This window comes from Heterodontus francisci, chromosome 48 (assembly GCF_036365525.1).
Source record: "Heterodontus francisci isolate sHetFra1 chromosome 48, sHetFra1.hap1, whole genome shotgun sequence".
Lineage (NCBI taxonomy): Eukaryota > Metazoa > Chordata > Chondrichthyes > Heterodontiformes > Heterodontidae > Heterodontus > Heterodontus francisci.
The window spans coordinates 5,349,834-5,420,544 of record NC_090418.1 but is presented as its reverse complement, the minus strand read 5'-3'; the positions used below and the strand labels follow the sequence as shown (position 1 = coordinate 5,420,544).

General features: G+C 49.8%; 2 protein-coding genes and 1 pseudogene across 2 annotated transcripts in view; 2 read left to right on the top strand and 1 right to left on the bottom strand.

Annotated features, from left to right (window-relative positions):
- The first annotated feature begins 18,654 nt into the window (after positions 1 to 18,654).
- tnfsf12 (TNF superfamily member 12) lies at positions 18,655 to 54,199 on the top strand. The gene is made up of 6 exons (XM_068024009.1): positions 18,655 to 18,951; positions 42,938 to 43,076; positions 45,658 to 45,702; positions 49,192 to 49,233; positions 52,272 to 52,390; positions 53,572 to 54,199. The coding sequence occupies exons 1-6, from the start codon at positions 18,760 to 18,762 to the stop codon at positions 53,815 to 53,817; spliced, it is 783 nt and encodes a 260-aa protein (XP_067880110.1). The 5' UTR covers positions 18,655 to 18,759; the 3' UTR covers positions 53,818 to 54,199.
- Positions 36,976 to 38,746, bottom strand: LOC137357319 (large ribosomal subunit protein eL30 pseudogene; annotated as a pseudogene).
- Positions 54,200 to 64,296: 10,097 nt separating the features above from the next.
- Positions 64,297 to 70,711, top strand: part of tnfsf13 (TNF superfamily member 13) — a 16,106-nt gene continuing 9,691 nt past the window's right edge. The window contains exons 1-2 of the mRNA XM_068023942.1: positions 64,297 to 64,523; positions 69,746 to 69,908. Coding sequence (XP_067880043.1) covers positions 64,329 to 64,523; positions 69,746 to 69,908 — 358 coding nt within the window. The 5' untranslated portion in view covers positions 64,297 to 64,328. The remainder of the gene's footprint in view (positions 64,524 to 69,745; positions 69,909 to 70,711) is intronic.

The window sequence follows — 70,711 nt, the reverse complement described above, 5'->3', positions numbered from 1 at the left end:
ACAGGGTGTTCCCCGGGGAGTGTGTTAGTATTTACAGGGTGTTCCCCGGGAGTGTGTCAGTATTTACAGGGTGTTCCCCGGGAGTGTGTCAGTATTTACAGGGTGTTCCCCGGGAGTGTGTCAGTATTTACAGGGGGTTCCCCGGGAGTGTGTCAGTATTTACAGGGTGTTCCCCGGGAGTGTGTCAGTATTTACAGGGAGTTCCCCGGGAGTGTGTCAGTATTTACAGGGTGTTCTCCGGGAGTGTGTCAGTATTTACAGGGTGTTCCTCGGGAGTGTGTTAGTATTTACAGGGTGTTCCCCGGGGACTGTGTCAGTATTTACAGGGTGTTCCCTGGGGAGTGTGTTAGTATTTACAGGGTGTTCCCCGGGGAGTGTGTTAGTATTTACAGGGTGTTCCCCGGGAGTGTGTCAGTACTTACAGGGGGTTCCCCGGGAGTGTGTCAGTATTTACAGGGGGTTCCCCGGGGAGTGTGTCAGTATTTACAGGGAGTTCCCCGGGAGTGTGTTCGTATTTACAGGGTGTTCCCCGGGAGTATGTCAGTATTTACAGGGTGTTCCCCGGGAGTGTGTCAGTATTTACAGGGTGTTCCCCGGGACTGTATCAGTATTTTCAGGGGGTCCCTATGAGTGTGTCAGTATTTACAGGGAGTTCCCCGGGAGTGTGTCAGTATTTACAGGGGGGTCCCCGGGACTGTATCAGTATTTTCAGGGGGTCCCTATGAGTGTGTCAGTATTTACAGGGAGTTCCCCGGGAGTGTGTCAGTATTTACAGGGTGTTCCCCGGGAGTGTGTCAGTATTTACAGGGTGTTCCCCGGGGAGTGTGTCAGTATTTACAGGGGGTTCCCCGGGAGTGTGTCAGTATTTACAGGGGGGTCCCCGGGACTGTATCAGTATTTTCAGGGGGTCCCTATGAGTGTGTCAGTATTTACAGGGAGTTCCCCGGGAGTGTGTCAGTATTTACAGGGTGTTCCCCGGGAGTGTGTCAGTATTTACAGGGAGTCCTCGGGAGTGTGTCAGTATTTACAGGGGGTTCCCCGGGGAGTATGTCAGTATTTACAGGGGGGTCCCCGGGGAGTGTGTCAGTATTTACAGGGGGGTCCCCGGGAGTGTGTCAGTATTGGCAGAGTGGTCCCTAGTTGTGTGTCAGTATTTACAGGGTGGTCCCGGGGTGTGTGTCAGTATTTACAGGGGGTTCCCGGGGAGTGTGTCAGTATTTACAGGAGGTCCCCGGGGAGTGTGTCAGTATTTACAGGGTGGTCCCTGGGAGTGTGTCAGTATTTACAGCAGTTCCCGGGGAATGTGTCAGTATTTACAGGGTTCCACGGGGATTGTCTCAGTATTTACAGGAGGTCCCCGGGAGTGTGTCAGTATTTACAGGGTTCCACGGGGATTGTCTCAGTATTTACAGGTGGTCCCCGGGAGTGTATCAGTATTTACAGGGGGTCCACGGGTGTATGTCAGTATTTACAGGGTTCCACGGGGATTGTCTCTGTATTTACAGGAGGTCCCCGGGAGTGTGTCAGTATCTACAGGGTGGTCCCCAGGAGTGATTCAGTATTTACAGGGGGTCCACGGGTGTGTGTCAGTATTTACAGGGGGCTCCCTGGGAGTGTGTTAGTATTTACAGGGGGTCCCCGGGAGTGTGTCAGTATTTACAGGGGAGGTCCCCGGTTGTGTATCAGTATTTACAGGGGGTTCCCTGGGAGTGTGTCAGTATTTACAGGGTGTTCCCCGGGGAGTGTGTCAGTATTTACAGGGTGTTCCCCGGGGAGTGTGTTAGTATTTACAGGGTGTTCCCCGGGAGTGTGTCAGTATTTACAGGGTGTTCCCCGGGAGTGTGTCAGTATTTACAGGGTGTTCCCCGGGAGTGTGTCAGTATTTACAGGGGGTTCCCCGGGAGTGTGTCAGTATTTACAGGGTGTTCCCCGGGAGTGTGTCAGTATTTACAGGGAGTTCCCCGGGAGTGTGTCAGTATTTACAGGGTGTTCTCCGGGAGTGTGTCAGTATTTACAGGGTGTTCCTCGGGAGTGTGTTAGTATTTACAGGGTGTTCCCCGGGGACTGTGTCAGTATTTACAGGGTGTTCCCTGGGGAGTGTGTTAGTATTTACAGGGTGTTCCCCGGGGAGTGTGTTAGTATTTACAGGGTGTTCCCCGGGAGTGTGTCAGTACTTACAGGGGGTTCCCCGGGAGTGTGTCAGTATTTACAGGGGGTTCCCCGGGGAGTGTGTCAGTATTTACAGGGAGTTCCCCGGGAGTGTGTTCGTATTTACAGGGTGTTCCCCGGGAGTGTGTCAGTATTTACAGGGTGTTCCCCGGGAGTGTGTCAGTATTTACAGGGTGTTCCCCGGGACTGTATCAGTATTTTCAGGGGGTCCCTATGAGTGTGTCAGTATTTACAGGGAGTTCCCCGGGAGTGTGTCAGTATTTACAGGGGGGTCCCCGGGACTGTATCAGTATTTTCAGGGGGTCCCTATGAGTGTGTCAGTATTTACAGGGAGTTCCCCGGGAGTGTGTCAGTATTTACAGGGTGTTCCCCGGGAGTGTGTCAGTATTTACAGGGTGTTCCCCGGGGAGTGTGTCAGTATTTACAGGGGGTTCCCCGGGAGTGTGTCAGTATTTACAGGGGGGTCCCCGGGACTGTATCAGTATTTTCAGGGGGTCCCTATGAGTGTGTCAGTATTTACAGGGAGTTCCCCGGGAGTGTGTCAGTATTTACAGGGTGTTCCCCGGGAGTGTGTCAGTATTTACAGGGAGTCCTCGGGAGTGTGTCAGTATTTACAGGGGGTTCCCCGGGGAGTATGTCAGTATTTACAGGGGGGTCCCCGGGGAGTGTGTCAGTATTTACAGGGGGGTCCCCGGGAGTGTGTCAGTATTGGCAGAGTGGTCCCTAGTTGTGTGTCAGTATTTACAGGGTGGTCCCGGGGTGTGTGTCAGTATTTACAGGGGGTTCCCGGGGAGTGTGTCAGTATTTACAGGAGGTCCCCGGGGAGTGTGTCAGTATTTACAGGGTGGTCCCTGGGAGTGTGTCAGTATTTACAGCAGTTCCCGGGGAATGTGTCAGTATTTACAGGGTTCCACGGGGATTGTCTCAGTATTTACAGGAGGTCCCCGGGAGTGTGTCAGTATTTACAGGGTTCCACGGGGATTGTCTCAGTATTTACAGGTGGTCCCCGGGAGTGTATCAGTATTTACAGGGGGTCCACGGGTGTATGTCAGTATTTACAGGGTTCCACGGGGATTGTCTCTGTATTTACAGGAGGTCCCCGGGAGTGTGTCAGCATCTACAGGGTGGTCCCCAGGAGTGATTCAGTATTTACAGGGGGTCCACGGGTGTGTGTCAGTATTTACAGGGATTCCCGGGGAGTGTGTCAGTATTTACAGGAGGTCCCCGGGGAGTGTGTCAGTATTTACAGGGTGGTCCCTGGGAGTGTGTCAGTATTTACAGGGTGGTTCCTGGGAGTGTGTCAGTATTTACAGGGTGTTCCCCGGGGAGTGTGTCAGTATTTACAGGAGGTCCTCGGGAGTGTGTTAGTACTTCCAGGGAGTTCCCCGGGAGTGTGTCAGTATTTACAGGGTGTTCCCCGGGGAGTGTGTCAGTATTTACAGGGTGTTCCCCGGGGAGTGTGTCAGTATTTACAGGGTGTTCCCCGGGGAGTGTGTCAATATTTACAGGGTGTTCCCCGGGAGTGTGACAGTATTTACAGGGTGTTCCCCGGGGAGTGTGTCAGTATTTACAGGGAGTTCCCCGGGAGTGTGTTAGTATTTACAGGGTGTTCCCCGGGCGTGTGTCAGTATTTAGGGGGGGGTCCCCGGGAGTGTGTCAGTATTTTCGGGGGTCCCTATGAGTGTGTCAGTATTTACAGGGTGGTCCCTGGGAGTGTGTCAGTAATTACAGGATGTCCCCAGGAATGTATCAGTATTTACAGGAGGTCACCGGGCGTGTGTCAGAATTTACAGGGGAGGTCCCCAGTTGTGTATCAGTATTTACAGGGGGCTCCCTGGGAGTGTGTTAGTATTTACAGGGGGTCCCCGGGAGTGTGTCAGTATTTACAGGGGAGGTCCCCGGTTGTGTATCAGTATTTACAGGGGGGTCCCTGGGAGTGTGTCAGTATTTACAGGGTGTTCCCCGGGGAGTGTGTCAGTATTTACAGGGTGTTCCCCGGGGAGTGTGTTAGTATTTACAGGGTGTTCCCCGGGAGTGTGTCAGTATTTACAGGGTGTTCCCCGGGAGTGTGTCAGTATTTACAGGGGGTTCCCCGGGAGTGTGTCAGTATTTACAGGGTGTTCCCCGGGAGTGTGTCAGTATTTACAGGGAGTTCCCCGGGAGTGTGTCAGTATTTACAGGGTGTTCCCCGGGAGTGTGTCAGTATTTACAGGGTGTTCCTCGGGAGTGTGTTAGTATTTACAGGGTGTTCCCCGGGGACTGTGTCAGTATTTACAGGGTGTTCCCTGGGGAGTGTGTTAGTATTTACAGGGTGTTCCCCGGGGAGTGTGTTAGTATTTACAGGGTGTTCCCCGGGAGTGTGTCAGTACTTACAGGGGGTTCCCCGGGAGTGTGTCAGTATTTACAGGGGGTTCCCCGGGGAGTGTGTCAGTATTTACAGGGAGTTCCCCGGGAGTGTGTTCGTATTTACAGGGTGTTCCCCGGGAGTGTGTCAGTATTTACAGGGTGTTCCCCGGGAGTGTGTCAGTATTTACAGGGTGTTCCCCGGGACTGTATCAGTATTTTCAGGGGGTCCCTATGAGTGTGTCAGTATTTACAGGGAGTTCCCCGGGAGTGTGTCAGTATTTACAGGGGGTTCCCCGGGGAGTATGTCAGTATTTACAGGGGGGTCCCCGGGGAGTGTGTCAGTATTTACAGGGGGGTCCCCGGGAGTGTGTCAGTATTGGCAGAGTGGTCCCTAGTTGTGTGTCAGTATTTACAGGGTGGTCCCGGGGTGTGTGTCTGTATTTACAGGGGGTTCCCGGGGAGTGTGTCAGTATTTACAGGAGGTCCCCGGGGAGTGTGTCAGTATTTACAGGGTGGTCCCTGGGAGTGTGTCAGTATTTACAGCAGTTCCCGGGGAATGTGTCAGTATTTACAGGGTTCCACGGGGATTGTCTCAGTATTTACAGGAGGTCCCCGGGAGTGTGTCAGTATTTACAGGTTTCTACGGGGATTGTCTCAGTATTTACAGGTGGTCCCCGGGAGTGTATCAGTATTTACAGGGGGTCCACGGGTGTATGTCAGTATTTACAGGGTTCCACGGGGATTGTCTCTGTATTTAAAGGAGGTCCCCGGGAGTGTGTCAGCATCTACAGGGTGGTCCCCAGGAGTGATTCAGTATTTACAGGGGGTCCACGGGTGTGTGTCAGTATTTACAGGGATTCCCGGGGAGTGTGTCAGTATTTACAGGAGGTCCCCGGGGAGTGTGTCAGTATTTACAGGGTGGTCCCTGGGAGTGTGTCAGTATTTACAGGGTGGTTCCTGGGAGTGTATCAGTATTTACAGGGTGTTCCCCGGGGAGTGTGTCAGTATTTACAGGAGGTCCTCGGGAGTGTGTTAGTACTTCCAGGGAGTTCCCCGGGAGTGTGTCAGTATTTACAGGGTGTTCCCCGGGGAGTGTGTCAGTATTTACAGGGTGTTCCCCGGGGAGTGTGTCAGTATTTACAGGGTGTTCCCCGGGGAGTGTGTCAATATTTACAGGGTGTTCCCCGGGAGTGTGTCAGTATTTACAGGGTGTTCCCCGGGGAGTGTGTCAGTATTTACAGGGAGTTCCCCGGGAGTGTGTTAGTATTTACAGGGTGTTCCCCGGGCGTGTGTCAGTATTTAGGGGGGGGTCCCCGGGAGTGTGTCAGTATTTTCGGGGGTCCCTATGAGTGTGTCAGTATTTACAGGGTGGTCCCTGGGAGTGTGTCAGTAATTACAGGATGTCCCCAGGAATGTATCAGTATTTACAGGAGGTCACCGGGCGTGTGTCAGAATTTACAGGGGAGGTCCCCAGTTGTGTATCAGTATTTACAGGGGGCTCCCTGGGAGTGTGTTAGTATTTACAGGGGGTCCCCGGGAGTGTGTCAGTATTTACAGGGTGTTCCCCGGGGAGTGTGTCAGTATTTACAGGGTGTTCCCCGGGGAGTGTGTCAGTATTTACAGGGGGTCCCCGGGAGTGTGTCAGTATTTACAGGGTGTTCCCCGGGGAGTGTGTCAGTATTTACAGGGGAGGTCCCCGGTTGTGTATCAGTATTTACATGGGGGTCCCTGGGAGTGTGTCAGTATTTACAGGGTGTTCCCCGGGGAGTGTGTCAGTATTTACAGGGTGTTCCCCGGGGAGTGTGTTAGTATTTACAGGGTGTTCCCCGGGAGTGTGTCAGTATTTACAGGGTGTTCCCCGGGAGTGTGTCAGTATTTACAGGGGGTTCCCCGGGAGTGTGTCAGTATTTACAGGGTGTTCCCCGGGAGTGTGTCAGTATTTACAGGGAGTTCCCCGGGAGTGTGTCAGTATTTACAGGGTGTTCCCCGGGAGTGTGTCAGTATTTACAGGGTGTTCCTCGGGAGTGTGTTAGTATTTACAGGGTGTTCCCCGGGGACTGTGTCAGTATTTACAGGGTGTTCCCTGGGGAGTGTGTTAGTATTTACAGGGTGTTCCCCGGGGAGTGTGTTAGTATTTACAGGGTGTTCCCCGGGAGTGTGTCAGTACTTACAGGGGGTTCCCCGGGAGTGTGTCAGTATTTACAGGGGGTTCCCCGGGGAGTGTGTCAGTATTTACAGGGAGTTCCCCGGGAGTGTGTTCGTATTTACAGGGTGTTCCCCGGGAGTGTGTCAGTATTTACAGGGTGTTCCCCGGGAGTGTGTCAGTATTTACAGGGTGTTCCCCGGGACTGTATCAGTATTTTCAGGGGGTCCCTATGAGTGTGTCAGTATTTACAGGGAGTTCCCCGGGAGTGTGTCAGTATTTACAGGGGGGTCCCCGGGACTGTATCAGTATTTTCAGGGAGTTCCCCGGGAGTGTGTCAGTATTTACAGGGTGTTCCCCGGGAGTGTGTCAGTATTTACAGGGTGTTCCCCGGGGAGTGTGTCAGTATTTACAGGGGGTTCCCCGGGAGTGTGTCAGTATTTACAGGTGGGTCCCCGGGACTGTATCAGTATTTTCAGGGGGTCCCTATGAGTGTGTCAGTATTTACAGGGAGTTCCCCGGGAGTGTGTCAGTATTTACAGGGTGTTCCCCGGGAGTGTGTCAGTATTTACAGGGAGTCCTCGGGAGTGTGTCAGTATTTACAGGGGGTTCCCCGGGGAGTGTGTCAGTATTTACAGGGGGGTCCCCGGGGAGTGTGTCAGTATTTACAGGGGGGTCCCCGGGAGTGTGTCAGTATTGGCAGAGTGGTCCCTGGTTGTGTGTCAGTATTTACAGGGTGGTCCCGGGGTGTGTGTCAGTATTTACAGGGGGGTCCCCGGGAGTGTGTCAGAATTGGCAGAGTGGTCCCTGGTTGTGTGTCAGTATTTGCAGGGGGTTCCCCGGGGAGTGTGTCAGTATTTACAGGGGGTTCCCCGGGAGTGAGTGAGTATTTGTGGGGAGCCACACAACTTTGATCACTTCTCTGCGCTCACCGCGATGTCCCAGCAACATTTCACAACAATTGACTGCAGAGTAATTACAGTCCTGATGATGGCGATGTTGAGCTGGGAGATGTCACTGTGCTGCACATCACTAACAGGAGATTATATCGGGCCAGATGTAGCTGGAATTTATTTGTAATTAGGGCTATGGGATTATAATGGCTAGCTGGTCAAACTCTACTTTTATTACATAGGAGTCTAGCATTTGCACTGATGGTTTGGGTATTGCGCTGCACAATTCTGTCTGTTTTTCCGGGACCTGCCATGAGTCAACACCCCAAAACTGCTCCAAAAATCGCAAAGCGCTATGGAATAAAAATGGCATTTGATTTATTACCTGCAGCCATGTCTCAGCAAGTAACCTTCTTGCCTCTGAGTCAGAAAGTTGCGGGTTCAAGTCCTACTCCAGGGACTTGAATGCAAAATCCAGGTTGACACTCCCAGAGGGCATGCTGCACTGTTGGAGGTGCCATCTTTTGGACGAGATGTCAAACTGTCTGCTCTCTTGGTCACTCTTTCGAAGAAGTGGGGGGTGGGGAAAGAGGAGTTCTCCCCAGTGTTCTGGGCTAACGTTTATCCCTCAGCCAATGTCACTTAAGAAAAACAGATCATCTGGTCATTGTGGGAGCTTGCTGTGCGCAAATTGGCTGCCGTGTTTCCTGCCTAACAACAGTGAGTGTGCATCAAAGTGAGAGCATTAAAGTGTTTCCAATCAATGCAACAAGGTGTGACATAAATGTCAGTCTCTTTATGATCCGCCTCGTCCCCTTTCAGCTTGCACCAGTTTCCTGATCTTTCCCAGAAGGATATAACTTCCTCCACAGGGATCAGTAGCCCTCCATTGCCACACCCAGGTGGCCATTCTGCACAGGCAAGGCTTGACAGTGAGTGTTGGCTATCCGGCTGTGGGGGGCATCCCACCTGAGTCCGATACCCTCCCTCGTCCAATACGCGCAGCTTCCAACGGGCTTGCTCTTTCCACACCCCTTTCCCAGCTCCCTACTCCACCTCTACCCCTGCCCCACCCTCCCCACCACTCCAGGAGCCACGGCAGCCCCGAGGGAGATCAGCCCACTCGGCACAGGACGGGCAGACAGGGCATGGGATCTTTCTGTTCATTTGGGGCTCAGCAGCTCTCGTCGCACTGCTAACATTCTCCACCAGTGACAGGCCTGACCTCTGAAATGAATGAAATCTTGTGTGCGCCGGCATTAAGTACACAAACACACCACAAACAGTGAAACACAGCCAAGGCCGCAACTGTGGCACAAACTGACATGCTTTGCCATCTCACAAGCACAGACCTTGGACCAGTACATGACTTCTAATTTGGCTGCAGTTGGAAGATCATGCAGAGTTTTGGGAGCTCCCATTGTAGGAAGTTTAGCATATTAATAAAGATGGAGTGGCCTAGATCCACATGGGATGTTACCAGCGATGAGATGTTACAATCATCATAGAATTATACAGCACAGAAGAAGGCCACTTGGCCCATCATATCTGTGCTAGCTGTTTGAAAGAGCTATCCAATTTGTCCCACTCTGCCACTCTTTCCCCATTGCCCTACATATTGCATTCCCTTCCATTATTTATCCAATTCCGTCTTGAATGTTCCTATTGAAACTGCTTCCACCGCCCTTTCAGGCAGCAGATCATGGCATAAAAACAATTCTCCTCATCTCCCTTCAGCCAATTATCTTAAATCTGTTTCCTCTGGTTACCAACCCTCCTGCCAGTGGAAATAATTTCTTCTTATTTACCCTCTCAAAATCCTTCATAATTTTAAACATCTCCATTAATCTCCTTCACTGCTGTAAGGAGAACAATCGCAGCTTTATTTTATTCGTTTCTGGGATGTGGGCATCGCTGGCTAGGCCAGCATTTATTGCCCATCCCTAATTGCCCTTGAGAAGGTGGTGGTGAGCTGCCTTCTTGAACCGCTGCAGTCCATTTGGGGCAGGTACACCCACAGTGCTGTTAGGAAGGGAATTCCAGGATTTTGACCCAGCGACAGTGAAGGAACAGCGATATAGTTCCAAGTCAGGATGGTGTGTGACTTGGAGGGGCACCTCCAGGTGGTGGTGTTCCCATGCATCTGCTGCCCTTGTCCTTCTAGGTGGTAGAGGTCGCAGGTTTGGAAGGTGCTGTCTAAGGACCCTTGGTGAGTTGCTGCAGTGCATCTTGTAGATGGTACAAACTGCTGCCACTGTGCGTCGGTGGTGGAGGGAGTGAATGTTTGTAGATGGGGTGCCAGTCAAGCGGGCTGCTTTGTCCTGGATGGTGTCGAGCTTCTTGAGTGTTGTTGGAGCTGCACCCATCCAGGCAAGTGGAGAGTATTCCATCACACTCCTGACTTGTGCCTTGTAGATGCTTTGGGGAGTCAGGAGGTGAGTTACTTGCCATGGATTCCTAGCCTCTGACCTGCTCTTGTAGCATGGTATTTATATGGCTACTCCAGTTCAGTTTCTGGTCAATGGTAACCCCAGGATGTTGATAGTGGGGAATTCAGCGATGGTAATGCCATTGAATGTCAAAGGGAGATGGTTAGATTCTCTTTTGTTGGAGATGGTCATTGCCTGGCACTTGTGTGGCACGAATGTTACTTGACACTCATCAGCCCAAGCCTGAATATTGTCCCGGTCTTGCTGCATTTCTACATGGACTGCTTCAGGTATCTGAGGAGTTGCGAATGGTGCTGAATATTGTGCAATCATCAGCGAACATCCCCACTTCTGACCTTATGATTGAAGGGAGGTCATTGATGAAGCAGCTGAAGATGGTTGGGCCTGAGACACTAACCTGAGGAACTCCTGGAGCTCAGATGATTGACCTCCAACAACCACAACCATCTTTCTTTGCGTTAGGTATGATTCCAACCAGTGGAGAGTTTTCGCCCGATTCCCATTGACCTTAGTTTTGCTCGGTCAAATGCTGCTTTGATGTCAAGGGCAGTCACTCTCATCTCACCAGTTCAGCTCTTTTGTCCATCTTTGAGCCAAGGCTATAACGAGGTCTGGAGTTGAGTGGCCCTGGCAGAACCCAAACTGAGTGTCACTGAGGAAGTGCCGCTTGATGGCACTGTTGATGACACCTTCCATCACTTTACTGATGATTGAGAGTAGACTAATGGGGCGGTAATTGTCTGGGTTGGACTTTATTATTATTAGAGATACAGCACTGAAACAGGCCCTTCGGCCCACCGAGTCTGTGCCAACCAACAACCACCCATTTATACTAATCCTACATTAACCCCATATTCCCTACCACATCCCCACCATTCCCCTACCACCTACCTACACTAGGGGCAATTTACAATAGCCAATTTACCTATCAACCTGCAAGTCTTTGGCTGTGGGAGGAAACCGGAGCACCCAGCAGGAACCCTCGCAGTCACAGGGAGAACTTGCAAACTCCACACAGGCAGTACCCAGAACTGAACCCGGGTCGCTGGAGCTGCGAGGCTGCGGTGCTAACCACTGCACCACCCTTGTCCTGCTTTTTGTGTACAGGGCATACCTGGGCAATTTTCCACATTGCCAAGTAGATGCCAGTGTTATAGTTGTACTGGAACAGCTTGGCTAGGGGCGCGGCAAGTTCTGGAGTACAAGTCTTCAGTACTATTGCTGGAACGTTGTCAGGGCCCATAGCCTTCGCAGTATCCAGTGCCTTCAGCCGTTTCTTGATATCACGCGAAGTGAATTGAATTGGCTGAAAACTGGCATCTGTGATGCTGGGGACTTCAGGAGGAGGCCGAGATGGATCATCATTCACCAGTCTCTCCCCATAACTGAAATCCCTCATCCCTGGTACCATCCGAGTAAATCTCTACACCCTTGCCAAGGTCTAAAGTGCCTAAAGTGTGGTCCAGAATTAGACACAATACTCCAGCTGGGGCCTAACCAGTGATTTATAAAGGTTTGGGTTGGGTAACAGTTATGAAGAGAGACTTGCGAATTTGGGGTCTTTTTCTCACTGCAGCTGAAGAGTTTAAGCTGCGATCTGACAGAGGTTTGCAAGGTTAAAGAGCGTGAGATTGAGATAAATAAATAAATAATGGGCAACTGTTTCCAATTGGGAAACAACTTTTTGGAAAGGGCAGGAATTAATGGGAAGTGAATGCAAAGGAAACACCCACACTAACAAAATCAAGGGGATTAGGCAGGAAAGCAAAGTTGATGCAGAAGATCAGCCATGATTTAATTGAATGGCGGAGCAGGCTTGAAGGGCCAAATGGCCTCCTGCTGCTCCTATTTTTAATGTTCTTGTTACGCGCTGTACGTTCTGCTGGCAAGGCCTAAACTGGTAGTGAAGGTCTCGACTGGAGCACAGAGTGTTCTGCAACTGTAGATGTGTCTAACCAGAGGTTGAGAGGTTTTGTAAATGTTGGGACGGTCTTATCTACCCATCATTGTCTAGTTATCTGCTCAAAGGGTCAACAGTGAAATTTAGACAGTGTCAGTACACAGAGCGAGATTTTGATGTGGATGGTTAATCTACCAAACATGGCAGGATGTCAACAGGCCAAAGTTTCCAAATGAGAGGACTTGCCTATATTGACACTGACGAACTGCACTTACGTGCAAATGCTGCCGATTAATGGGCTTTGCACACTCGCTGCATAAAATATTGATTTTGATTTGGGTCAGGGTGGTGCAGTGAGTTTGAACTGGTTTCTAACCCTCTGGTGTCCTGGTTCCGGATGCATTTCAAACCCCTACACAATGCAAAGAGTTACTTTCAACACTCAGTGACTCTTCGTAAAGAATCCTTGGAGCAGAACAGAGGATGCTGAGAGGAGATTTGACATGGGATGATTAAAACATGAAAGATTTAGATAGAGTAAATAAACTGTTTCTAATGGCTGAAGGGTTGATAACCAGAGGGCACAGATTCAGGGCAGTTGGCATAAGAACCAGAGGCACCGCGAGGATAATCTTTTTTCTACGCAGTGAGTGTTTAGGATTTGGAATGCACTACTTGAAAGGGTGGTGGATGCAGATTCAGTAGGAGCCTTCAAAAGGGAATTGAATAAATAGTCGAAGGAGAAAAAATTTCAGTGTTATGGCGAAAAAGTGTGGGAATTGGGACTAACTGGATTGCTCTTTGAAAGAGCCAGCATAGAGTAGATGGGCCAAATGGCCTCCTTCTGTGCTGTTATTTTATGTCAATTGTTTCCACTGCGCCGTGACCCTTGCTATGTAGAGAGATAAAGCAGCTGTTCTGGGAACAAGTACATCCTTCAAACAGTGATAAGATGAATGACTATTCGATCTGCTTTTGCTATAAAAGCAAAAAAATGGGGGTTGCCCACAGCAGATCAGAGCATCTGTGGAGAGGGGTTTGATATGTCAGATCAACGACTTTGCATCAGAGCTGGAGGAGGCTCGAGCTTTGTAGCAGGTACAGTGCCAAGGAAAAGAGGGCAGGACAAGAAAAAGGAGAGGTCCGAGAAATGACAGAGTGGTGCAAGGCTCCAGATGGTGATATAGAGAGAACTTAGAAAACAAAAGCCTTGCATTTCTATAGCACCTTTCGCAACCTCAGGACGCCCCAAAGCGCTTTACAGCCAATGAAGTACTTTTTGAAGTGCAGTCACTGTTAGAATGTAGAAAACGCAGCAGCCAATTTAAACACAGCAAGATCCCACAAACAGCTATGCGATAGTGACCCAATCATCTGACTTAGTGATGTTGGTTGAGGGATAAATATTGGCCCCAGGACACCAGGGAGAACTCCCCCCCCGCTCTTCTTCGAAATAGTGGCCATGGGATCTTTCAGTGCACCTAAAAGGGCAGACAGTGCCTGTGGTTTTATGTCTCATCTGAGAGATGGCACCTCCAACCGTGCTGTGCTCCTTCAGCACTGCACTGGCAGTGTTGCCCTGGATTATGTGCTCAAATCTCTGGAGTTGGGCTTGAATCCATAACTTTTTGGACTCAGAGGCAAGAGAGAGAGAGCACTATCCACTGAGCCATGGCTGGCACCATTAGAGAACCAAATGATAGCTTCAGTGGAGACATAAACTGGTTGCCTCAGAGGGCAAGGAATGCATGGAAAACCTGGCCAAGAGGGAAACACTCCCACAGGCCAGGAATGAAGTAAAGCAAGGTGGGTAGACTCAACAGGTGCAGACCTGTTTTTGCTGAGCAAATTAGAGTAGAATATTCCAATTCAGGGCATTTAGAGGAACAGGAGGAGGCCATTCAGCCCCTCCAGCCTGTTCTACCATTCAGTGAGATCATGGCTGAGATGTACCTTAAGCCTTGATTCCGTAACCCTTAATCCCCTTACCCAACCAAAATCTATCAACCTCAGGTCTGAAATTTCCAGCCTCAACAGCTTTTTTGGGTGTGCGAGTTTTAGATTCCCGCTCCCCTTTGGGTGAAGACGTGACAAATGACCTAGCTGTAATTTTAAGCTTATGCCCCCTCCAGAGGAAACAGTTTCTCTCTCTCTCTACCCTGTCAAATCCTTTAATCATTTCTGACGATCTTGACTTGCAGGCCTCACAAAAGTGCTTTCAGACAAGGGGTTAAAACCGAGGCCCCGTCTGTCTGGGTGGAAATTAAAGATTCTATGGCAGTGTTTGGAGAGCAGGAATGCACATTAAGACAGGCGCCTCTGCCTCCGTTCCAACAGCATCTGCATTTCAAAGAGAATCCCTTGGCTATAAAGCACCTTGGGGACGTCCCGAGGCCTTGATAGGTGAATTTGTTACTTAGCGGCAGCGATTCTCAGGGTGAATAATCCACCCATTTATGGTTGCCGGGAATTAAGTCGAGCCCAGTCTGAGCAGTTACGGGGCAGTTACCAGCCGTTAACCCACAGACCCTGCGACACATTACAACACCCCGACCATCACCCTGTCCAAGAACAACTCAGTCAGCACAAGCCAGATTGAATCTGGCACCTCCTTGCTCTGTGGATCACAGAAGACATGGGGCATAGAGACACATATTGGGCAGTCGTGCAGTAGCTGCAGGAGAACTGAATATCGGGTGTAGAGAAGGTATTCTGATAGCGACCGTTTGAGGCTACTGCCCTCGACAAGTTTCTAGCTCCGAGACCTCAAACCCTGAACCGTTGCGGAGACTACATTATACTACTTTGAAAAGTTTATGCCTGGTGGGACGCTGACTCACATAAAGGCAGCGATTGGCACGGGCACCCTTTGGCTCTGCAACGCTTAAGACATTCCTATCAGAGCGGAAGATAGTGACTGGGTTCCCATTGCCTTTATTAGAATGAGGCTCCTCTTGACAGAGTTCTGGCAGTGAAATGGAGACACAATGTGAAAGCTAATGCCACCATGGACTTTAACACTCTTATATATGGGAGAGGGCAGGTTCTTAGACTCAGAAGCTGAATTTGATTCCCAACACAGCTCCCCCCCCCCCCCCACCCCCACTCACAATTCCGGCTTTCAAATAGCAGCTTCTCGCATTTCCAACACTCTCTCAAATAGCAGTACCTTCTGGAAGCACTTTGGGCTCGCACCTGTTCCCCTGGCCACTCGGCCCATCTCGGCTCAAATGCCAGCCCCTCTTTACAGACTGCTCCACTCTCAGATGTCAGTCCCCATTCTATAAGTGGTGCACACCTGATCCAGTGTGCGCAACACACAACTGCTGTGTTTTTAGTCGTGGGCAGCAAGACATACAAGGAGCAGCAGAGAATGTGTTGATGCTGAGGCATGCAGGAGGCCTGTGCTGAAAAACAAGAGGAAGAGTCTGCATTTATATCAAAACTACAACTCACCTTTACATTCGCCTGGACTTTGCGGTGGTAATGACCGTGAAACTGTCATCGTTCACTGTTATTACTTGTCTGAAACTGACAGCAACCTCTGGGGACCACCCATGCGCAATTAAACACAGAAAGCCAGAAGTCGCTGTCAGTGATTCTATGCTTCCCCATAGGGTGCGCTGTTGAGGCACTCCCCAGACTTCAATCAATTTAGAAATCACTGAACTGACAAGAGCTTGCCCTTTTACGCTGTCAGCCTTGTGTAAAAACCCCTGCAAAAGTTACACCTTGTTGAATGACGTATAACAGGATTTTTAACAGCGTACCAACTTCATAATTACTGCTGAACAATCTCTCTGGCCCTGATAATCTAATTTTATATTTCTGGAATGTCAAATTTCTCCATTATGATAAAAAAAATCCACATACTTTTAAAATAATTATCTTTTAAAAACCTTATTTATGATATTTCAGCTTCTACCTTGATCCCATGTGTTTGTCCCAATCATTTATTTCAGTCTCTGTAAAATGTAATTAAAAGTGAAGAACAATCACTGCTTTTTACTTCCTGGTTTGCTGTCTGTGAGGATACTCCTTTGTGATTGGCTGATTACCCTGTTTGATGACATCAGTGTTGCTGGAGATCCCCTTGATTTGGCACCAGATTGAAGCTAATATCAGGAAAAGAGAAATCCTCACCACAGAGATGTCTAGAAGACATCACAGACTGGAATCTAATCAAGGGTTTTGGGTGATTTATATACAAAATAACAGATACCCAGGAGTGAGTTGCAAGCTGGAATCTAATTGAAGGTTTCAGATGATTTATGTATAGAATAACAGATATCTGCGAATGAGTTACAGGCTGGAATCTTATCGAGGGTTCAGGGTGCTTTATATATAGAATAACAGATACCTGGGAGTGAGTTACAGATTGGAATCTAATCGAGGGGTTCGGGGGGTTTAAATATAGAATAACACATACCTGGGAATGAGTTACAGGCTGGAATCTAATCGAGGGGCTCGGGTCGTTTATATATACAATAACAGATACCCAGGAGTGAGTTAGAGGCTGAAATCTAATCAAGGGGTTTGGGGTGATTTATAAATGGAATAACAGATACCCAGGAGTGATTTACAGGCTGGAATCTAATCGAGGGGCTCGGGTCATTTATATATAGAATAATAGATACCCAGGAATAACTTACAGGCTGGAATCTAATCGAGGGACACAGGTGGTTTATATATAATATAACAGATACCCAGGAGTGACGTATCGTAATGTAACATTGAGTCTCCTATTAACTGTGCCTGTCCTGCACCTAAGCCAGACTCCACAACACTTTGTAGCTCTTGGCCTGTCTCCTATCCTGCTCTTCACCCCCAGCAGCCCTCGCCCATGCACTCCCTCGACCCCCTCCTGTCTCTGCCACCCATCCGGGCCCTGTGCTCCCTATGATCAGTGACAGCAGACTCTCTTCATTCACAACATTCCGCTTTCTTCCCTTTTCCACTGATCCCGAACAGCTGTCAAAACCAACTCAGGCTGCCAACATAGTGTTTTTTTCTCGAAGTGTCGGCGCTGTTGTAATACCGGAATCACGGCGGCCAAATTTGCGCACAGCAAGCTCCCACTAACAGCAATGTGTTTACTCATCCCCCTTCTGCCATTTGTCATCCTCTGAAAGCTTGCTCCAGTATCTCCTCCATGGCTAAGTAGACAAGTGCACCGCCCTGTGTGGTAATCAGATCAGGAGGTCCCACGGTTTGATGGCCTATATTAAGTCAACTGATCTCATAGGGCAGGCAATAGGGGATGTTACAATCGATATTAGTGCAGCCATCCGACGGAAAATGTGTATGCGGATGTTGGTCAAGGACAGGGTGAAGGTTCAGGTGTGACGCTTCCTGTGTGTTGAACAGCTGTCCATTGATACCTGGCCTCACCATTTCCCTACATCACAACAGTGAGGACACTTCAAAAGTAGCTCATTGGCTGTAAAGTGCTTTGGGATGTTCCTGAGGTTGTATTATTCCCCATATAAATGCCCCTTCCCCCCTCCCCAAACCCCCTTTCTTTCCCACAACTTCTTTCTGCATTGGAGAATTTGGTCAAACATTATCCCGAATTTGTCAAACTCTAGGTGACTCAATTCGCGACGGAATTTACGATTGGCTCAGGAAAGGAAACCGTGCCCCTTCCACATAACAATTGCCCACTGAAAAAGGTGGGTGGTTTGTCCAAGGTGTAGGAGAGACAGCAACAATGAATGATGCACCAGCTTTTTATACATACAACCAACTTTCCAACCACTGCCATCCCCACCCCTCTTTCCCACTTCTCCATTCCTCTCCAGAAGACACAGGCTCCCCACTGGGCTCCTGACCCAGGTAGCCATGCTTCAGGTGTGGGTCTAGCCAGGGAATGTTGGCAAACTATTTGACTGAGTGAGGCATCATGATCCCTAACTGATCTCATCCTCCTCCCGCACACCCCGACACATAATACTAGCAGCGTTGTGCTGGGGATTGGGTGCGGGGGGGGGGGGGGGGGGAGGGCGTGGTTTGTGTCGACAGGGGTGACAATGGGTTGGGTTGCTGATGCTTTGTCATGACTGAACTGTGCTGGGATTTATAGTGTTGTGGGTCCAAGACCCACTCCAGAGACCCCACATAAATCCAGGCTGACTCTCCCAGTGTCAATACTGAAGGAGTACTGCATTGTCGGAGGTGCCGTCTTTTGGATGCAATGTTGAACTGAAACCCCATCTCAGATGGAGGTAAAAGACCCCACGGCCACTATTTCGAAGAAGAGCGGTGGGGGGGGGGGGGAAGTTCTCACCCGCGTCCTGGGGCCAATATTTATCCCTCAATCAACATCAATAAGCAAAGGATTATCGGGTCATTATCACATTGCTGTTTGTGGGATCTTGCTCTGCACAAATTGGCTGCCGCGTTTGCTACATTACAACAGTGACTGCACTCCAAAAAGTGCTTCATTGGCTGTAAAGCGCTTTGGGACATCCCGAGGTTGTGAAAGGTGCTAGAGAAATGCAAGTCATTCCCTGCTGGTCAGGTCAGGGGTGTCCTGGTCCTGGTCCTCTCTGCCCCTTCCCCCAACTGCAGAAAAACTAAAGGCAGCTGCAACAGGCCCACTGCTCTCAGAGCTCCAGCTATTCGACCAGTTGAGCCATCATCAGAAGTTCCAGCAGTGTCTCTTTAAGTGTTTAGATTTTTCTGAAAAAAAAAAGTCAGGCCGTTAGTTTCCTGTTGGCAGATTCTGTCTTCCTGGTGTCAGGAGCCAGCTACATCAGACTTTGTAATTGAGGGAAGGTGGTGGTGGCTAGGGACGGGGGGGTGATATTTAAATGCAAAAGTTTGCTTGCAAAGTTTTTTTTAATTAAAAGGCTGCAGATGAGACGGGTGGGGGCAATGGCCCTGGCCAGGAGGTCGAGGTGGAAGATGCGACTGGGCTTCTTGATGTTGCTGATAGCAGCAGCGCTCTCTTTAGCCACCTTCAGCTTGGCTGTGGCAGCTTTGTCCTGGGTTGAGTGTCGCAATCTGTCGCGGTCGCCACAAGTCTGGGAGAACAACCTTCAGAAACAAGTAAGCAAAGATCGCTTTTCGGGAGGGGACATGAGAAGCGAGCGGGGGTGGCACTAGCTGCAAACATATTGCAAACTTTTTTTTTATCTTGTTAAAGCTTTTTTTTAAAAAAAACACATGCATTGGTGACCCGGAGTCTGCAAAGATCCTGCAGAGAACGATTTATCAATGGAAGTGTAAGTTTGGTGCATCGCACTGATGTTCCCGGTTGACGTTCCCACATGAATATTTAGTGGGGACAACTTGAGAGCAAAGTTTTAAAAACTTTTGCGAGGCGGCTGACTGCGTGTGGGAGCTGTTTTCATGTATCTCTGTCGGGGGCTGCTGCTGTCGGATTTCCTAAGGCGTGTTAGTGACTTTGCCCACTTAGTGGGAAGGTTTTTTGTGTGTGTCTGTCCTGTTTGTATGTGGCTGTGTCAGAGGATGGCACTCTCTCTTGCCTGAGTTAGAAGGTTCTGGGTTCACCCCACTCCCCCCCTCCCCCCCACTCCAGAGACTTGAGCATAAAATCTAGGCTGATGCCCCTGTCCTTTTAAGATGTGACGTTAAACCGGGGGAAGTGCCTCACGCTGCCCCCAGCCCTCCTGGGTGGGCGCAGAAGATCCCTCTTTGAAGAAGGGCAGGGGAGTTCTCCCCTCAGTGTCCTTGGCTCTTATATCTCCCTCAGGCAACATCTGAAACAGATGATGTGGTCATTATCACGTTGTTGTTCGTGGGAGCTTGCTGTGTGCAAATTGGCTGCTCTGCTCTATTGGCTGTAAAGCACTCGTGGGACGGCCTAAGGTTGTGAAAGGCGCTATATTAATGCGCGTTTTGTGCGATTGGCTGTTGAACCGAGGTAATCTGTTCTTCTCCAACAGCCCACTGGAGAAGGGAATGCATCTAACTGCCCCAGGGACCCCCCCCCCCCCCCCCCCCCCCCCCGGACTCCTTCCCCAGCTTTCCCCGCCCCTCCACATAGCTCGGTCCCTTCACTGAGCTGACCTGACACGGGAACATGTGATGCTGACACCGAGTGACCCCAGTGCATACTGTACAGGTACACTGTGGAGAAATGTGATTTACAAGCCCTGTACAATTGGCCCTCATCGATTTGGGTACAGGGACTAACTGTCAGGAGAGGATCCATAATAGTCACCCAGGGGTGGGTAGAGCAACACCACGCTCGGGCATATTTGACATTCCACTGGCAACGTTCCCATGTCTCAGCAAGTCTGGATCCATTTTACCCGCAGACCAAGTTACGACAGCTATCAGGAAACCTGTCAGTTCAGGGATTGGTTTCCGGGATGAGCTGTGTAGTCTTGGGAAGCTGCGGTGTGTTTCTGGTTGGATAGGCTGAGTTGGCCCTTCCACCTCCAGTCACTTGCTTTCCTCAGCCCTTTTGCTCTCCTAACCGTCCTCCCACCTTCATCCCCGATTTCCATCATTCCAGCATTGGCGGCTGTGCCTTCAGCTGTCTGGGCCCTTAAGCTCTGGAATTCCCTCCCTAAACCTCTTCACCTCTCTCTCTCTCTCCTGTTAGACCCTCCTCTTTGACTGAGCTTTTGATCACCTGCCCCTCATATCTCCTTAGTATCAAATTTGTGTCTGATTAATGCTCCTATGAAGTGCCCTGCAACGTTTTATCATGTTAGAGACACTATATATACATACAAGTTGGCATTTTCAATACTATCAGTATCGGCTCCTGACACCCCAGAGTCCGTGAGCCAGGTTCTGCCATTTCCACGGTTTGATCTGCCTTCTGTACTCAAGTGACCGGAATTTCTGGTGTTCGTCTTGTTGGTCTGCGATCCTCCTGGATTCCGATCATAGCAAGAGGCTACAAACTGGGCCCTAAATCTCCGAGGCAGGTACTATTCGCAAGCGCTGGTTGACTGCAGTCACGCACGAAGACTGACCTCCTGGGTCATCTGTCAGAGGGCTGACCCCTGGTGAGGAACAGATCTCCAGCGAGGGTAGGAAAGGGGAGGGAGGGCTGTTGTGTAGGGTGGAAATTGGCTCGTTGACTTGATGTTTGTATGTGTTGTACCGCAGGGTTAATGAGTGCCAGCGAAGGCAGGAAGTGCTGATGGGAACAGCTCAAAACATCTTGGCCCTGCATGTTGGCAGCCAGATCCTAAACCAATATCCACCCAGTGACGCAGTCTTGTGGTGTGGTTTGATGCACAGCAAGTCATCTCCTGCTGCTGTCGAAAGCCAGGCAGAGCAGTGCATGTGCGAACAACACACATATGCATGCACACACGAATGCACATCCCCACTCCGAGCGAGAATCGGATAACAGTGACTGGGAGCCGGCTAGTTTTCTTCCTTCCCTAATCTGGGATTGCTAGGGGTCACCTATCTGACGTCCAGCTCCTTTAATGCAGTAAAACATCTGCAAGGAAAGTCTTGCAATTTCTATAGCACCTTTCACCACTGCAGGACGTCCCAAAGCGCTTTGCAGCCAATGAGGTACTTTTTGAAGTGTAGTCCCCGTTGTAAAGCAAGAAACGCAGCAGCTATTTTGTGCACAGCAGGATCCCACAAACAGCAGTGTGATCATGACACCAGGGAGAACTCCCTGTCCCCCCGGCTGTTCTTTGAATCGTAGCCGTGGGATCTTTTACATCCACCTGAATGGGCAGGCAGGGCCTCAGTTTAACATCTCAACCAAAAGGCAGCACCTCCAACACTGCCGCACCCCCTCAGTACTACACTGACAGTGTCAGCCTAAATTTTTGGGCTCAAGTCTCTGGAGTTGGACTCAAATCCATAACCTTCTGACTCCGAGGCGAGAGAGACAGCGACCCACTAAGCCACCACTGACACAAGGCGCTTCACGGGAGCGTTAATCGGACAAGAAAACTTGACCCCGAGCCTTAGAAGGGGCCATGAGGACAAGGTGACCAAAAACCTGCCCTGAGATGTAGGTTTTTAAGGAGCGAGAGTGAGGGAGCTGGCATGTTGACCGAGATCAGCATAGGTCAGGGGTCAAGCCTAACATGTCTGGCTCAGCTGCTAATTGGATGAACTCGCCGAGCTGTCAGGGAAGCCTGGGGCCAACACTTGGGGGTGAGGGGAATGGTGGGGGGGGTGAGTGGGATAGGGGAATTGCTGCCATTGGCAGAAGGGCTAGTGAAAACACTGTGCTGGGCTGCAGAGAGTTGCTTCCTGTTGGTAGCCGTGTGCTATTTCCTTTAGACTTTTGGTAAGCCAGGAAACCAATTGGTGCTGAAGCCAGTTCCTGACCCATGCTGTCTTTGGCCCTGCCACAAAAGGCAGCAATCTCGGAGCAAAGTGTCCCCGATGGTGAAGCCAGTGTGTGAACGTTAGCATCTTGTGTTCAGCTGAGAAGCCACAGAAAGAGTGTCGAGGAGGTAAACTCAACTCTATCCCCTTGTCCATCCCTGATTTCCATTGCCCCACCATTGGCGACCGTGCTTTCAGCCGCCTGAGCCCTAAGCTCTGGGATTTCCCCCTCTAAATCTCTCCGCCCCTCTCTCCTCCATTCCTTTAAAACCTATTTCTTTGACCAAGCTCTTGCTCACCTGTCCTAATATCTCCTCATATGATTTGGTGTACATTTTTTTGGGCTAATAATGCTCCCTCAGGACATTTGACTGCGCTGAAGGGGGGGGGGGTGGGGTTGTTGATGCAAAGGGGAAGTGAGAATGGATTAAATCGAGCCTTAGTGATTGAGCAACACCAACCATGGGTTTCAAAAGCTTGTTGGAGGAGGAGAAGGCTAATATTGACCCACTGCTTGCTCGCCCAAAACCACAAGAGGTTGGCTGAGTTCCCAGGAACTCTCAAGGCTGCTACCTTGGTTGAAAAGAAGGAGGAGGTTAAATCTCTCTCCTCTGCAAGCTCTTCTTTGCTTAGCGTTTGGCTGGAACTGCGTCCTCGAACACAACTGAAGGTGTGTTTTCTCCCCCTTGCCCCCTGCTGGCCTTGGGACATTCTGTATTTGGCAAGGCTCCGTGGATGCACAAAGGACTATATGTTGTTCCATGGAAATGAAGCCTGTCTACACTGAGGACACCTCTGTCCTTGTGACCCTGAGATTGGCCACGGGCTCCCCACTACCCCTGTCCCCCCCACAACTGCAAATGTTGGACAACTGCGTGGAAAGGCTTGCTCCCATGACTCTGTAAACACGGTCAGCCTGAAACTGTGCTGGCAAACATCCCTTCCCCTTCTTCGAAATGGTACTGAGCCGAGTGAGGCAGACCCCGGACCGGGCTCTTCTGAGTCAGCCAGGGATGTCGTAGTGTGGAGGATCCCTCCCTCAACACCTCTGGAAGAGGGAGACTCGCCATCTTCCCTGCCCCTAATTGATGTCCAGTGATTTTTAAAAAATCTTTGTTCAGAAAGTGCACTTTTTTTGGGGGGATGTTGGCCTTGCTTGTGATTTCCCCACAGCTGCCCATGCAGGCTCGCACATGAAAATTGGACAAGGGTCTAGGTACCCACTGCCCGTGGAAAGTTACCCCAAGCGTGAATCAGTGGGGGGTGGGAGGTGGAGTTCCTACAGTCCGGGAATCTTACAGCACTGGAAGAGGCCATTCAGCTCATCGTGCTTGTACTGGCTGTTATGAAAGAGCTTTCCAATTTACTCCCATGCCCAGCTTTTTCCCCGTAACCCTGCAAATTAGACCTCTTCAAGGACGTGTCCAGCTGCCATCTGAAAGTTCATATGAATTCTGATTCCACTGCTCTTTCAGGCAGTGCGTTCCAAATGTTAACCATTTGTGTGAAGAAGTTTTTCCCCATTTCCCCTCTAGTTCTTTTGCCCATCATTTTAAATCTCCGGTTACCGACCCACTTGTCAATGGAAACAGTTTCTCTCTACCTATACTATCAAAACCCTCAACACCACATCATTAGGTCTCCCCCTCAACATTCTCTGCTCTTAGGAGAATAACCCCTGTCTCTCCAACCTCTACACATAACTGAACTCTCTCATCCCTGGTATCATTCCTGGTAAACCTCTCTGGACAGCCTTCCTAAAGTATGGGTGCCCAGAAATTGGACACAATACTGCCGCTGAGGTTCAACCAGTGATTTGTAAAGGTTCAGCATGACTTCCTTGTTCTTGTATTCAATGCCTCAATTGACAAAACCAAGTCATATATGATAATATAATGACTGCAGGGTAACTCAGAAATACATGAACCCTTTGACCAACTGGTTGCCTCAGTAATTCCCCTTCAACATAAAGGCAGAAGAGCAGTTAAGATGGGCCAATTGGCCTCTTTCGATAGTCCCCAATAAATCCAATTGGAATTCAGGAGAGCTTTTTTTTCATTCTTTCATGGGAAGCATTTATTGCCCATCCCTAATTGCCCTTGAGAAGGTGGTGGTGAGCCACCTTCTTGAACCGCTGCAAGTCTGTGGTGTAGGTACACCCACAGTGCTGTTAGGGAAGGAGTTCCAGGATTTTTACCCAGCGACAGTGAAGGAACGGCGATATAGTTCCAAGTCAGGATGGTGTGTGACTTGGAGGGGAACTTGCAGGTGGTGGTGTTCCCATGCATCTGCTGCCCTTGTCCTTCCAGGTGGTAGAGGTCACGGGTTTGGAAGGTGCTGTCTAAGGAGCCTTGGGGAGTTGCTGCAGTGCATCTTGTAGACGGTACACACTGCTGCCACTGTGCGTTGAATGTTTAAGGCAGTGGATGGGGTGTCAATCAAGCGGGCTGCTTTGTCCTGGATGGTGTCGAGCTTCCCGAGTGTTGTTGGAGCTGTACCCATCCAGGCAAGTGGATCATACTTCCATCACACTTCTGACTTGTGCCTTGTAAATGGTGGACAGGCTTTGGGGAGTCAAGAGGTGAGTTTCTCACCGCAGAATTCCTAGCCTCTGACCTGCTCTTGTAGCCACAGCATTTGTGTGGCTGGTCCAGTTCAGTTTCTGGTCAGTGGTAACCCCCCACCACCCCAGGATGTTGATGTTGGGGTATTGAATGATGGTAATGCCATTGAACATTAAGGTGAGATGGTTAGAGTCTCTCTCTTGTTGAAGATGGTCATTGCCTGGCACTTGTGTGGCACAAATATTACTTCTTTCCCCAGAGAGTGGTGAAAATGTGGAACTCGGGGAGTGGTTGAGGTGAATAGTGTAGATACATTTAAGGGGAAGCTGGATAAACACATGAAGGAGAAAGGAATCGAAGGATATGCAGATAGGGTGAGATGAAGAGGGGTGGGGGGAGGTTTGCGTGGAGGATAACATGGAGCAGTTGGACCGAATGGCCTGTTTCTGTGCTGTAAATACTTTGTAATGATTTTATATCATTTGCATCAGTTTAAGTTGCAATGAATTTCTGTCGGGCTGGAGCATCTTGACTGAGATTCAAATATTGGCCTTTGTCACTGACTATTTATCAAACAGAAGGGAAGAGGAATTCACCCGAAGAGATAGTGTTATTGCAGCATCTATACAGCTATTGAAAGGGCTGGCAAGATCAACAATTGGTCCCACAACTTTCTTTTTCAATTGTAGCGAAGTATTTCCTTTGCGTCATCATAGCAACTAGACAAAGTCTATCCCGAAGGCAGTTCATAGCTCAAGTTTCGTACACCTAAGATTCTTCAGCTGCTCACTGGGGATGAGTCACAAAGTTGGCTACCCATCCCTTCCTCATTTTAATTTTTAATCTCCGGAGGACTGTCTTCAAGGTGGGCTGCAACCCGAGCTTACGAGCCCCACCTACCCTTTGCAAGCCAAGATGGGGTCTAGTACTCCCAGGGGCGAGAACTGATGCTTTAGTCTCCATTTATCGGGGCTGTCTTAGTGGGTCTCGAACCCTCCGCCTTTTGTCCCAGAGACCGGACCACTACCCCAGAGGCATGTCCCCCACTGTCGATCGACCCAGTATTTCCAAACTATGTTCTAGTCTCCACTCTGGGGTGCGGCTCAAACCCCTTCCCTTCTGAGCCAAGGCTAGGCCAGCCACATTAGTGTGAACTAAGCCACAAAAGCGGACGTGCATGTGGGTCCAGTCGCCTGACAGTGTAGCGAGGTGCGGCCCATGACTAAACTTTGAGGCAGTAGAGAGGAGTCTTGCACTGCGTCACTTCACTCAGGAACATCTCAGAAGTACATCACCATTAATGAGTTACTAATGGAGTTCAGTGGTGTCGGGGTAATGTTACTAGACTAGTGGCCAATCCCGGTACAACGTGAGTTCAAATCCCACTGTAGCTGACAAATTGTTGTAAATACCCAAATTGGTTCACAAATGCCCTTCAGGGAAGGATTCCTGCCTTCCTTCCCCAGTCTGGGCCGACATGTGACTCCAGCTCCACATCAATTTGGTTGACTTTAAACTGCCCCTCCGTTCTATAAAGGGGGATGAGCAATAAATGGCGGCTTTCCCAGCGATGTCCAAGTCCTGAGGATGAAGAAATAGACAAGGGAAAAAACCCCGTAGCAGCAATGATGTGCACAGCAAGAGCCAACAAACAGCAATGAAATTAATGACTAGTTGTTTGGAGGAGGAATATTGGCCAGGAGGACTCGCTGCTCTGATACCTCTGAATGAGGCCTCAGTTCCTTCTGAAGGGTGGCCCCTCTGACAGTGTAGTACTCCCCCAATACTGCAGTGGGATTGTCGGCCTGAATTATGCCGCTAAGTGGGGCTCAAAACCACAAACCCCTGACAGGGACGAGAGTGCTACCAACAGCAGCTGTTCCATTTGTCAGCCGTGGTTCAGTCCCTCTCGCCTCTAGGTCAGAAGGTTGTGGGTTCAAGTCCCACTCCAGAGACTTGAGCACAAAAATCCAGGCCAACACTCCCAGTACGGCACTGAGGGAGTTCTGCGCTGTTGGAGGTGCCATCTTTCGGATGAGACACTAAACTGAGGCCCTGTGTGCCCTATCAGGTGGATATAAAAGATCCCATGGTGCTCTTTCAGCCAAGATACATTCTTCAATCAACATCACAAAAATAACAGATGATCTGGCCAATATTATATTGCTGTTTGTGGGCGGTCTTTTTTTATTCGTTTACAGGATGTGAGTATCGCTGGCAAGGCCAGCATTTGTTGCCCATCCTAATTGCTCCACAGTGCTGTTAGGAAGGGAGTTCCAGGATTTTGAACCAGCAACATTGAAGGAACAGTGATCTAGCTCCAAGTCAGGATGGTGTGTGGCTTGGAGTGGAACTTGCAGGTGGTGATCTTCCCATGCGTCTGCTACCCTTGTCCTTCTAGGTAGTAGTGATCGCGGGTTTGGAAGGTGCTGTTTAAGGAGCCTCGCTGAGTTACAGCAGTGCACCTTGTAGATGGTGCACACTGCTGCCACTGTGCGTTGTCGGTGAAGGGAGTGAATGTTTAAGGTGGTGAATGGGGTGCCAGTGTGGGCTGCTTTGTCCTGGATGGTGTTGAGCTTCTTGAGCGTTGTTGGAGCTGCACCCATCCAGGCATGTGAAGAGTGTTCCAGTGGAGAGACAAACTTAGGACAGGACAAGGAGTGAACCTGGGACCTGCCAAGTCTCCTATGGCCTGGTTACTGAATAGGCATCTCACTGAGTCATACGAGCAAACGAATTAGGAGCAGGAGTAGGCCACTCGGCCCTTCGAGCCTGCTCCACCATTCAATAAGTTCATGGCTGAACTGATTACTCCACATTTCCACCTACCCCCGATAACCTTCCACCCCCTTGCTTATCAAGAATCTATCTACCTCTGCCTTAAAAATATTCAAAGACTCTGCTTCCACTGCCTTTTGAGGAAGAGAATTCCAAAGACTCACGACCCTCTGAGAGAAAAAATTTCTCCTTATCTCTGTCTTAAATGGGTGACCCCTTATTTTTAAACAGTGACCCCCTAGTTCTAGATTCTCCCACAAGGGGAAACATCCTTTCCACACCCACCCTGTCAAGACCCGTCAGGATCTTCTATGTTTCGGCAGATCTCCTGGAATGCAAGGACAGAACTTGAGGGGAAGATGAGCGACGCAGTGTCCTGAATTAATACTGAGTAAATATACTGCTTGAAATTTTGGCTGCCTTCCCCGATCGGAACTGTGTGCCAGAAAACATTTCACAACACGCTCTCTTTAATTATGCTGCCTTTCCACACAATGGTGAACTCAAATACTTCCCTTTCATTCAACGTTTTAGAAAGATGCTGTCGAAATGATAACAAAGCAAGGGAAGCAAGTTGGGGCCAACTAGCTCAGCTTGAGAGATTGCGACAAATGAAAGATTTGCATTTCTAGAGCGCCTTTTACAATCTCAGGACATCCCAGAATGAAGTGTAGTCACTGTCTTAGTGTTGGAAATGCAGCAGTCAATTTGCACATGGCCCATTTGATTGGACTGCAGCAGTTCAAGAAGGCAGCTCTCCACCACCTTCTCAAGGGCAATTGGGGATGGGCAATAAATGCTGGTCTGGCTAGCGTCGCCCACATCCCAAGAATGAATGAATAAATCAAGATTAAAAAGTTCAATCTAGGCTGGGATGATGTATGGAGGTCCTCCCAGTGGTTGTCCATTAACCCTTGCTGGGAAGTTGGATGTTGGTTTAGGACAGGGTCAGCATGTATGTGATTCTCCATCCCAGACACCAAATAACCTAAAACCCAAATCATGACCAGCGAGGAGTTGACAGGCCTTTGAGAAATTGTTCGGTACAAGTGGATAACATTGTAAAAGAGAGGCAGTTCAACTCCTATGGTTTTGTATTCAGAAGACTAGAATACAAAAGCCAAGGACATAGGAACACGAGGAGCTCCCTGAGCCTGGATTCTGTTCTCCATTCAACGAGATCATGACTGATCTGTATCTGAACTCTTGGTTCCATATCCCTTAATCCCCTTACCCAACAAAAATCTATCATTCTCAGTTTTGAAATATTTCAGTTGACCCCCAGCCTCAGCAGCTTTTCTTGGGAGGAGAGAGTTCCAGATTTCCACTCCCCTTTGTGTGACACAACCGGAGAATGGCCTGGCTCTAATTTGAAGGTTCTGCCCCCTTGTTCTGGACTCTCCCTACCAGAGGAACTAGTTTCTCTCTATCGACCCGATCAACTCCTTTTAATTATCTTCAACACCTCAATTAGATCACCCCTTAATCCTCTCAACGTAAGGGGATACAAACTGAGTCTGTGCAACCTGTCCTCATTACTTAACCCTTTTTAGCTTCGGTTGGAGGATAGTGAGTGGTTCTGAGCTTCCAGTTTGGGAAGGAGTCATGGGAGTGGTGCAGCTTAGATTTATTAGGATATTGCCCTGGGTCACAGCTTTCAGTATCGGAGGAACAAGGTGAGAAAGGAGAGTATTTTTCTCCCTAGAATTGAAAGGTTAAAGGGTAAACCTTTAGATAATAGCCTTCGGAACGAGCAAGTGTGGTGAGGAGGCAAATAGTGATCGGCTGTTCACGTTGCTCGGTGAGACATGTACTCGACAAGGACTAAGCTGCAGGGCTATGGAGAGTTGAGGGATGTAGGGGGAAGTGGAGGTGGGTCTACTCCCTTGGATCGGAAACGGTGATCCGAGGGGCGTTTTGGGCCAGGAGGGAAGGCCTGGAGAGGAGGAGCGCAGGAAAGTTGGGGCCAATGTGTTCTAAAATGAAGCAAAAACCTTTCTCAAAATACCTTGAATGCACATTGCTGTCTCTTGACAACAAACTGTCGCAGGCAAGGTCGCTAAAAGTGTAAGTTAAAGGATTTGGCAGCTGGTAGTATGAGGTCGCCTTGACAATCAGGACTCATAACAAGTATAAACAGTGCAGCAATGGTGTCTCCGGGGAGGCCGACACTAAGGGAGTAGTGTCACTCATTGTGTACAAAGGAACCCAGCCTCAGCAACTCAAAGCTCATTTTGTTGCATGTTGCTAAATTTACTGGTTTGTTTCTTCTGTCACCTCTGACCTTTGCCTTCTCTCTCTCCTGTCACTAACTTCCTGCCTACCACTTATTGACAGTGCTTCTGAATTCAATGCAGGTCAGCCGAATTCCTCTCTGCATCCTTCAAATAAGAAAACAGGAAAGCAACTTAGATTTCTATGGCGCCTTTAATATAATAAAAGGTCCCAAGACACTTCACAGGACTGTTATCCAGCAGGATTTGACACTGAGCTGCAGATGGGCGATTTCAGGACAGGTGACCAAAAGCTTGGTCAAAGAAGTAGTTTTCGGAGTGTCTCAAAAGAGCAGACAGAGAGAGGCGGAGAGGTTTAGGGAGGGAATTCCAGAGCTTAGGACCCAGGCTGTTGAAGGCACAGCCGCAAATGGTGGAGCGATGGAAATCGGGGATGCGCAAGAGGTCCGAATTGGAGGAGCGCAGAGATCTCAGAGGGTTGGAGGGCTGCTTGAGATTGCCGAGATAGGGAGAAGGCGAGACCGTGAAGGGATTTGTAAACGAGGGTGAAGGCGACTTGATGCAAGTTAGGATATGGGCAACAGAGTTTTGTATGAGCTCAGATTTAAAGGCCATCAGGTGACCCCCTGTGCCCACCTGCCTCACTACCACAGTTAAAATCTCTTTGACAAATCTCCAGATGTTACTTTCCCCATGGCCTGTCGTGGCCTGCATTCTACACGAGCACCAACTCATGTATGGTTCTGTTTCACTGTCATCCCATTGCATGCCAAGTTCCTGTCCCCCATCGTCCCATCCTAGCTCCCTGTGCGTTGATTTTCAACATCCTTTCCCATTTACTGCTGCCTCCACAAGCTTATTTCACTTATGGCCTCCCCCAGCCCTGTCTCCCCAACTCACTCTCTCACTCTTCCATCTCCAGTCAGCCTGTGCATCTCTCCATCTGCTCCCTACCTCCCACCGTTTCTGCCCGAGCCTTCAGCTATCATGGAACTGCTCTCTGGAGATCTCTGTCCCAATCTGTCCTTTGACAGCACGCCCCAAACCCGCGACCTCCACTACCTAGAAGGACAAGGGCAGCAGATGCATGGGAACACCACCACCTGCAAGTTCCCCTCCAAACCGCACACCTTCCTGAGTTGGAACTATATCGCCATTCTTTCACTGTCGCTGGGTCGAAATCCTGGAACTCCCTCCCTAACAGCACTGTGGGTGTACCTTCGGCACACGAACTGCAGTGGTTCAGGTAGGCGGCTCACCTCGAGGGGCATCTAGGAATGGGCAATAAATACCAGCCTTGCCAGTGACGTCCACATCCCAAGAATTAACTTTTAATGTATCTTGCCACATCTCAGGGGCTTCCACAAAACAGGTCTTTAAGTAAACCTAGTCTTCTTCCAATTTCTGCTCAATGGTTGACCTGCTCCAATGCAAAGTGCCTGGGGGTGTTTCAATATGTTGTAGAGGGAGCTTTACTCTGTATCTAAGCCGTTTTGTTTTTTTTCCCTTTTATATACACACTTATATTTTTAAAATAACTTTATTAAAAACAGAAATAAACAAAAACTCAAATTAAAATGCCATTTTCGGCGTCGACAATGCACTCCAGTCCCTGCGGTGCCCACCGGTCACGGAAGGCCTCAAGCGTACCGGCGGACACCGCATGCTCCTTCTCCAGGGACACCTGGGCGCAAACGTAACCGCGGAAGAGGGGCAGGCAATCAGGGAGGACGGAACCCCCGACGGCCTGCAACCTGGACCTGTGAATTGCCACCTTGGCCAGGCCCAGGAGCAGACCGACGAGGAGATCCTCCTCCCGGCCCAAGCCCCTCCGCACCGGGTGCCCAAAGATCAGGAGCGTGCGACTGAAGTGCAGCCAGAATTTGAGGAGCAGCCCCTTCAGATACTCAAAGAGGGGCTGCAACCTCGTACACTCCGGATAAACGTGGAAGACAGACTCGTCCAGGCCGCAGAAAGTACAGGCGGCCTGGGAGTCCGTGAATCTACTTAAAAGTCTATTGCATGACTGCCCTGTGCAACACCCTCCACCCCAGGTCCCTGATGTAAAGGGGGAAGACTCCCGCGTAGAGAGACCTCCATCGGATATTCCCCTTGCCGCCAGATGGCAAAGCGATCCGGCCAGCTGACGAGAGCGAGGAAGTGGAGAGTGTGCAGGAGCAGCCCGTACAGGAAACCCCTCCGCGCCGATTGAAATGGCACGGAGGGCATTTCCGAGAGGCGGCTCAGGTTGTGCGGGACCGGCTCCCGAGGAGGGTTTTGGGGCCTGGGTCCGATGAGCAGTTCTGGCCGAGCAGGGGTTCAATGCTCCCAAGCCCCCTCATCACCCGCAGTGAGGGACGGCCCAGGGGTTTTGGCTACTCCTTCGCCTGTCGGTCTGTCCCCAGAGCCGGCTGCCTGGCCAGCCGAGGCGCTCTCCTCCGTCGACAGGAGAGCACCCTGATCCAGACCATGGAGGCGACCATGTTCCAGACTCTGAATAGATCCCGGTAAAAGACAGGTAACTCCCTCAGAGAGGGGCAGCTAACGTTCTCTGCCAGGAGCTGCGTGTCATCTTGAAGGCAGTGACACTGGCGGAAAAAATACGTCGCCAGCACACACCATCTGGGAAGAGGCTCGACGTACAGGTATCTCTGCAGGGTCCGAAGGCAGAGAGTCGTAGCCTGGGTGCGGACGCACACCAGCGACTTGCCGCCCTCCTTGATTGGGAGACTCAGGACCGCGGCAGAGACCCAGTGTTTCCTCTTACCCCAGAACAAATTGACGAGCTTCTTCTGGGTCTTGGTGGCAAATGCAGGGCACGGGTCTAAAGTGACCAACCGGTACCACAGCATAAAGGCCACCAGTGGTTTATGACCAGCGCTCGGCCCCTGTAGGAAAACAGTCGGAGCAGTCCTGTCCAGCGCCCCAGCTGGGTGGTGACTTGCGCCCCCAACTCCTGCCAGTTTGCCGGCCAGGCTTCCTTAGCGGGGCTAAGGTAGACTCCCAGATGGAGGAGGTGCGTGGTGCTCCACGCAAAAGGTGTTAACTCCTCCGGTACGACCCACCAGGAGTCCGGAATGTTTCTCCCAATTGATCCTTGCGGAGGACGCGGCAGAAAAGGTCTGCTGGCAGTCACGCATCCTCCGCAAGTCAACGTGATCTGTAACCGTGAGGAGCACGTCATCGGCGTAAGCTGAGGGGACGACCCGCATGCCTGGCCCCTGCAGAGCCAAACCCGTCAACCTCCTGCAAAGCAGGCACAGGAACGGCTCCACATAGATGGTGTACAATTGGCCAGACATTGGGCATCCCTGACGCACTCCTCTCCCAAAGCGAAGGGGCGCCGTCAAGGACCCGCTAACTTTGACCAGACACTCTGCGGCGGTGTATAAAAGTCGGACACAGGCCACAAAATGCAGTCCAAGTCCGAACATGCGCAGAGTCCCGAAAAGGTATTCGTGATCAACCCTGTCGAACGCCTTCTCCTGATCGAGGGAGAGAAAGGTTGACGAACAGCCCAGTCCTCTGGGAAAGATGGATCAGACCCCGGACCAGGTCCTGGATGGACCGGCCCGGGACTGTGTAGGACTTGTCGGCTTGGATCATGTGGGCCAGCACGGAGCCCAGGCTGATAGACAGAGCCCGGGCAAAGATCTTAAAATCCATGCTGAGGAAGGAGACTGGACGCCAGTTCTTAAGCAGGTGGAGATCGCCCCTCTTCGGCAGCAGGACGATGACCGACCTGTGCCACGAGAGGGGCATCTCCCCGGTCGCCATGCTTTCCCCCACATTCTGCCCACACCAGGTGGTCCGATCACGGCACCAGATGCATGGAGGCCGCCGAGACGCGGGAGACGTACGCCTGCGAAAAGTAGAGGCGGTCGATTCAGGACCCTCCCCCTCCAGACCTCCACGTGAAAGCGCTGGAGTCAGGATGGAGATTCTGCCATACGTCCACCAAGTTGAGGGAGCTGATCAGTTCCCTCAACTTCTCCACCGACGCTTGGCCGCGCTGGGGACTGAAGCGATCCTTCACCTCGAGGGTACAGTTAAAATCCCCCCCCCCCCCCCCCCCCGAGGATGATGCACTCGCTGCCATCGATGGAGCTCAAGAGAGCGAACACTTCTTTAAAGAAGCGCACTTGCAACGTGCCGGGCCTGGGCGCGTACACGTTCACAAAGTGGAGCAGCACGATACCCAGGCGAACGGCGAGGTGGAGCAAGCGGCCCGGCACAAGCTCCTTGACCCCCCAAGATCCCTGGCTGAAAAGTCGGGGCCAACAAGATAGCCTCCCCACTGGAAATAGGGTGAGGTGACTCGTGTAGACCCCACCCTGCCACTCCAGGAGCCAGGTGGCTTCGTCTCCCGGAACGGTGTGGGTTTCCTGCAGAAAGCTCACCACATATCTCCCTTCCCTGAGGACTGAGAGATTGTGAAATCTGCAGTAAGACCCCCTGCTGCCGTTGATGTTGAGGCTGGCTATGGTTATCTTCATGTCAAAGGTACTTAAAAACCGTAACCAACACCTCACTGTGAGGAGGGAGCGGAAGTGCATCTGGCCTTCCACTCCCCCAACAACCCATTAAGGAACGCCTCAAACCAGCACCTCTCAACCAGTTTCACGCCCGCGCCCTTCCCTGCCTTCTTGAGGGTGGCACGGACGGACTGGATGATCAGTGCCAAACTCGACCACCAGCCAAGAGCCAGCTGAACTTTATTGCAGCAACCCCTGCATGTTGCCAGGAAATCCCGGAGTTCCGCAGTGGGGATGAGAAGAGACTCGGGAGGCAGGATGGAGTCCACCGCCTCACTGGCGATGGACTCATGGTCGTCCTCTGTGCCCCACACCGAGTCCCCGTCCTCCTCTGAGTCGTTACTGCCAGCGGCTGACACACCCACTACACACTGTGGGCGGATGTCCCGGCCGCGCCAGCTGGTCCCACCTCCGTCACAATCCCACCCCCAGGATCGATGGCGGAGGAGTCCCCTTTGGGTTCATCTATTGGGCTGGAGCTTACAGGCACCAGCGATTCAGGATCTCCCTCCATGTTCGTCCCCAGGCCAATGAGCGGCCCAGGGGAGACAGTAGTTCCCGACTCCGGAAATCCAGCTGGAGCCGGGACCAGCGGCAGAGAGGGGAGGCCATCTCCTGCCCTGCCAGCGTCCACAAGCCCAGCAGATGGGGCAGCATTTTCACCCATAACTGGGTTGGGTACATCCTGGTCGGGAGTGGATATTGGCTGGGAGCGCTGCCCCTTCGCGGCCTCGCCCTCCCCTCCATTCAGGACACCCGACGAAGTGGCAGAAAGGGAGGCGCATCCAGGCTCCCCCAGCACAAGCAGGGCTCCACTTGTTCCTTCAGGAGCGGCTGCACGTACAGGGGCCTACCCCTCCCCTCCATCCTGAGGGCTAGCGAGGTGGTGGTGGTGGTGGCAGGGCACCTGAATCAGGAGACAGCTCCTCTGCAACAGATGGGCCCTGCACTTCAGGGCCTTGTGTTACCTCCGTGAACGGGTGCTTTCTCTTTTTCCCACTAGGCCGCCTCCGAACCCTCCTTTTGCTTGGTTACCCTGGGCCTGAGCCCAGCCCTAGGGCAGGTGGGTTCCCCCGGGAGCGGGCCTTGGGCTGAGCTCAGGCTCGGGTTGTGCCATGGTGTCCAGGGGATGGGCCTCTCCGCTCGGACGGGCACACCCCCTCCCTGCCGGAGGCCGTGAAAACCACAGCTTTTGGAACCGACTGAGTCTGTTGGAGGTGTAGGGGGAGTGGGAGGAGGTGTAGCGGCGCAACCCTGGGCCAATCAGGTGGAACTCAACATTAAATTCGCCCTCCAAGACGACCTCCTGCACCAGCTGCATAAATAGCTGGCGGCGGAAGGCGTAAACATGTTGGAGGCTGTTCTCCCGAGGACCGAACGGGACTGGGGTGATCCCCGACCTCACCTCCCCCAGATGGTGCAGGTGGGGGAGGAGGACACACTGGGAATGAAGGGTGGGATGTTTGACAACATTATCCGCTGTGTGGTGGCCTCCAGAGGGTCCACCAGCAGGAAGGTCCCCCCCCCCACTGCACAGTGAGCCCCTTACTCAGGGCCAGAGACACCGTCTGCTCGTTCTTCAGAAAGAACACCACCTTCCCGTGCATCTTTGAGGCCGCCACAATAGCCGAGGGGCCGACAATCTCAGCCATTGCCTTTACACATGTCTCTATAGACATGTTGGGGTGGGGATAGCTCTTTACCCCATGGCTAGACGTTATCAATTTAAAAGGTGACGGGACCACATGGTCGGCTACAGAGGCTGTAGCCGCATAGGTATGAGAGGGCCCCGCCACCAGTGATGATGGGCTTGCCGTGGGTTTAAGAGCCAAACCCATCCCGAGTTGTAGGCATGCAAAAAAATCAACTAACAAACAAAATTTTACAAGAAATAATATATAAACAAATAACAGATTCGGGGTGAGGCTGAGGGTATACAGGAAAGGGGAAAGACAGGCTGTAAGCGATGACTTTTGCTTTAAGGGTGGTACACAGAGCACTCTAAACAGTCCTGGGTAACACTCCTGGTCTTCTGGTCTTCCGATCTTCTGGTTGCGGGAGGGGTCTTCACTTGGGTCAGCCGAAAGCTGCCCAGGCACTAGCTATATCCTTCTGTCTCTTTAGCCAGGCAGCTTCAGCTGACCCAGGCTGGGCAATTGGGGTGAGGAGGGAGCTTCCTTGTGTATTCAATGGAATTGCACAACTCCCTGTAGAATTGAACAGCCCCCACCCCTTGTTCTTCCAGCCTCTTCCACCTCCCGCAACAGTCCAAATCAAAGAAAGGTCTGGTGCTGAACCACCCACTTCCAAATACAGCCTTATTTCTCCAAAGTCTTTTCCTCCTCTGCAGCAAACATTGTCCAAAAGTGTTGCAGCTCTCTCTCTCTCCCTCTCTCTCCAGAAGCACTTCGTGCAACTGACTGCAGCACTGTCAGCTGCACCTCGTTGCTGCATTTAACACTCAGATATCCCAATCAGGCAGCAGCCAACCCTGTACTGTACCTGTCCTGGGAGTGTTTGATGGGACAGTGTAGAGGGAGCTTTACTCTGTATCTAACCCCATGCTGTACCTGTCCTGGGAGTGTTTGATGGGACAGTGTAGAGGGAGCTTTACTCTGTATCTAATCCCATTTTTTTTTTTTACAGAATAACTTTATTTGTAAAATATTTGAGTCACAGGCGAGTTTATTTCTCACTGATCTGCTCTAGCATGCTCCTGATGATGTCAGAATCACCAGGATCAATGATAGCCAGTGTACACACTCTGTAATATTTACTGCAAGCTGTACCTAGCTCAATATTGTTGTCACTGTAATGATGCACACCAGTCTTGGCTAACATAGCATAGTACTCAATCTCTGATTTCCTCAAGACTGGACAGGTGTTGGCAAGAATAACCAGTTTGGCTTTGCCCTGGAGAATCATTTTCAATGTCTGTTTGTAGCCCAGCACATATTTGAAGCTTTTCATAACCAGCTGGCGCCTGGAGTTGATGGACTGCAAAGACTTTTTCATCATCTTGGCCGCCACCACCTGCTGCCCTCCGCCGCCACTGTTGCAGTGACTGCTTTCTTGCCTGAGAGAGGTGAGGGTGCAGCGTGGGTTTACTGCACCGACTGACTGTGAGAGATGGAGCAGCCACATGAGCGAGGTGACTCCAAGGTGGCTGCACCTGTCCTGTGAGTGTTTGATGGGGACAGTGTAGAGGGAGCTTTACTCTGTATCTAACCCCGTGCTGTGGCTGCCCTGGGAGTGTTTGATGGGGACAGTGTAGAGGGAGCTTTACTCTGTATCTAACCCCCGTACTGTACCTGTCCTGGGAGTGTTTGATGGGACAGTGTAGAGGGAGCTTTACTCTGTATCTAACCCCCGTACTGTACCTGTCCTGGGAGTGTTTGATGGGGACAGTGTAGAGGGAGCTTTACTCTGTATCTAACCCCGTTTTTTTTTTTTGAAACTTTATTCACATTTATTTTTTCGCTTTTAGTGTGCTCACAGAAAATTAGAACACCTTAAGCAGAGAAGTTTAATAGCAATTTTGTAAGCAAAGTTACATTCCATTTCTAAGTCAAATTGGTCAAAGCTTCTCCAGTATTTACAAAAAAACCATGATAGACAAGATGCTACACAAAACGCATTGCATCTGAAGAGTTTTCCCAATTGTCAAAGACGACTGAAAAAAAGCATCGACTGCTGTAACCAAACATACAACAGTATATAAACAGCAACCATTCCACTTATCACAGCTTTTCATTTAAAATTGTTTAAAAGATCTTCCAAGATGACTGCAATTTTACAAAATGGGCAGGGTGAAGAGTTGCAAACTTCATGTGCTTCTTGATATTACTGTTTCATTTATATTTCATTTATACATAATCACAGTTAAGTATCTAACCTCGTGCTGTACCTGTCCTGGGAGTGTTTGATGGGGACAGTGCAGAGGGAGCTTTACCTGTATCTAACCCCTTTTTTTTTTAAATGGAAAGTTTTTTTTATTCTGAGTCATGATCACAACTAATACATTTATCACTTGAAAACTGGAGCGATAAAATCAAAAAACAATTCTAATAAAAACTCACTGGAATGTTCATTTTACACTTCCAGGGGAAAGGGGTAGTCACCAACTATAAAATAACCCGTTCAACAGTTTATCAAAATATCAATTACAGTCCTTACGCAGATATCCATGCATGTGTTTAATTTTTTTCCTTTAAAGTTCGTGAATTCAAACACTGACTTCTCTGACTAAAAAGACATCTTTTCTCTTCCGGTAGCAGTTGTGCCCTGTGCTTGGCTGAGTTTTGTATTGTAGTAACCTGCTGTCTCCCTGTTACAATCTCCTGGCTCATCCTCTCCTGCTAAGTACTGTATTCCTGGTTTTAAACTTAAAACTGCCGATTAAAGGATCCACCACCTCCTCCTCCAGAGTTGCCATAGTTATTTCCATAGGGCCTAGAGTTTCTTCCTGCATAACCTCCGCCGCCTCCACCACCACCACCCTTCATTGGCCCATAGTTAGACGACTGCTGGTTTGGGTAGTTTCCAAAGTCATTGTAGTTGCCACCTCCACCACCAAAGTTGCCACCGCCAAATCCACCATTGTAGCCTTCATATCCAGCTCCACCTCCACCGTATCCGCCACCGCCACCACCCTGGCTGCCGTAGGTTGGGCTGCCTCCATAACCGGGTCCACCCCTGCCACCACCATAACCACTGCCTCCACCGTAACCGCCACCGTCACCAAATCCGTTGTAACCATCACCGCACCCTCCGTAGTTGCCACCACCTCCTCTCGAGCCACCTCCAAAGCGTATCTAACCCCTTGCTGTACCTGTCCTGTGAGTGTTTGATGGGGACTGTGTAGAGGGATCTTTACCTGTATCTAACCCCCGCGCTGTACCTGCCCTGGGTGTGTTTGATGGGGACTGTGTAGAGGGATCTTTACCTGTATCTAACCCCCGCGCTGTACCTGCCCTGGGTGTGTTTGATGGGGACTGTGTAGAGGGATCTTTACCTGTATCTAACCCCCGCGCTGTACCTGCCCTGGGTGTGTTTGATGGGGACTGTGTAGAGGGAGCTTTACCTGTATCTAACCCCCGCGCTGTACCTGCCCTGGGTGTGTTTGATGGGGACAGTGTAGAGGGAGCTTTACTCTGTATCTAACCCATGTTGAAAGGCAGACAAATTGTAGGGGGAAAGTGTAATTGATCTGTCTTCCTATCTCTGCAATGCTGGAAGTGTTGATACTGACTGATACTGCAGATGATCGCCACCTGTTTGGTCCTGATAGGCAAGAGATTAATTAAATGATAGCCGGACATCCTGTCACACAGCCCACGTCCCTGCAACTAATGCCTGTTTTGTTTGTGCAACTGTTTCTCGGCTCAGATAAGAAGCAGTTAATACATTCCTGGGCACAATCGAGGATGAGCAAACTGACCACAGCACCGTGGTACAGGGAGCCATTCAAGTGGGGGGAGAAAAGAGAAATGTAGTCGTAATCGGGGATATTATAATTAGGGGCATAGACACTGTTCTCTGTGGCCAGGATCGAGAGTCCCGAAGGCTCTGTTGCCTACCTGATGCCAGGGTTCGGGATATCTCATCTGGGCTGCAGAGGAACTTAAAATGGGAGGGGAAAGATCCAGTTGTTGTGGTCCATGTAGGTACCAACGATATAGGTAGAACGCTGTTAGAGGTTCTGCTGAGGGAATATGAGCAGCTAGGGGTTAAATTAAAAAGCAGAACCAAAAAGGTAATGATCTCCAGATTACTACCTGAGCCACGAGCAAATTGGCAAAGGGTCAATAAGATTAAAGAGGTAAATGCGTGGCTCAAAGATTGATGTGGGAGAAATGGGTTTGAATTCATGGGACATTGGCACCAGTACTGGGGAAGGGGGGAGCTATTCTGATGGGACAGGCTCCACCTGAATCATGCTGGGACCAGAGTCCTGGCGAATCGTATAACTAGGGCTGTAGATAGGGCTTTAAACTAAATAGTGGGGGGGAGAGTTCAGTTGCATGGAAAATCAGGAAGTTAAAGGAGAAGGTAGGAGTGCAGGTTAGTGGTGAGGTTGATTGTTACCAAACTGCAAGTAGTATACTGGTTAAACCAGAAGAGAGAAATAATAAACAGGCAAATAAAGCATCAGTGCTGAGGGACAGGTTAGGGGGTATAGCCCAAATAAGAGTTCTATATAAAAATGCACGGAGTGTAGGGAATAAACTAGATGGAACTGCAGGCGCAAATTCAGATGGAAGATTATGATGTGGTGGCCATTGCGGAGACGTGGCTGCAGGATGGTCGCGACTGGAACTAAATCTATCTGGTTATAAAGTTTACAGGAGGGACAGGGAAAATGGCAGAGGGGGTGGAGTAGCCTTACTGATTAGAAATAATATCACCTCATTGGTGAAGGAGGATATAATGAGGGGAAAGCATCCAGTGGAGACCTTATGGGTGGAATTGAGGAACAGAAAAGGATGTGAAACTGTAATGGGTGTTGTGTATAGACCCCCTGGTAACAGTTCTGAGGTGTTAGATTGTATAAATGCACACATTAGGCAAGTGTGTAACAAAGGCAGAGTAGTATTAATGGGGGATTTTAACTTACAGATAGATTGGGAGAGGCAGACCAGCACCTGTCAGAAAGGTAGTGAATTTCTGGAATGTGTCCGGGATAGTTTCCTACCGCAATATGTCCTAGATGTAACAAGGGGACAGGCAATATTCGATTTAGTTATGAGTAATGAGCCAAATTTAATTAGTAGCCTAACTGTGCGTGAACATTTATCAAATAGTGATCACAAATAAAAACAAGAAATGCTGGAACCACTCAGCAGGTCTGGCAGCATCTGTGGAAAGAGAAGCAGAGTTAACGTTTCGGGTCAGTGACCCTTCTTCGGAACTGACAAATATTAGAAATGTCAAAGGTTATAAGCAAGTGAGGCGGGGGTGAGGCAAGAGGTAACAAAGGAGAAGGTGTAGATTGAACAAGGCCACATAGCTGACCAAAAGGTCATGGAGCAAAGGCAAACAATATGTTAATGGTGTGTTGAAAGACAAAGCATTATTACAGATAGGGTGTTAACGGACTGAAGGTTGAACAGCAGTAAGTACAAACATGAAAAAAAAACAGTGGGTAAGCAAACTGAACAAACTAAGATGAAATGAAATAAACATAAAAAAAGTTGTAAAAAATGTAAAAAAGAAAAAATAACTTAAAATAAAAGTAAAATGGGGGGCCCGTCATGCTCTGAAATGATTGAACTCAATGTAAAGGTGAGAAAAGGGTGGAAATTGGAAGCAAAAGTTGATAAAGCTTTCCAGTTCGGGCAGTTTCCTGCAGACAAGGGTGGTGCTGTTGTTGTATGGCGTACCGACCTCTACCTTGCAGAAACTCAACGCCAACTCATAGACACTTCTTCCTACCTCCCTCTGGACCATGACCCCACCACCGAACATCAAGCCACTGTCCAAAGGACTGTCACTGACCTCATCTCCTCTGGGGATCTTCCCTCTACAGCTTCCAACCTCATAGTCCCGCAACCCCAGACAGCCCGCTTCTACCTCCTTCCCAAAATCCACAAATGGGACTGTCCCGGCAGACCCATTGTGTCAGCCTGCTCCTGCCCCTCTGAACTCATTTATTCCTATCTTGACTATCTTTTCTCCGCTGGTCCAGTCTCTTCCCACCTACATCCGTGACTCTTCTGATGCCCTACGTCATTTTGACAGTTTCCAGTTTCCTGGTCCCAACCACCTCCTCTTCACTATGGGCGTCAATTGGCTCTACACCTCCATCCCCCACCAGGATGGTTTAAGGGCTCTCCGCTTCTTCCTGGAACAGAGGCCCAACCAGTCACCCTCCTCCGCCTGGCTGAACTTGTTCTCACATTGAACAACTTCTCCTTCAACTCCACGCACTTCCTTCAAGTAAAAGGTATCGCAATGAGTACCCGCATGGGTCCTAGTTATACCTGTCTTTTTGTGGCATATGTCGAGCATTCTTTGTTCCAGTCCTACTCAGGCCCCCTCCCCCAACTCTTTTGATGACTGTATCGGTGCCGTTTCCTGCTCCCGCCCCGAACTGGAAAACTTTATCAACTTTGCTTCCAATTTCCACCCTTCTCTCACCTTTACATGGTCCATCACTGACACTTCCCTTCCCTTCCTCGACTTCTCTGTCTCCATCTCTGGGGATAGGTTGTCTACTAATATCCATTATAAGCCCACCGACTCCCACAGCTACCTCGACTACACTTCTTCACACCCTACCTCCTGTAAGGACTCCATTCCATTCTCCCAGTTTCTCCGTCTCCGACGCATCTGCTCTGATGATGCTACCTTCCATGACGGTGCTTCTGATATGACCTTTTTCCTCAACCGAGGATTCTCCCCCACTGGAGAAGGATGATGACTGTGATTAATGGAACAGGTTGTTGACCAGGTTGAGGCCCCTATGGTTGTGTGAGGGTTCAGTGTTGGTTTGATTGGAGTTTAATAGCCAACCTTGTCACTACCAGCTCAGATGGGACTGCCAGGGGCAGATGAAGTGGAGGCCTGTGATTGGAGTCGGGTTGCCCAAAGCTGTGTTGTGTCCGCTGCCCATTATGTCTGGTCTGCTCTCTGACAGGGGGCGAAGTCAACACTGCAGGAGAACATCCATCCGGACCTGTCACGAGACACGGGGAGTCCGAGAGGAAGGTTGGGTTTCCTGCAGGGGCTGCTGGAGAGCCAGAGGTTGACGCAGTTAAGGAGGAAGAGGAGAAGAGGTAAGAACATGCCTCTGCTTAAGAATTGAAGAATCTTAGGGTGCCGAAGGAGGCCATTCAACCCATTGTGTCTGAGCCAGCTCTTTGAAAGAGCTATCCAATTAGTCCCACTCCCCATAGCCCTACAGATTTTCCCTTCAGTCAGCCAACACAAGCACAGTGGGCCGAATGGCCGCCTCCTGTGCTGTAAGATTCTATGATTCAATTCTATATCCAATTCCCTTTTGAAAATTCCTATTGAATCTGCTTCCACCGCCCTTTCAGGCAGCGAGTTCCAGATCACAACAACTCACTGCGTAAAACAAATTCTCCTCATCTCCCCCTCTGGTTCTTTTACCAATTATCTTAAATCTGTGTCCCTCTGGTTACCGACACCCCTGCCAGTGGAAACAGTTTCTCCTTATTTACCCATCAAAGGCTTTCATGATTTTGAACGCCTCTATTAAATCTCCCCTTAACCTTCTCTACTCTAAGGAGAACAATCCCAGCTTCTCCAGTCTCTCCACATTAACTGAACTCCCTCATCCATAGAACATAGAACAGTACAGCACAGTACAGGCCCTTCGGCCCACGATGTTGTGCCGACCCTTTAAGCTACTGTAAGATCAAACTATCTACATACCCTTCATCCCTGGTACCATTCCAGTAAATCTCCTCTACACCCACTCCAAGCCCTTGACACCCGAAAATATGGTCACCACAATACCTCAGCCATGTTTTATAGAGGTTTAGAATAACCACTTTGCTTTTGAACTTTTATGTTAATAAATTCTGAGCTTTCATATGCCTTTTATTTGGCCAAAAATATACTTTATTCATAAAATTTGTAAAAATACGTAACATGACAGTTCAAATTTGACATCACAAAGTGCAATACAGATCAGTTTCTTTCAGTATAGTACATGAGGTGCCTCACAACCTGTATAGGAAAGTGTAATGTTTACAGTGTATATTTACATTTCACGTTATACATTCTCTGTTGCAGACAGTCTGAAGAGGGTTTACACAGTTTCTAGTGTCTCGGCGTACTATAGTGGGAGGGCCTTACACAATGGGCGTTCTCCATCGAGCCTTTCCTGCAGCTGCCCCAAGCTTTTAGTGCGTCCCTCAGCTCGTAGGCCCAGAAACAGGCCATTCAGCCCATCTAGTCCGTGCTGGTGTTTATGCTCCACATGAACCTCCTCCCACCCCGTCTTCATCTCACCCCATCAGTATTTAGTTTATATTGCCTCTCCTCATTCTTGCCTGCAAAGTGCATCACTTCTCCTTTGTACTAATGGTTTAACTTGAATTATTTTGAGGCTGGTCAAAGTTCACTTTCCGTTATGAACACGTGCTGTCCAGTTCCCTCCCGTCCCTTTCTGAATGGTCAGCTTTTCCCAGCTTCTCGGGCATTGAAACATCTCCTCCTCCCAGAGGCTGCTGTGTCAGCAGCCGGTAGATGTCAGCTGTGGCTCTGTGGGCAGCTTTCTCTCGCCTCTGTGTCAGAAGATTGTGGGCTCAAACCCCCACTCTAGAGACATGAGCACAGAATCCAAGCCGACACTCCCAGTGCAGTACAGAGGGAGCGCTGCACTGTTGGAGGTGCCATCTTTCGGATGAGATGCTAAACTAAGCCCCGTCTGCCCCCTCAGGTGGACATAAAAGATCCCACGGCCAGTATTCTGAAGAAGAGTGCAGGGGGAGGGGGGAGGTTTGGTGGGGGTAGAGTTCTCCCCAGTGCCCTGGAGCCGATATTTATCCCTCAACTAGCACCACTTTTTTAAAAAATAAAAAAGACCAGTCATTAGCATATTGCTGTTTGTGGGATCTTGCTGTGCACCAACCGGCTGCTGTGTTTCCTACATTACAACAGTGCCTACACTTCAAAAAGGGCTTCATTGGCTGTGAACTTGGCTTTGGGAGGCCCCAAGAGCGTGAAAGGTGCTTGGGAACCTAGGAACAGGAAAGGAGGCCATTCAGCCCCTCGAACCTGTTCTGTCATTCAATAAGATCTTGGCTGACCTGCGACCTAACTCCGTACACCTGCCATTGCCTCATATCCCTTTATTACCTTTGATTAACAAAAATCTATCAATCTCAGATTTAAAATTAACCATTGATCCAGCATCAATTGCCATTTGTGGAAGAGAGTTCCAAAAACTCACGACCCTTTGTGTGTGGAAGTGTTTCCTAATTTCACTCCTGAAAGATCTGGCTCTAATTTTTAGACTGTGCCCCCTAGTCCTAGACTCCCCAATCAGCAGAAATAGTTTCTCTCTATCTACCCTATCTGTTCTCCTTTAATATCTTGAAAACATCGATCAAAATCACCCCTTAATCTTCTAAATTCCAGGAAATACAACCGCAGTTGGTTTCATCTCTCCTTGAAATTTAACCCTTGGAGTCCAGGTTCCATTCTGGTAAATCTACACTGCACCCCCTCCAAGGACAGTATATCCTTCCGAAGGTGTGGTGCCCAGAATTGTTCTTTCAGTTTGTCGCACAGTTTAACAGTCACCGTCCCAAAGTTCCTCATCACAGGACATTGATTTATTCCTGTTCATGTTCGTAATAATTTCTAATTCTGTTTATCTAACAGCTTCTGGAGGGAAAAACAAACTGCCCATTGCAGCCCATTTTGAAGGTAAGGTCAGCATTTATTATGGCGGGGTCACTAACCTCTCCCCACAACCCTCCCTGCCCATGGTATTTGCTGGGTCGTGAGACAGCAGCTCTAGTCAAAACAGAATGGGTTTTATTTACAAGAGATGGTCCCACTCAATCCCACCCTTGCCCCGCATCCCTCAATCCCACCCTTGCCCCGCGTCCCTCAATCCCACCCTCGCCCCTCAATCCCACCCTCGCCCCGCGTCCCTCAATCCCACCCACTCAGCACCTCACCAAATGCCTTCTGCCTCCGGAATTCATGCAGTTGTCCGCTGGCCCCCGTTTATTTTGCCCCCCTTCAACGTCGCCCCCCCCCCCACCCCCCCGCTAATTTATTCGGAATCTCAGTCTCTGGGTGAAAGTCACCCAAACTCTTCTCCTCGTTCCTGAGTTTGTGCACTTTTTTGTCCTGCGGGCCCTGGGATATGACCAATTTGCCAGGATCAGATCCAGTGCGTGTGGAACTGTACCCCAGTGAGAGTCAGTGTGTGTGGAACTGTACCCCAGTGAGAGTCAGTGTGTGTGGAACTGTACCCCAGTGAGAGTCAGTGTGTGTGGAACTGTACCCCAGTGAGAGTCAGTGTGTGTGGAACTGTACCCCAGTGAGAGTCAGTGTGTGTGTGGAACTGTACCCCAGTGAGAGTCAGTGTGTGTGTGGAACTGTACCCCAGTGAGAGTCAGTGTGTGTGTGGAACTGTACCCCAGTGAGAGTCAGTGTGTGTGTGGAACTGTACCCCAGTGAGAGTCAGTGTGTGTGTGGAACTGTACCCCAGTGAGAGACAGTGTGTGTGTGGAACTGTACCCCAGTGAGAGACAGTGTGTGTGTGGAACTGTACCCCAGTGAGAGACAGTGTGTGTGTGGAACTGTATCCCAGTGAGAGACAGTGTGTGTGTGGAACTGTATCCCAGTGAGAGACAGTGTGTGTGTGGAACTGTACCCCAGTGAGAGTCAGTGTGTGTGTGGAACTGTACCCCAGTGAGAGTCAGTGTGTGTGTGGAACTGTACCCCAGTGAGTCAGTGTGTGTGTGGAACTGTACCCCAGTGAGAGTCAGTGTGTGTGTGAAACTGTACCCCAGTGAGAGTCAGTGTGTGTGTGAAACTGTACCCCAGTGAGAGTCAGTGTGTGTGTGAAACTGTACCCCAGTGAGAGTCAGTGTGTGTGTGGAACTGTACCCCAGTGAGAGTCAGTGTGTGTGTGGAACTGTACCCCAGTGAGAGTCAGTGTGTGTGTGGAACTGTACCCCAGTGAAGTCACTGTGTGTGTGGAAATGTACCCCAGTGAAGTCACTGTGTGTGTGGAACTGTACCCCAGTGAGAGTCAGTGTGTGTGTGGAACTGTACCCCAGTGAGAGTCAGTGTGTGTGTGGAACTGTACCCCAGTGAGAGTCAGTGTGTGTGGAACTGTACCCCAGTGAGAGTTAGTTTGTGTGGAACTGTACCCCAGTGAGAGTCAGTGTGTGTGTGGAACTGTACCCCAATGAGGAGGGTCAGAGCGTGTGGAACGGTATCCCAGTGAGGGTCAGTGCGTGTGGAACTGTACCCCAGTGATGGTCAGTGCATGTGGAACTGTACCCCAGTGAGTAAGTGCGTGTGGAACTGTACCCCAGTGAGAGTCAGTGTTTGTGGAACTGTACCCCAGTGAGAGTCAGTGTGTGTGTGGAACTGTACCCCAGTGAGAGTTAGTTTGTGTGGAACTGTACCCCAGTGAGAGTCAGTGTGTGTGTGGAACTGTACCCCAATGAGGGTCAGAGCGTGTGGAACGGTATCCCAGTGAGGGTCAGTGCGTGTGGAACTGTACCCCAGTGAGTAAGTGCGTGTGGAACTGTACCCCAGTGAGAGTCAGTGTGTGTGGAACTGTACCCCAGTGAGAGTCAGTGTGTGTGTGGAACTGTACCCCAGTGAGAGTCAGTGTGTGTGGAACTGTACCCCAGTGAGAGTCAGTGTGTGTGGAACTGTACCCCAGTGAGAGTCAGTGTGTGTGTGGAACTGTACCCCAGTGAGAGTCAGTGCGTGTGGAACTGTACCCCAGTGAGTAAGTGCGTGTGGAACTGTACCCCAGTGAGAGTCAGTGTGTGTGGAACTGTACCCCAGTGAGAGTCAGTGTGTGTGTGGAACTGTACCCCAGTGAGAGTCAGTGTGTGTGGAACTGTACCCCAATGAGGAGGGTCAGAGCGTGTGGAACTGTACCCCAGTGAGGGTCAGTGAGTGTGGAACTGTACCCCAGTGAGAGTCAGTGCGTGGGGAACTGTACCCCAGTGAGAGTCAGTGCGTGGGGAACTGTACCCCAGTGAGAGTCAGTGCGTGTGGAACTGTACCCCAGTGAGACTCAGTGTGTGTGTGGAACTGTACCCCGGTGAGAGTCAGTGTGCTTGGATCTGTACCCCGGTGAGAGTCTGTGCGTGTGGATCTGTACCCCGGTGAGAGTCAGTGTGTGTGTGGAACTGTACCCCAGTGAGAGTCAGTGTGTGTGTGGAACTGTACCCCAGTGAGAGTCAGTGTGTGTGTGGAACTGTACCCCAGTGAGAGACAGTGTGTGTGTGGAACTGTACCCCAGTGAGAGTCAGTGTGTGTGTGGAACTGTACCCCAGTGAGAGTTAGTTTGTGTGGAACTGTACCCCAGTGAGAGTCAGTGTGTGTGTGTGGATCTGTACCCCAGTGAGAGTCAGTCTGTGTGTGTGTGTGGAACTGTACCCCAGTGAGAGTCAGTGTGTGTGTGGAACTGTACCCCAATGAGGAGGGTCAGAGCGTGTGGAACTGTACGCCAGTGAGGGTCAGTGCGTGTGGAACTGTACCCAGTGAGAGTCAGTGTGTGTGTGGAACTGTACCCCAGTGAGACTCTGTGTGTGTGTGGAACTGTACCCCAGTGAGAGTCAGTGTGTGTGGAACTGTACCCCAGTGAGAGTCAATGTGTGTGGACCTGTACCCCAGTGAGAGTCAGTGTGTGTGTGGAACTGTACCCCAGTGAGAGTCAGTGTGTGTGTGGAACTGTACCCCAGTGAGAGTCAGTGCGTGTGGAACTGTATCCCAGTGAGAGTCAGTGCGTGTGGAACTGTACCCCAGTGAGAGTCAGTGCATGTGGATCTCTACCCCAGTGAGAGTCAGTGCGTGTGGAACTGTACCCCAGTGAGAGTCAGTGTGTGTGTGGAACTGTACCCCAGTGAGAGTCAGTGCATGTGGAACTGTACCCCAGTGAGAGTCAGTGCGTGTGGAACTGTATCCCAGTGAGAGTCAGTGTGTGTGGAACTGTACCCCAGTGAGAGTCAGTGCATGTGGATCTCTACCCCAGTGAGAGTCAGTGCGTGTGGAACTGTACCCCAGTGAGAGTCAGTGTGTGTGGAACTGTACCCCAGTGAGAGTCAATGTTTGAGGAACATGAAGTGAGAGTGCGTTCAGAAGAGAGGTGAAATTTGGCAAAATATCTTTCGTACTTCTGCAATGTTAATTGCTGTTGTATTTTTCTTGCAGTGATGCCCACGGCTGATGATGGAATATATCTAGTTGAAAAGAGTACGTAATTATTTCTGTTGGTGTGATCTGTTTTCGCTCTGTCATGTCGACACTGTAGCCCAGCTTTGTATCACTGTGATTAAGTATTTCCTCAGTGCTGCACTGTCAGAGGGGCCAGGCCGTCTTTTGGATGAGACGTTAAACCGAGGCCCCGTCTGCCCTCTCAGGTGGCTTTAAACTATCCTGCAGCCACTATTTGGAAGAAGAGCAGGGGGCAGTTCTCCCCGGTGTCCTAGGGCCAGTATTTAACCTTCAATCAACATCACTAAAAACAGATGATCTGATTACCCCACATTGCTGTTTGTGGGAGCTTGCTGTGCGCAAATTGGTTGCTGCGTTTCGTACATTACAACAGTGACTACACTTTTTTTTAAAAAAGTATTTAATTGGCTTTAAAGGACTTTGGGATCTCCTGAGGTTGAGAAAGTTGCTATGTAAATGCAAGTCTTTGCCTAAAAATAACAGTGTCCGTGTACATCAAAACCAGATTATTGGGTTTATAGCTCTGGGATGTGACGAGGTGAGTCCTCAGTTTTCAGTTGCCCACAGTCACACCCTGTTAGATGTGAATGTTCAGCCTCCCCCTGGCAACAGCAAGTGGCTGTTCATAGGTTTCGGTTTTCACCCTCGATTCCGCAACAGTGCGTCCCAAGGCTTGCCCATCCCCTCCCTCCCCTCCCTCCCACAGGCTCTGTGTTTGACACACATCCATGTTCCTTGTGACTGAGCAGATTGGACCATGCGTGGAACCATCACCTGTCGAGGGTGATGATAGTTATCGTTCAAAGCAAAGATTAATTGAAGCCAGCGTGCGAGTCATTCAGTGGGCTGTGGAGGGTCAGCTAAAGCTGCCATCTGGTGGCCAAGTTACCAACTGCAGTCATCAGGCACTCAACAACAACTTGGCATCTTTTAACAACAGAGTAAAGCATCTCATTAAAGGAAAAGGAAACTTGCATTGCTGTAGCGCCTTTCACCACCTCCGGGCTTTGCAGTCAGTGACGTACGTTCGAAGTCTGGTCGCGGTTGTAAATGTCTGAAACATGGCATCCAATTGGTGCACAGCCAGCTCCAACAAACAGCATTGAGGTAAATGAAATCCCGCCCCGGCAGCCGGTCAAATTTAAACTCAGTTGATTAATAAATTAAATTAATCAATTAAAATTCAGGAATTGAAAGCTAATCTCAGCAATGGCGCCATGAAGTTATCATTGATTGTCGTAAAAACCCACCTGGTTCACTCACGCCCTTTAGGGAAGGAAATCTGCCGTCCTTACCCGGTCTGGCCTACATGTGACTCCAGACCCACAGCAACGTAGTTGAGTATTAAAATACCCTCTGAAATTGCCTAGCCACTCAATTCAAAGGGCAATTAGGATGGGCAACAAATGCTGGCCTTGCCAGCGACGCCCACAGCCCCGTGAAAGAATACAAAAAAAAATTTGCTGCACTTCAACAAAAAAAATTACTTAATTGGCTGTAAAGCACTTTGGGACATCCTGGGGTCGTGAAAGATGCTATAGAAATGAGGGTCTTTTTCCTATGCATATCGCAAGCCAGTCAGTTGTGACAAACGACCGCTACCCGGCATTGTGACCTTTGCCATCCAGCCATCTTCTCCAGGAGACTCGGCAAGGACAGGTCAACATTGCCAGGTTCAGCCAGCTACCGAGAAAGTTGTTTTTAAAGATGAGCCTCTCGCTTGCCATGTGCAAGTTTAGAGTTCCCTGGAATGCCAGACAGCGTTGCTATCTTGGCCTTCACGAGGAGAACCGTGTTTGAATCCTCACTCTGTCATCGTCTCACAGCTGAGAACCTGGAGACACACATGGTGCAGTTTGTCTGCCAAGGGTCACAGGTGAAAGGGAGACAGACCGTGGAATCCCCTTCCCCTCTCAAGCTGTAGAATAAGCCTCATTGACCAGTCATTAACCACCCACCCTATCCTGTAGGGCAGGTAACAGAGAAAAAAATACCTTGGTTTGGAGCATAGCACCTGTCTCTCCCATGACCTGCTAGCGGCCTTGAACATGTCATTAAGCACGTGTCGTAGAATGGGACAGCACTGAAGGAAGCCATTCGGCCCATCCTGCCTGTGCCAGCTCTTTGAAAGAGCTGCCCAATTAATCCCACTCACCCCTGCTCCTTCCCCCACAGCCCTGCAAATGTTTCCCGCTTCCAGTATTTATCCAATTCCCTTTTGAAAGTTCTTATAGAATCTGCCCTTTCAGGCAGCGCATTCCAGATCTCAACAACTGGCTGTGTTACGAAATTCTCCTCCTCATCTCCACCCTCTGGTTCTTTTGTCAAATATCTTCAATCTGTGTCCTCTAGTTACTGACCCTCCTGCCACAGGAAACAGTTTCTCCTTATTTACTCCATCAGAACCCTTCATGATTTTGAACGCCTCGATTAAATCTCCCCTTAACCTTCTCTGCTCCAAGGAGAACAATTCCAGCTTCTCCAGTCGTAACTGAAGACCCTCATTCCCATAGTATGAAGAAGGGATCGTCTTGAAGGTGTTCTATGGCGTCACCCAACAACAACAACAACTTTCATTTGTATAGCAACTTTAATGTAGTAAACTCTCCCCGGGGCGCTTCACAGGAGCAATTATCAAACTGACTGCAAGCCACATAAGCAGATAATAGGACCGGTGACCAGAAATTTGGTCAAAGAGGTCGGTTTTAAGGGAGCGTCTTTAAGGAGGGGAGAGAGGTGGAGAGGTTTAGGGAGGGAATTCCAGATCTTGGGGGCCCCAGGCAGCTGAAGGCACGGCCGCCAATGGTGAAGCGATGGGAATCGGGGGATGCTCAAGAGGCCGGAATTGGAGGAGCGCAGAGATCTCTGAGGGTTGTAGGGCTGGAGGAGGTTACAAAAATGGGGAGGGGCGAGGCCACGGAGGGATTCGAAAGCAAGAATGCGAATTTTAAAATCCAGTTGAAACAATTGGCCAACACCAGCTAGTTGTGTTCAACCTTCTATCATGAGGCCAATAATTCCGACAAAATTCTAAAAATGTACCTTTTTTTTGACAGGTGGGATCATCAGACAGTGGTCAGAACGCCAGCTACGGGTGAAAAGTCCTCTGCAGTATAACAATAAGACTGGAGATTTCACCGTTCGCAAAGACGGAGTCTACTTCCTGTACAGTCAGGTAAGTGTCTCATTAACAGCGGTAGCTTGTCCAAGCATTGGGGGATTTTTTTTGCCCCAAACTCCCGGTCCAGCACTGCCTCAATTTTAAAATTCTCGTCCGTGTTTTCAAATCCCTCCGTGGCCTCATCCCCCTCTGTAACTTTCTCTGTAACTGGGTCTGTCTGTGGCCTTTCTCGGGAAGTCCGATGGTGAAACTGTTATTTTGAAGTTAATGTGCTTTACAGTAATAGGGGCAGCAACAGCCCTGTAAGTGGGCAGACTGTGCAATCCCCAGCAATCGACTGGCAGCAGATAGTTGCTGCATCATTGCTCTCCAAGGCTGAATAGATTACCTACTCCCTCCCTGTTTCTCTCTATACCTGTCTCTGTCCCTCTCTATCCTCGCAGTAAGTGGAGTGATACGCTATTTTATATGGACAGAAAGAAAGTCTTGCTTTTCTGTAACACTTTTCACCACCACCGGACATCTCAAAGCCAATGATGCACTTTTTTGAAGTGTAGTCTACTGTTGTAATGTAGGAAACACAGCAGCTGATTTGCGCACAGCAAGATCCCACAAACAGCAATGGGATAATGAACAGATCATTTTCCTTTTGTAATGTTGATTGAGGGATGCGTATTAGCCCCGGGATACGAGGGAGAACTCCCCCTGCTCTCCTTTCAAATAATGTCACAGGTTCTTCTCCATCCACCCACACAGGCAATGGGACCTCGATTTAACGTCTCATCCGAACGACGGCACCTTCGACAGTGCAGCACTCCCTCGGTACTGACCCCCCCGACAGTGCAGCACTCCCTCGGTACTGACCCCCCCGACAGTGCAGCACTCCCTCGGTACTGACCCCCCGACAGTGCAGCACTCCCTCGGTACTGACCCCCCGACAGTGCAGCACTCCCTCGGTACTGACCCCCCGACAGTGCAGCACTCCCTCGGTACTGACCCCCCGACAGTGCAGCACTCCCTCGGTACTGACCCCCCGACAGTGCAGCACTCCCTCAGTACTGCACTGGGAGTGTTGGCCTGGATTTTGTGCTCAATTCTCTGGAGCAGAACTTGAACCCCCGGCCTATGACTCAGAGGTGAGAAAGAGAGTGAGCGACCCACCGAGCGACAGCTGATTCCAGACACTGTGACTGAATGTTCCTGTCACTGTTACCTCTCTCTTGATGTATTTGCAGGTTCACTGCGATGACAACACCACAGCCTACTTAAAGCTGGACGTGAAGGTGGACAACTTGGTGACCTTTAAGTGCCTGCAGGGTTTGCCCCCGACCCCTCTCTACGGCCAGCAGCTGACCGTCCATTCGTGCCAAGCGTCCGGTTTAGTCAGGCTCATGAAGGAATCTCGGATCGCCATCTACAGCATTGCAGGAGTGCGCCTGAAAACCAAGACATTCACCTACTTTGGACTGTTTAAACTTTAAAGGAAGCCACAGCAGTGTCTTTGTGCACGTGTGTGTGTGTGTGTGTGTGTGTGTGCGCGCGTATGGGTCCCGCTGCATATCGTCGAGACTTTTCAGACATAAAACCACAACGTCAGAGATAGGGGCACAGTTTTCCTGCTTTAACCAGCGCTGTTGCCTGGAGTGGCGAGCGATCCCTCCCACTAACGACTTAGGGACATTATCTCAACATTTAAACGCGGAGAAAGTCTCTGGATTGCCCTGAGATGGAGCCCTCCCTTCCTGCCAGGACTCTAGGGCAGTTTCACTGTTTAAAACAAGTTCTTTATGCTTCCCAAGGCAGATGTTAGATATGGGTCCCTGTTTCTGTACTGAGACTGCTGACCTCCGCTGTGGGGGTGGAGGGGTGTGGGGGCAGGGGGAAGGGGTGAGGGGGGGGGTGGAGGGGTGTGGGGGCAGGGGTGAGGGGGGGGTGGAGGGGTGTGAGGGCAGGGGTGTGGGGGAAGGGGTGAGGGGGGGTGTGGGGGAAGGGGTGAAGGGATGCTCCTGATCACCATTTGATGACTTCCTTCAGGAACTGTGGGGGTTGAGGGAAGTGGTGGGGTGGGGGGGGGCGGTTGCAGAGTTCAGTTGCGATGCCCCTGCAGTCGAATAGTCCGCCATCCAGGGCCGCACGTGAAGGGTCAGCGAAACCGGACCCCGGTGTCTGCAGCAGAGGGAGGTGCCGAGGGCAGCAGTGCAGTAGCGCGGCCTGTGTGTCCGTCTGGAGAGGATTTCCCGCTCTGTGGCCGTTTGATGTGCTGGGGGGGGGGGGGGGCCGCCATTTCTCCGAGGAGAAATTGTCAGGAATGAAGGATGAATCTCGAGGACAATTGCTCTGAGCAAACTTGGGAGAACAATCAGAGGGGAACCGGGAGAGAGAAAAAAAATTATATTCAAATTCCTTTGAGTAATTTTTGCTTACCAGTTTGTCAGAAGATTGGAGACTGTGGGGGGGGGGGGGGAGGGGGGAAATGGCGGTTTGACCATCGAGGAAGAAACTGCTTGCTTTCTGATTGGCCGTGGGATGGTAGGGGGTGGGGCTCCGTGAGGATGGACATGTCCGGTGACCAATAGCGGGAGTGTTGGGTGGTTGGGGGAGGGGGTGTCATTTGATCAAATCTCCAGAAATCCATCCGACTGGAGTCGGGAACCGTTGTGGAAATTGTGAGCCTGTTTATGGGATGGAAGGGAGGGAGTAAGGAATAATATTGAAAATTAAAGCATTGAGGGTTGTGGGGCTGGAGGAGGTGACAGAGTTAGAGAGGGGATGAGACCAAGGAGGGATTTGAAGACGAGGATGAGAATTTTATTTTATGATGGCCACTTGCTGGACTGGGAGCCAGTGCAGGTCGGTGGAGCTTTCCTGCAACTGTGGGAGCGAGTTCCACATTCTCACCACTCTCTGGGTAAAGAAGTTACTCCTGAATTCCCCATTGGATTTATGAGTGACTCTCTTCTATTGATGGCCTGTAGTTATAAAGTACATTGTGGACGATTTGACCTGGACTGGGGAGAGGGATAATTCTGTGTAAGTGAATGGGTTTTGAGAGAGTTAAAAATCGGGCCCAAATTGGTAACTGTGACCCGGGCTGGCCTCTTTCCCCCCCCCCCCCCCCCCCGCCCCCCCAGCCCATGGGGAGGCCTGAATTCTTGCTGAGCCAGTAATGTCCGAACCTGCGCCGCCTTGTGTCGCTGACCGATGATGTAACCGCCCCCCCACCGCACCACCTTTGCGTTTCATAGCAACAGGTGGAGGCCATTCAGCCCCTCAAGCCTGTTCCGCCATTCAGTGAGAACATGGCTGATTTGTATCGTCATTCCATCTACTAGCTTCGGGTTCTGTAACCCTTTAATACTAAGACATTTTTTTTTATCAATCTCAGTTGGGAGATTTTCAATTGACCCCCAGCCTCAACAGCTTTGTTCTGGGGGCTGTCTTTTATGTATATTTTATATATATATGTATATTATTTATATTTAACTGTTTTGCGATTCGTCGAGTTGAGGTTGAATATTGTTGGCGTAATATATTGTTGAGAATGACGTTTCCTTGCCTCTTCCCTCCTCACGGGCGTGCGTCTCTCTTTAAGGAGTCCAGTGCAGCCATACTCGAACTCTGTCATGGTGCCGTAACGCAGGCCATCGGCTGTGCTGCCAGCTTCCTCAAAGGGCCTGTCGCCCTGGTCACCCGAGGAGCTGAGGTCTAGCCAGAACGTCAATGGTGAACGAGGGTGGGAGCTGCAATCTCGGTGAGTGTGTGAGATAGGGAGGGGAGGGGAGGTGGGCGCGCGCAGAATTGGGGACTACACCTGGATGAAACTCCATCACCAGCACTCGACCCACGGCTGCTGAGGGTCTTTGTTTCCGCCTGCAAACGTCCCCCCGATCCCCCTCTACCACTCCCACAATCTCACAGTTTCATTGAATCCGTGAGCATTGTTTATTACCATTGTCTGGTGCCAGCCGCAATCCTACTGTACATAGGACTGAACACATAATGTAACCTGGTGTATAAATTGTAGCTTTCTCAAGCTTCTATCAGTGAGGAGAATCTCTTTTGAATTTAAGGCATCTCTGAGTGTCCAGCTGATAGGTCAGTACTAAGGATGACCCCTATTACCATAAGATTCTGTGTGCAAGTCGCACTTTTGGTGCCTGCTTCTTCCAGGGTGCAGGTAAAACTGAGAGGATATTGGTGATGAACACATTTTCTTCTTTCCACCTATTCTGAGCACCAAGCACTCACAGGTGGGTGTGGCTTAGCACAAATATGGTTACTCTACTCCCGGCCTCCCAACTGTGCCTTCAGAGCACAATCGGAGCACAAAATCCAGGCTGACAGTCCCAGAGCAGTACTGAGGGAGCGCCACACTGTCGGAGGGTCAGTACTGAGGGAGCGCCGCGCTGTCGGAGGGTCAGTACTGAGGGAGCGCCACGAAGTCGGAGGGTCAGTACTGAGGGAGTGACGGACTGTCGGAGGGGCAGTACTGAGGGAGCGCCGCGCTGTTGAAGGTGCTGTCTTTCATATGAGACATTAAACTGGGGCCCTGTCTGCCCCCTCAGGTGGACATTAAAGATCCCACGGTCACTATTTTGAAGATGAACGGGGGAGCTCCACCTAGTGTCTTGTGACAATATCTATCCCTCTACCAACATTACCAAAAATAGGTTTAATGCTGGTACAGTAGTGTGTGTAGCCATTATGTGTCTAGACAAGTAATCCCTGGACTCATAATCCAGGGAACGTGAGTTCAAATCCCACCATGGCACTTTGAGGATGAACCCTACAGGTCGTCCTTACCCGGTCTGGACCTCTATGACCAGTCCCACACCATCGTGCTGGACACTTCCCTCTGAAATGGCCTCACTCAGATTCCAGCACCACCTCGAGGAGCAAAGAGGAATGGCCAATGCCCACATCTCGAGAATTAGTACAGAAAAGATAAAGGTTTGGCCAAGTTTGTCATCCCATTTTGGGGAGCTTGTTGTACACTTCGGGATTAGCTGTGCGTGGAGTGAGAGGGATGCGAAGACATGTTGCTCTTGTGTTGTGTGAACCCCTCCTGACTCCCAGACCAGCCGCCTTGCCGCCTGAGTGAGTGAGGTTGTTAAATGAACACTGTGAACCCACCCTGACTGGATTAAGATTTCCCCCGAACACTTTGAAGTGTTGGAGCCATCTGGCTGTGAGGAGGAGACTGATGTCCATTCCTGAGGGATTTGAAGCTGGGGGTGGGGGGGTGCTTAAAAAGCAGCAGCCTGCGCTAATGCCTTCCCTCAGGACCAAGCTGATGAACTAAGAATGTGAGTTATATGCTGTTTGTGTTGTTCAAGCTCTGTGCTTTTTCGGGTACTTGTGTCCTGTCTTTTTGTGTGTTCCTGGGGTAAAGATGGGGTTGGCAACCCTCCAGGATTTCCCTGAGCTTCAAGAATGAAAGATTTAGTTCCACAGGTCTCGGCTGCGAGCGTCTCCAGGAGGGAAACCATTGTGGAGGAGTTAACAAAAAAAAAGTGCTTTTTTTCCCCCCCCAAAAAAATGTTTTTATTCGTTTCAAAAATATTGGACGTTGGGGCGGGGGGAGACAACTCAAGGATCATCCAACTGGGAGGAGGCTGTTTGCTTTCTGATTGGCTGTGGGATTGGGCGCCACGAGGATGGACATGTCAGGCAACCAATGGAAGTGTGGGGGCAGGGCAGAGGGAGACAGGAGGTCATGTGATGAAAGCTCCAGGAATGCATCCAGGGAGAGTTGGCAACCCCCGGGTAAAGATTCCCACCCAAAGTGTTGGCATTATTTCTATAACTGTGAACAGCGGGAGGCAATTGATTTGAGAACTCCTCTCCACTCTCAGTAAAGGGGAGGTTAGCTCTCAAGTGAAGCTTTGTAATGTTGCTGCTAAGAGAAGGCATTGTCGGTATTATATTTTATTAAATATTTTTTATTCCAGATTTATCCCCGTGTGTTCTTTTGAGTCTTCTGCCCTGCACCCCCACATTGTGTCCCGTTGCATTATGGAGAGACAGAAAGGGCCTGCTTCGGAGTCATTCCTTAGAGAGATTTACCAGTGTGGTACCAGGGACTGCAGTTGGCTGAGGTATTGTGGTGACCATATTTTAGAGTGTCAAGGGCTTGGAGAGGGTGTAGAGGAGATTTACTGGAATGGTATGAGGGAGTTCAGTTAATGTGGAGAGACTGGGAGAAGCTGGGATTGTTCTCCTTCGAGCAGAGAAGGTTAAGGGGATATTTAATAGAGGTGTTCAAAATTATGAAAGTTTTGATAGGGTAAATAAGGAGAAACTGTTTCCAGTGGGGGGGTGTTGGTAACCAGAGGGACACAGGTTTAAGACAATTGGCAAAAGAACCAGAGGGGGAGATGAGAATTTATTTTACACAGCGAGTTGTTGTGATCTGGAACGCGCTGCCTGAAAGGGCAGTGGAAGCAGATTCAATAGTAACTTTCAAAAGGGGAATTGGAGAAATACTTGAAAAGGTGAAAATCACAAGAGGGGGGAGTGGGACTAATTGGATAGCTCTTTCAAAGAGTTGATACAGGCAGGAAGGGCTGAATGGCCTCCTTATGTGCCAGAAGGTTTTATAATGATTGGGCGGGCATGTGTGATAGTGGATATTCGTGCCCAGGGCTTGTTCTAGATTCCTGAGCGCAAAATCTGGGCAGACACTGAGGGAGTGCTGCACTGTCGGAGGTGCCGTCTTTCAGTGAGGTCTTAAACCGAAGCCCCATTTGCCCACCCAGGTGAGCCTAAAAGATCCTGCCACTATTTCAAAGGGAAGCAGGGGAGTTCTTTCCGATGTCCTGGGACCAATATTTATCCCTCAACCCACATCACTGGAACAGATGATCTGGTCATTATCACATTGCTGTTTATGGGAGCTTTCTATGTGCAAATTGGCTGCTACATTTCCGACATTACAACAGTGACTACACTTCAGAACAAGGACTTCACGGCTGGAATTCGGAAAGGAACGCCTATCCTGTTAGGAAGGGACTTTCCAATGTTTTAAACTCCCTGCACGTGAATACAACACTGATGTTAAACCATCAAGACAGGCGGAATTGCAAATATCTCCAAAACAGTCCCATGGCAACACAGCTTTAAGGAGAAGCTTAAGACCCGGAGCGGACAAACACTGCAAGCATTTTGTTCTCTCTGCTGTCTACAATAACAACAACTTGCATTTATATAGTGACTTTAACATAGTAAAATGTCCCAAGGTGCTTTACAGGAGTGTTATCAAACATAATTTGACACCGAGCCACATAGGGAGATATTTGGACAGGCGACCAGAAGGTTGGTCAGAGAGGTCAGTTTTAAGGAGCGTCATAAAGTGGGAGAGAGAGAGAGGCGGAGAGGTTTAGGGAGGGAATTCCAGAGTTTAGCTGAAGGCACGGCTGCCAATGGTGGAGAGATTGGGACAGTGGAAGGAGTGGGCTAGGTGTTGGACGTGTCTCTTGATGCAGGGAAGCAGGGATTGTTCAGATGAAGTTGGTTTAAAATAACCAAGTTCTGGCTGCAGTTAATTGTTGAAAACGCCCTATTTCCTCACCATCTTCCATATTGTCAGGCTGAGGGTCCTCAGTGTAGCTTCATACAAAAACAGCACAGAAGGAGGCCATTCTGCTCATTGCATCTTTGAAAGATCTATTCAATTAGCCCCACTCCCCTGCTCTTTCTTATAACTCTTGTTATTTTTTCTTCAAGTACTTAACCTCATTCTCTTTAGAGAGTTGAATCATCATCCTTCGATCTGTCAAGCAATGCATTCCAGATCACAACAACTTGCTGTGTAAAAACTGTTTTCCTCGTGGGGCCTCCCTTTCCTTTGGTAGGCAGAGGAGAGAGATTCAAGATAATTGACAAACACCCCACCACTGGAAAAAGTTTCTCCTTACGTACTCTATCAAAACCCCTCATGATTTTGAACACCTCTATTAAATCTCCTCTTCACCTTCTCTGCTCTAAGGAGAACTTGCTCAGTCTCTCCACATAACTGAAGTAACTCCTCAGATCCTGAAGCAGTCTGTGCCTGCATGCAGCAAGACCTGAACAACATTCAGGGTTGGGCTGATGTGACAAGTAACATTTGCACCACACAAGGGTCAGGCAATGACCATCTCCAACAAGAGAGAATTTAACCATCTCCCCTTGACATTCAATGGCATTACAATCGCTGAATCCCCCACTATCAACATCCTGGGGGTTACCATTGACTAGAAACTTAACTGGACCAGCCATATAAATACTATGGCTACAAGAGCAGGTCAGAGGCTGTGAATTCTGTGCGAGTAACTCCTCTCCTGACTCCCCAAAGCCTGTCCACCATCTACAAGGCACAAGTCAGGAGTGTGATGGAATACTCTCCACTTGCCTGGATGGGGGCAGCTCCAACAACACTCAGGAACAAAGCAGCCCAGTTGATCAGCACCCCATCCACCACCATAAACATTCACTCCCTCCACCACCAACAGACAGTGGTAGCAGTGTGTACCATCTACAAGATGCACTGCAGCAACTCACTAAGGCTCCTTCAACAACACCTTCCAAACCCACGACCTCTACCACCTAGAAGGACAAAGGCAGCAAATGCATGGGAACACGACCGCCTGCAAGTTCCCCTCCAAGTCACACACCATCCTGACTTGGAACTATATCGCCGTTCCTTCACTGTCGCTGGATCAAAATCCTGGAGCTCCCTCCCAAACAGCACTGTGGGTGTACCTACCCAACATGGACTGCAGCGGTTCAAGAAGGCAGCTCACCACCACCTTCTCGAGCAATTAGGGATGGGCAATAAATTCTGGCCTAGCCAGAGACTCCCACATTCCAGAATGAATAAATTCTGGTAAATCTCCTCTACACCTTTTCCGAGCATCCTTTCTAAAGAATAGTGCCCAGAATTGGAGAGAAGACTCGCATTGTGGGCGAGCCAGTGCTTTATAAAGGTTCAGCATAACATCTTTGCTTTTGCACTCTCCGCCTCTATCAATAAAGCCAACGTTGCCAACTTGTTTTGCCACCTTCAAAGACTGTTGAGTACAATTGCAAGTTGCTCTATTCCTGCACCCAGTGATGCATTTACATGTGCGCTTAAAAAGAAACTTTTTGCAGGACTATGGGGAAAAAGCAGGGGAGTGAGACTAAGTGGTAAGCTTGTTGTCAGCTGTAACGCAGCCTCTGAGTCAGAAAGTTGTGGCTTCAAGACCCACTCCACATACGTGAGCACAGAATTTCCTCTGACCCCCCCCATGTGCCCCCCAGCTCTGCACTGTCAGAGGTGCTGTCCTTTGGGTGATTTCTTAAACTGAGGGCCCAGCTGCTCTCTTGGGTGCTCATGGGAGATTCTGCAGGACCACTGTTTCCAAGAAGAGCTGGGGGCAGTTCTCCCCAGTGTCCTGCCGTCAATATTTATCCCATAACCAATCTCACGAAAAACAGATCATCTTGTCATTACCACATTGCTGTTTGTGAGATTCTGCTGTGCGCATATTGGCTGCTGCATTTTCTACATTACAACAGCGACTACACTTTTTTTAAAAAAGTATCTGAAAGTGCTTTGGGGATGCGCCGGGGGGCGGGGTGAAAGGTGCTATTGAAATGCAAGGCTTTATTTATCAGCATTTAACAGAAAACACAGAACTGTTATTTCCCCAATGCCTTTCACCACATCCCAAAGTCCTTTACCTCCAAGTTGCAACGGGGTTGTAATGTTGGAACATGTCTTGCAACCCATAACCTTTGCCAAAAGCATCCATTTTCTTGATTGCTCAGGCAAAATCCTGTGGTTCTCCCTGAAGGAAACATGATCGAACACGCATCTTGCTCCAACTTTCCGTGTTCTGGCAAGAGGATCTTAGCAGGTTGAAAACTACTATTAAATCCTGATTTAACCTTTCACACGAAATTATGCAAACGATAAGAGACTGGGAAAAGTCGTGAGCCTTTCGATAGCAACAATTTGCATTTATATAGTGCCTTTAAAGTGGTAAATTGACCTGACACTTCACAGGAGCAGTTATCAGACAAAATTTGATACAAAAGGAGAGATTAGGACCGGCGACCAAAAGCTGGGTCAAAGAGGTCGGTTTTAAGGAGAGTCTTAAAGGAGAAGAGAGAGGCGGAGAGGTTTAGGAGAGGGAATTCCAGAGCTTGGGGGCTAGGCAGCGGAAGGCACGGCCGCCAGCGGTGGAGCGATGGAAATCAGGGAATGCTCAAGAGGCCAGAATTGGAGGAGCGCAGAGATCTCGGAGGGCCGTCAGGCTGGAGGAGGTTACAGAGATCTGGAGGATGAGTATTTTAAAATCAAGGCAATGGCAGACCGGGAGCCATAGTAGGTCGATGAGCACAAGGGGTGCAGGTTGAGAGGGACTTGGGGCTGAATTTTCACGCCCCACTGAAGTCAGGAACGGAGGCGGTGGGGCCTGGAAATACTGGGGCCCATATGGGCCCTCAAACTTTGAGAACAGTCCTGCCACCACGGAACTCGTCTCCATGCCCATTAAGGGGGCGCCCCGGTCAAATTCCCAGGCGTCAGTGACTGTTGCCCCCACCACCATTGGTCCCAAAGCAGACATTCAGCTGTTGGTGTGGGTTAGGAGGTGGGGGAGCTGAGTTTGGGATGAGCTGACGTTTCTGGAGGACACGAGGTGTGGAGTGAGTGGGGGGGGAGGGGCCTCCGATTTGCTCATGTACCTCACTCGAGGCCTCAGCCAGGGCCTGACGATCCTATTGGTCATTTTCTCAGTACAAAAGGATGAATGGGCTGTTGGCAGTGAAACTATAGATCCACAACGAGAATCGCGCCCCGTTCACACTGCGACCTGGAAGCTTGGAAGAGGCCTGAATGTCTGATGGACGTGACTTACAATTTGATGTCTCCACTATCCCAACTGAAACACTTTCACCCTCGGTGTCAGGTGAAATCAGACTGAGATGGGTACGATAGCATAGTGAGGTTACTGGGCTAGTGAGCTGGAGACACGTCCCACCATGGCACCCGAGAAATTTAAATTCAGTTAATTAAATAAATCTGATATTAAAAGGCTCCTAACAGTAATGGTGAGCATGAAACTACTGGATTGTTGTTTAATTAAAAAAAAATTCTGGCTCACTAATGCCCTTTAGGGAAGGAAATCTGCCGTCCTTACCCGGTCTGGCCTACAGGTGACTCCAGACCCACAGCAATGTGGTTGACTCTTAACTGCCCTCTGAAATGGCCGAGCAAACCACTCAGTTGTATCAAACCGCTAGAGAAAAGTCGAGTTAGAATAAAACCGGGCCGATCGCCCAGCGCCGGCAAGTGCATGGGAATGCCACCACCTCCAGGTTCTTTTCAAAGATTTCTCTACATACACGCCCAAGCCCCTCTGTTCCTACCCCCTCTTTAACGCTGCAGCTTTTCATTCATGCTGTCTCTCGTTCTTCCCACCAAAATGTATCACTTCACACGTCTCTGCGTTACATTTCCTCTGCCCCGTGTCTGCCCGTTTCACCAGTCTGTCCGCATCATCCTGAAGTCTGTTACTGTCCTCCTCATTTCTGAGTTTCGTGTCGTCTGCAAACTTTGGAAACTATGCCCCGGTCACTGGTATATTATCAGAAAGAGTAGTGGTCCTAATGTTGACCTCTGGGGGGACATCACTAAATGTCCCTCCTGTCTGCTTTCTGTCCCTTAGCCAGTTTTGCATCCGAGCTGCCACTGTTTTTTAATACAGTGGTCTTTAATTTTGCTGATGTCCAACAAGAGATGGGAACCCTGTAGTATATTACAGTTTGAGTCATCATGCCAACAACAACAATGTAAAAGGCTGACCTGCATTACAAAAATCTGGGGCAATGGGCGTTACTTTGCTGTTTAGACGGCTTTGACTGTTCATTAAACAGTCGCCTGACCCAGTTGAGCTTTCCCTCCCACTTTGGGCTACGTGCCAGTTCCTACAACACATATTCTCTCTTTCTTTCCTGGTTAAACATGGCTGGCTGCAGAGGAGAGAAGCAGATGGTGCTGCCAGTCTCCTTGGGGCTGGCCGCTTTGGCCGGAGTCTTGCTGTGCCTGGTGGCCCAGGTTTTGCAGTCGGCAGAAATGGAGAGACTGAGGAGGGAGGTGGAGAGCCTGAGGGAGGAGTGCAGTGCCCAGGGCACAAGGGAGCACCACAGTGCCCCACAGGTCAGGTTGTGAATTTGTAACCATTTGCGAGCTGCACGTCCCAGACCTAGCCCTGGGAAGAGAAGGGGCCTCAGAGTCTCAATAGTGCAATTTTAAATATGCTTGCTAAAGTTGCCTCTAAAGCTGACAGATGCAAACTCCAGGAATCAGAGCTAGATAAAACAATACAAACTCTGGGATTAAATACATCAATAGCTTGTTATAGGAGTGGTGGAGGTGTGGAGGAATTTTGCTCCTGCACAGCCAGTGTTGTGCTCTGAAAGGACGGTGGGAGCAGATTCAGTAATAACTTTCCAAAAGAGGACTGGATAAATGCTTGAAAAGGGAAAGAAATTACAGGGCTATGGGAGAAAAGAGCAGTGGGGGAGTGGAACTAATCGGATAGTTTCTCATGATGGACCGAGTGGCCGCCTTCTATGCTTTAAGATTCTGTAATGAGTTGGAGGTGAATGTTTTATTTTGGAAGTGCGAAATCTGGAAATTTCTAGAGTGTGTCGCCAACTCACAAAGTGCAAAGGTTTGATCTAAATTTTTAATATTCGCCGACTTCAAAATTCGACATCTGACCTCTCCCCCGCTTCCTCGGCCACTACCTGGCCAGTCTAAGGTTGCAGACCTATCTCTGCGCTCCAGGATCAGGGTTTGCCAACCCCCCAGGAATTAAAGATTAATCTCCGTCTGTGAGTGAACCCAGGGGAGAAATCCAAGGGGCTTTTAATATAATAATATAATATAAAATAAAAACAAGAAATGCTGGAACCACTCAGCAGGTCTGGCAGCATCTGTGGAAAGAGAAGCAGAGTTAACGTTTCGGGTCAGTGACCCTTCTTCGGAACGGGGCTTTTAACGTTTCGTTTTTCATTTTCTCTCCGCTCTTTTGCTTAACTGGTTATAAAAATATTGGGAATGGGTTAAAGAGACAAGGTTGTTTGACTGGTGGTAATGTGGAGTCTGTTCGCGTTCCGATTGGTCGCGGGACATAGGAGTGTGAAGAATGACGCGTCAGGCGACCAATGGCGGGGGCGGGGCGGTTGGGGCAGGAGTTTATGAAATTTCCTGGAATATGTCCAGAGTTGGTATCCCCGACGTCATATCATTCCAGTCAGACTAAGGTGTTGGGCTTGCATTAACAACAAGAAAAACGTGCCTTTATAAGGTGCCTTCAACATAGTAATACATGCCAAGGTGCTTATGGCGGGTGACCAAAAGCTGGGTCAAAGAGGTAGGTTTTAAGGAGCATCTTCAAGGAGGAGAGAGAGAGGCGGAGAGGTTTACGGAGGGAATTACAGAGCTTAGGGCCCCAGGCAGCTGAAGGCATGGCCGCCAATGGTGGAGCGATGGAAATCGAGGACGCACGAGAGACCAGAATTGGAGAAGCGTCGAGATCTCAGAGAGTTGTGGGGCTGGAGGAGGTTGCAGAGATAGGCAGGGGGGGCAAGGCCATGGAGGAATTTGAACACAAGGATGAGAATTTTAAAATCGAGGCGTTGCTGGACCAGGAGTCAATGTAGGTCAGCGAGCGCAGTGGGTGATAGGGGAACAAGACTTGGTGCGACCCAGGGCAGCAGTGGATGTATTTACCAAGCGTGCAAGGGAGCATGCACAGTGACGCGATGACATTGTCACATGAGCAATCACGGCTGGTATACAAATCTGTGCAACACAGTAGAAATGGTTCGGTTAGAATTGGTAGCCCATGGGCAGAAAGGGTTGCCAACACTGGTTGGACCAATCTTGGATGTTCTTTCACTTCACCTTCTGCATACCCCACAAATGGCCGCTCAAGAGGTCCATCCTCCCAATGCCATGCCCCGTTCTTCCGCAGCCAATAGGAAAGCAAGCAGACTCTTTGTTACCTGATTGGATAACTCTTAACCCTTTATCCCCATCTCCAATATTTTTGCAGTTGAGCGTCTTCAAATAAAATATGAAAAAGATGGCAACATTCCTGTTTAAGAGCTCCAGTGGAGTTACCAGCCAGGCTTTTGCGGCTAGAGGTTAATGAATTCCTGTAGTCTCCAAGCCAATTCTGCGGGGGAAATGGGGGGGGAATGCGGCTGGTGACCCCTATTTGGGGTGGAGGGGAACTGAGGATGTTGTACATTAGAATTGTCCCGGCCAGTCCAGTGATTCCTCTTTAACTAGAACATTTAGTGGTCAGGATGACTAACCAAAATGTTAAACTAATAGGGCGTTGTTCTGGCAGTCTACGATGCAGTTTTTTTTCTGTGACTCACCCTTGGCTTTTCTCTGAGTAATATCAGTCTTATTGTTCATTCATCCGTTGAACTGATACATGGCAAAGGTAAGCCCTCTGATTTCATACTGAACTCTGAGAGTCAGCGCTTGTTGCGGGGGGCGGGGGGGGGTGGTGAGGGATAGAGATAGGCTCTCCAGGAATTAAGAGGTTAATCTCCTGGAAAATGCTACAAGTAACACCCGGGTAGTAATAACAAACAGTGTTAAAAGTATTGTTTTTGATCGGGTAGACACATCTTTGCGGGGGAGTCCAAAACTAGGGGCCATCAATATAAGACAGTTATTCATAAATCCGATCGGGAATTCTGGAGAAACGTCTTCACCCAGAGAGTGGTGAGAATGTGGAACTCGCTCCCACAGGGAGTGGTTGAGGTGAATAGTGTCGATACATTTAAGGGGAAGCTGGATAAACACATGAGGGAGAAAGGAATAGAAGGGTATGCTGATAGGGTGAGATGAAGAGGGGGTGGGAGGAGGCTCGTGTGGAGCATAAACACCAGCACGGAACAGATGGGCCGAATGGCCTGTTTTTGTTTTCTAAATTGTGCATAATAAAAATATGGGAGATGAGATGGAGGGAAATCACTGTTTGACCGAGGGTCAAGAAGCATCCAATCAGGTAATGAGGATTCTGCTCATGTTCCAATTGGCCGTGGGAGGGCAGGAGCACCATGAGGATGGACTTGTTGTGCGGCCAATGGCGGGAGAGTGGGGGGGCACGGAGTCGGAGGCAGGAGCTCAAGCAACAAAAACTCCGGGAATGTGTCCAGGAGTTGGCAACCCAACAGGAGGACACAGTGTCAAAAGGGGCAATAGGAAAGCTTAGGACTGGAGCCAGGAAGTTAGACAAAGACTGGTCATTGCACGGCATGCGTGTCTAGAGAAGGCAGTGAGGGCAACACATTGTAGCAGAAAACTCTGCATTTGATAACACCTTAGCTGTAATCCACTTCCGGAAAGCTGTAAATAGTAACTTTCAAAAGGGGATTGGATATATACTCGAAAGGGGGAATGTTTGGTATGGGGAAAGAGCAGGAGAGTGGCACAAATTGGATAGCTCTCTCCGATAGCTAGCACAGGCACAATGGGCTAATGTCCTCCTGTGCTGTATTCTATTATGATTCGATGATTCTTATCAAATCCTCAGAATGTCCTGAAGCCCATAAAAGGCAACAGGTTAAAGCGTTCATGTGAGTGCTCTCAGACAAAAGCCACGTAAGGAGTTATTTGGACAGGTGGGTTTTAAGGAACGACTTAAAGGAGGAGAGAGAGAGAGAGAGGTGGAGAGGTTTAGGGAGGGAATTCCAGAGCTTAGGGCCCCAGGCAGCTGAAGGCACGTCCGCCAATGGTGGAGCGATGGAAATCGGGGCATGCTCAAGGGTTGGAGGAGCGCAGCGATCCCGGAGGGTTGTAGGGCTGGAGGAGGTTACAGGGATAGTGAGGGAGAAGGGGATTTGAACTCTTAAGAATTTTAAAATTGAGGCAATGCTCGACCAGTGAGAAGAGGGGTGAAATGCAAAGGGGACTGGAGCCAAGTTTTTTTTTCTGTTGGCCAGACAGGTTTCGGCGACTTTCTCTTGAACTTTGGTTGAGAAATTGGGAGTATGTTTATTTAACAGCTTGATGTTCACTGGCTTGATAAATTTCATAGAGAGCTCTTGAGGCCAGCACAGAGGGAGAGAGAGAGAGAGACTGGGACCATTCACTCTGATAAAATTCATCCTCATTTTTCTTGACCGACGTTGACAGACCCTTCGCGTGTTTCCAGAATGTTTTGTCTTTTGTTTCATCGCGGAGGTCTGGGCTAGATTTGAACCTGTATCTCTGCAGTTATGGGCAGCAGAGCCACTGGCGGTTGTCATCTGTCCTCCCACCCACCTAGAAGCAACAATAGGCTGCCAGGGAGGATTTCTCAACAGAAATTCCCCTTCTATTTCCCGAAAATATTAGATGCCGATCCTAAGCCAACTGGACAGGAGTCAGGAGCAGGGAGCTCTCATCAAATGCAGATGGTGCCTGTGAGGCTAACTTGCAAACAGTACTTAAAGAAAGAACTTGCATTTCTGTAGCACCTTTTGCCACCTCAGACCGTCCCCACGTACTTTACAGCCACAAATGTGACAATGACCAGATCATCTGTTTTTTCAGTGGTGTTAGTTGAGGGACAGATATTGACCACAGATCACCGGGGAGATCTCCCCTGCTCTAGGGACCCAGGTTCGATTCCGGGTACTGCCTGTGTGGAGTTTGCAAGTTCTCCCTGTGTCTGCGTGGGTTTCCTCCGGGTGCTCCGGTTTCCTCCCACAAGCCAAAAGACTTGCAGGTTGATAGGTAAATTGGCCATTATAAATTGTCACTAGTATAGGTAGGTGGTAGGGAAATATAGAGACAGGTGGGGATGTTTGGTAGGAATATGGGATTAGTGTAGGATTAGTATAAATGGGTGGTTGATGTTCGGCACAGACTCGGTGGGCCGAAGGGCCTGTTTCAGTGCTGTATCTCTAATCTAATCTAATCTAATCTTCTTAAAAACCGTGCCACGGGACGTTTTACATCCACTCGAGAGGGCAGGCAGGCCCTCTGCTTAATGCCTCAAACGAAGGACAGCACCTCTGACAGTGCAGCCCTCCTTCAGTGGGAGAGTCAGCCTGGATTATGTGCTCAGGTCTCTGGAGTGGGATTCGAACCCACAACGTCTGAGAGCGCTATCCACAGGGGCACGGCTGACTCCAGGCTCCAGTATCTTCTAATGAGGCCTTTGAGGTGGGATGTTGTCAGACCAAGCCCCAGAGAAGCCTCTGAAGGAGGAGGGGTGAAATTCGAAGCAACGTCTGAAAAATCTCTTGGCTTGTGTTGTACAATTTAGGAATTTTCAAGATGACCTCCCTCAGAAATTGAGCCCCAAACTACTTCTGTTGACATTGTGTTTTTGGAATGACCTCTGACCCTGACTCTACCCACAGGTCTCCCCCGTGTTGGGTAACAGGAGGCCTCCTGCCAACACCTCGACCACACCTCCACTCCTGGATCCCGTTCATCCTGCCCACTCCCACAACAGGGAACCAGTGCGGCAAGCACTCCGCGTAGAACGAGACTCCGGCAAGAGACGAAGGCACAAACAGAGAAGTGAGCATAAGATCATTTAGTCTTCTTTCTTTTCACAGTCTGTCAGCCGGGCCTGTAAAGAGCTTTGGACCTCGACTGAACTCAGGGGCTGTGTACCAATCTCAGGGGCTATGGACAACTCCCAGGAGCTGTATAGATCTTGGGACACTGTACAACTCCCGGGAGCTGTGTAAATCCTGAAGGGCTGAATGGCCTACTCCTGCTCCTGTTTCTTATGAATCTTTGGAATTCTCTACCCCAGAGGTCTGTGGATGCTCCATCATTGAGTATATTCCAAACAGGGATCAATAGATTTTTGGATACTAAGGGAATCAAGGGATGTGGGGATAGGGCAGGAGAGTGGAGTTGAGGTAGATAATCAGTCATGATCTTATTGAATGGTGGAGCAGGCTCGAGGGGCTGAATGGCCTACTCCTGCTGCTATTTCTCATGTTCTAACTGCGTACAAGTCCTCGGGGATTTTATTTCATTCTCCCCTCCGCTGCTGAAGGTCTGATTCTCACCGAGGTATGGTTTCGCAGGTACAAGATGTCCCTCGATCGTGTGGCCACTCTTTCATAGTCAAGTTACTTAGCTACTCAACCATGGTGGGGTGGGGGGGTGGGGTGCTGCAGCTGATCAGTGCTCACCCAGTATCCACACACACCCACATTCCAGCACAGGATGGTGATGGGGAGCAGGAACCCGGGCTGATAATTCCACCCACTTCCCGCCCCAGACCGGACCGGACCGTCCCTAGTGAAACAGCACTGACTCCAGTTGGGGGAGGGGAGTGGTGGAAATTGAACATGTCTCTATGAGAT

Bases quoted from the DNA above. Each gene is read 5' to 3' on its own strand.
- tnfsf12 (XM_068024009.1), top strand. From the start codon at position 18,760: ATGAGACGGGTGGGGGCAATGGCCCTGGCCAGGAGGTCGAGGTGGAAG. The intron at 18,952-42,937 runs GTAAGCAAAGAT...GCTCTCTGACAG, and splicing joins AGAACAACCTTCAGAAACAA to GGGGCGAAGTCAACACTGCA. The intron at 49,234-52,271 runs GTACGTAATTAT...TTTTTTTGACAG, and splicing joins AATATATCTAGTTGAAAAGA to GTGGGATCATCAGACAGTGG.